This window comes from Bubalus kerabau, chromosome 16, assembly GCF_029407905.1.
Source record: "Bubalus kerabau isolate K-KA32 ecotype Philippines breed swamp buffalo chromosome 16, PCC_UOA_SB_1v2, whole genome shotgun sequence".
Taxonomy (NCBI): domain Eukaryota; kingdom Metazoa; phylum Chordata; class Mammalia; order Artiodactyla; family Bovidae; genus Bubalus; species Bubalus kerabau.
Window position 1 is genome coordinate 26,086,842 of NC_073639.1, and position 72,089 is coordinate 26,158,930.

The window sequence follows — 72,089 nt, forward strand, 5'->3', positions numbered from 1 at the left end:
TGACATCTTACCCACATTTGGCCATATTTAAAGTAAAGGTCATCATATATCTTTGAGATTGTCCTCTATTATTCATTGAGAGTTCCACTGCCTTTTTCCTTGTGTAATGATATCCTCAAATAAGAAGTCTGTGGGATGACGGCAGATGAGATGGTTGGATGGCATCATCGACTCAAAGGACACAAGTTTGAGCAAGCTCCAGAAGTTGGTGATGGAGAGGGAAGCCTGGCACGCTGCAGTCCCTGGGCTCGCAAAGAGTCAGACATGACTGTGCGACTGAACTGAACTGATGTGCCCTACTGTACCCAGTTTTAGACTTTGAATTATTATCAAATGCCATTACAATTAAGTTCAAATTATAGAATAATAACCTTAAAAGAGGGAGTAACTGGCATTTTGTTGCTCTTATAACTATGCTACTGCTAAGTCACTTCAGTCTTGTCCGACTCTGTGCAACCCCATAGACGGCAGCCCACCAGGCTCCCCCTTCCCTGGGATTCTCCGGGCAAGAACACTGGAGTGGGTTGCCATTTCCTTCTCCAATGCATGAAAGTGAAAAGTGAAAGTGAAGTCGCTCAGTCATATCTGACTCTTAGCGACCCCATGGACTGCAGCCCACCAGGCTCCTCCATCCATGGGATTTTCCAGGCAAAAGTACTGGAGTGGGGTGCCATCGCCTTCTCCACATATAACTATATATTTTATAAAACAATAATCTGGTTATCCTAAAAAACATGCTTAAAAATCTAGTACTGATGAAATAGGAAAGCAGTTACAGTGGAAGTAGGAGAGATAAGCCAGAAGGTGAATGGAATAAGAAAATTATTTAAGGAAACTCAAAATAAAAGAAAGATAAATATTCCAATGTGCGGGAACAGCCATATTTTAAAATTAATATAAAGAAAATAAAACCATCCTTTTCCTCTACAATACTAATAACAGGTTCAGAAAAATTCAAAATATTATTTGATAGAATTTGAGCTGAATCAATCAGTTTCAGGGTGGAAAGAGGGCAGGAAGGGTTTACAAACCAAGGATCCGATTCTGCAATATGTGATTCACATGCAAATTCACAAATCTATACATTAATCACATTATTAATCCTTCCTAAAATACTTTAGCTAAAAGTTGAAATGTACTAAATTTATAGTATAAAATTACATCTTCATAATTAGAAAACAATACAGAAATAAATAGCAAAATATGCTCCGCATATCTGTAGCTATTTCTTTGCGAGGTGTTTTTACTGGGCAAAAAAAAAAAAAAAAGAGGCTTGCTCAGAAATTTTGGGTGAGACCACCTGCTCTACTAAAAGGGACATCACCTGAGGCTTAGCCAGGGTGAAAAGATGAAATTTTAAATTTGTTTTATCATTATGGTTATTATTTTAACATTACTTTGCTCACTAAAGATAGATTTTATAATGACACTTTATGATGAGGAAATAATTGGTGCCTTGATTTTGTAACTTGAAAAACATGTTAGACATTTTCCCTTAAAACAGAACTTTCTGAATATTTTCCTTTATTATATGTGAACTGTGTTCTGAGTATTAAAATGGGGTGACTATTATTAAAAGTCTAAGGATACTATATAGTTTTAACAACTAAGAATACAAATTTTAACAATGAATACTCGAGTGAAACCTCATTAACTAGTGAAGTAAATTATCCTGGTGTTTAAAAGCAAGTTCATATAGCAGGTACACAATAGGAATAAGGCTTCTTTATCTTCTTTATCTTCAAATGAATTAAGGCAAAAAGTAAGTAAGTTTCTTCATGCATCTGTCAGCAGACAAAAGTGAGTAATTGAGCCTCTTATTTCATTCAAGTTTTGACAGTAATATGATTTGGCAAGCAGGCAAAGGGTTATTTTTCTTTGTCCAGAGGCTATTGTCTTTAAACAGATGTTATTTCCAAAGGCTTCACATATGTATTTCAATTTAAAATTTTGCTAAGACTTTAATTTAAAAACTAGTGTCAGGTAAACATTGAAATTATCAGTATATGCTTTTTAATTAAGACAATAGCTGAGGTCAAAGAAAGTCACAAAGGATTCATACAGAAGATGAAAGAGAGCAGATTCTTGGTGCAATCAGCATCCAATTTTCAGGTTATGTTTGATCACGATTAGTTTGTTAAGCATGCCTGCTTCCTTTAGGGCCATGGTTACATAGATCATGTATTTAGTGTTAAATATAAAACCATTCGGAGAAGGCAATGGCACCCCACTCCAGTACTCTTGCCTGGAAAATCCCATAGATAGAGGAGCCTGGTAGGCTGCAGTTCATGGGGTCGCTAAGAGTTGGGCACAACAGAGCAACTTCACTTTCACTTTTCACTTTCCACTTTCCCTTTTCATTTTCATGCATTGGAGAAGGAAATGGCAACCCACTCCAGTATTCCTGCCTGGAGAATCCCAGGGACGGGGGAGCCTGGTGGGCTGCCATCTATGGGATCACACAGAGTCAGAAATGACTGAAGTGACTTAGCATAAAACCATTATCCTTCAAGTGATTAAAAATTTACTTCACATTTTCAATTGTATGACAATCAAATGTTAAAAATAAATTCTAGAGTTTGCCTCAAGGATGCCTGCAGTATCGTACACATTTCAAAAAGACTCTTATTTTACTATCTCTAAAATGAGAGTGAATTACGTGAATAGTCTATAATGAACAATTCCTAACAGCAGATTGCTTAGGAACGATGTATATCACACTCCAATAATACACTGGCTCTTTCATCTTTTCGAATGCACTATCTACTGTTGCTCAAGATCTTGATTGAGCTTTTCAAGTTATTTATTTCTCTTTGGTTGCACTGGGTCTTTGTTGCTGCATGTGGCCTTTCTCTAGTTGTGATGCATGGGCTTCTCATTCTGGTGACTTATCTTGCTGCAAAGCACAGACTCGAGGCATGCAGGCTTCAGCAGTGTTCCACTCAGACTCAGGAGTTGTGACTCACGGGCTCTAGAACACAAGGTCAGTATTTGTGGCACACAGGCTTTAGTTGCTCTGCAGCATGTGGAATTTCTGTGAACCAGGGACTGAGCCCATGCATTAGCAGGCAGATTCCCATCCACTGTACCACCAAGGAAGTCTAATCAAGTTTTTTTGAAACACAAATGTCTTAGGAGTCTTAAGATATTAAAAAAAGAGTTTGAGAATAGTCACAATCCTAATGCTGATCTATAAAGTTCAGGTTCCATTACCTCTCTTTGTGTGTCAGTTACTGTCTGAGATTTTACACAGAGGAATATAGGTTTAAGGAGACACTTGCTTATTACGCAGCATCTTGTATCTTCACACGGTATAGAACAAATCATTATTTTAAGTCAGGTTAATGAGTTACCAAGGTCCTTCTTTGTAGAGTTCTTCTAAAGTGCACATTGCAATTTACTAATGATTGTGGAACCTATGTAGCAGAATGATTTTTTAACTAAAGTAAGAATAGACTAAAATGCAAAATGAAGTATTAGACAGCATCAACAAAGTAAGTATGGTTTAGAGAATTCTGGACCATAATATAAATATATTCTTAAAGTGGTCAGAGGAAATAGGTAAAACCATCAACCTAGGACACATGCTGAGGCAATCTTGAATGTGTGCTGAGAACTCACCATAATCAAGGGTGTGCACACACACACACAAACACAAAAAGATACAAAAACGCTTTCAAATTTAAAATGTTTCTCTTAAAAGATAAACATTTAAATGAAGTCAGAAGTCAAACCCCAAAGGTAAGTATCACATTAAACTCAGAATTCCCCCATATCTTATTAATTAGGGGATTGTTCTTTGACTACATTTTTACATTGTCTTTTTATCAACAGGATAATTTATATACACTTTCCAGGAGGAAGTTATTTCCTCAGGCAAATAAACACCTAACTGGATGGAAGAAACATCCCAGTGTGGCCTCAAGCTGCTGGACATGGGATATATACATGCATGCTAAGACATTTCAGTCATGTCTGACTATTTGCTACTCCATGGACTGTAGCCCTCTAGGCTCTTCTGTCTGCGGAATTCTCCAGGCAATAATACTGCAGTATCCCAGACCCAGGGATCAAACCCTTGTCTCTTATGTCTTCTGCATGGGCAGGCAGGTTGTGTGCACCACCTGGAAAACCCAGACATGGTATCTCTTTGCCTAAATGTCCATTCAAATCAGAGTCTCCTTGAGGACATGGACTGTTTCTTATCATCTGTATATACTCAAGGGGCTTCCCAGATGGCGCTAGTGGTAAAGAACTAGCCTGACAATGCATGAGAAGTTAAGAGACACTGGTTTGATCCCTGGGTTGGGAAGATCCCCTGGAGGAGGGCAAGGTGACACACATCAGGATTCTCACCTGGAAAATCCCATGGCAGAGGAACCTGGAGGGCTACAGTCCATGGGGTTGCAAAGAGTCAGACATGACTGGAGCAACTTAGCATGCATGCATGCACATGTATACCCAAGACCTGGATTATACTTTTAAAGAATCTTGAAGTAAACTAGCCTATTATTAACGTCCCTACTATCACAAATGCTTCTTCATTCCTGTCAATTCAAATGTTTTAATATACCCAGACACAGTGAAATAAAGAGTATTTTAGTTGCATCATTTTTGAAAAATCATGTGTCTATATATGTATATGCATATATATATGCAATCTGATTTAATTCTGCCTAGATTCAACTATAATCAAAGTGTAACTTTAGTTAAATTATGAGAATCATTACTATAGATATGGGCACATCAGGGTGATTGCTCTGACTCTGCTATTAAGGGAAACAGCACCTGCTCTAACTAATTCAGAGAAGCATCAGGTAGGAGCAGGAAAAGAATCCACCAGGTGGTGGTAATTAGAACCGAAAGGAAGGTAATCAGATACTCAATGTAGACTATCTTCTAACCACAGAGAGACTGAGTTCAGGACAACACCGCCAAGCTTCTCACTTCTGCATTCAATCCCCCCATTTTCTTGATTTTTTTTTTCATTTGGAAGGTGTTTTTATATTCCCTTTAATCAGGTCTCTCATTTGTAGAAAAACTGCAAGTAAAGAACAACTTGGAGTATGTTTGATACACAAGACAAATCCTTGCCAATTAAACTTTTTAAAATCTGCTCAATTCAGTCACCAGAAATGTGGTTCTCTTATTTATTCTCCATGTCTCCTGTCTCTTAGAGACATAGATATATATTTTGATTATATATATATATATATATATACCTGATCTTCAAAAACTGTAATGAAGATACTAGGGAATATGACCATCTTGGTAGCTGAGTGATTTTTCCAGCTGACTTCTTGCCTATTGCTGATTCAGTACAAGGGTAATTTTAAGTCTCAAATATTCATAGTCTTTTTTCTCCAACTTGTAGATATTTTGGCAATGCAATTGTCACAAAAATGTAGTCAGCTTCTTAGTAAACTTTATTAAAATTATCCCAATATTCTAATTATATGTCACATCTATATATTCTTTATAGACTTAATTCTTGCTTTTGCTTATATATTTTTTAATTGCAACTCGGCACTCTCTCAACTTAAGCATGTAAGATTTCATGGAAGAGCCACATAACTTACCACTTTGCCTAAGTCTATTTTCAATTGAAAAGATTTACTGACTGCCTCAATTTTAATAGGGCATATAATATTTTCATAGATGCCATATATTGTATTCCCTAGTTAACAAACTCCAAGGCTATATTTGCATGTAGGATTTTTGAGGAATACGCTAGGAAACAACACCTCTAAGGGATGTTTAAAATCAGGTTAAGAGTCTCCCAAACGCAGCAGCTGTCACCAGTGCCACTTCTAGTACTTCACCCTCCCATCTTCATGATACTAAGCCTTCTCTTTTATGAGTCATGCCATGTGGATATGTATGTCATCATCTCCTCATCCTAATGCTGTCACCTGTTAACTTCTCTTTATTATCCTGAATGGAAACAAATACTTCGGTAATTGGTCTAATGTCTTCCTGTCCATTTCACAATGTGGCTGCAATGTGTGCGATGCATATATAACGTGGCAAACTATGGCCCCTTTGTTGAATTCCTCTTCTCCATGTCCCCTTATCCATCTGCTCCTGTGGCTAAATTCCTAAAACAACTTCCTATTCTCAGTAAGTTAACTATGTTATTTGTATAAAAGAGAAAACAGAAACCATCGCATAGAATGCTCTCCAAATTTCAAAAACTAAATAATGAGATCTATGCCATATATACCCATCATGTTCTTCTTCCCTTCAGTTAGAAAAAGAGGAATTGCTGCTGTCCTAAGACAAAGACACAATTTGCTTATGCACTATACCTGCTCTACAAAGTCGAACACATACACACATGCACACACACAAATATACTCTTACCTTTTTCTCTCCTTCATTTATAACACACCTAACTCTATCCACATCTACTCTTCTACACAGATCATGCAAACTAAACCATACTTTGGCCAATAGCCTCAACATCACTAAAGCCAAGATATGTTTACCATTCCTATTTTTTTTGTTTGTTTGTTTTAACTCACAAGTGCATTTAGCACTATATATATATATATATATATATATATATATATATATATATTTAAGACCATCTGTTTTTGAATTCTGTGTTAGCATACTCTACTGCTTTACCTCTTACCTTTCCAATTTACTCTGTGTTCTCTCCCTTCCTTCCCTGGCCATTAAATATTGGAGTATTTCCTTGACTGGGTCTAGGTACTTTTCTTTGGGGCTTCCCTGGTGGCTCAGAGGTAAAGAATCTGCCTGCCAATGTAGGAGACACAGATTCAATCCCTGATCTGGGAGATCCCCTGGAGAAGGAAATGGCAATCCACTCTAGTATGCTTGCCTAAAAAAAAAAAAAAAAAAAAAAATTCCATGGACAGAGGAACCTGGAAGGCTACAACCCACAGGGTCACAAAGAGTTGGGCACAACTTAGTGACCTAACAACAAAAATAAAAAACAAACAAACAAATAAAAAAAAAAAAAAAAAAAAAAAAAAAACCTGAAACTTTTCTCTACTTTCCCATATGCTCCCTAAAGAAAATATAAAATATACTAGAACTTCACTACTTACTGATTTCAAATTGCTAATATAATAAAAAATATTTTTTTAATCTCTAGTCTAGACTTAGTGTCTGAGTTTTGTATAAACCTGTCTTCTAGTTACTCTACTAGAGTTTTTCATAGCTCTCTGCTTTATCACGCTATCCCCAGCCAATATCGGCTCTTTTCCCGTTTTCTGTATCACTGGATTACATGCTGTCATGTTTACATACATGTTGTGCATTGAGAATGATCTTTAGACCTATGTGATCTACCACTTTAAAATTTGCATTCTCTTTCCTCTTTCCCTAACCTGCTTCTTAATCTCTCCATTTTCTAAGAATAAATAATCCTGAATAAGACACCATATGTAAGATCTTGCTTGTATTATTTATCTGCATGGAATGCTATGCTGCTAAGTCACTTCAGTCGTGTCCGACTCTGTGTGACCCCAGAGACGGCAGCCCACCGGGCTTCCCCATCCCTGGGATTCTCCGGGCAAGAACACTGGAGTGGGTTGCCATTTCCTTCTCCAATGCATGGGAGTGAAAAGTGAAAGTGAAGTTGCTCAGTCGTGTCCAACTTAGCGACCCATGGACTGAAGCCTACCAGGATCCTCCATCCACGGGGTTTTCCAGGCAAGAGTACTGGAGTGGGGTGCCATTGCCTTCTCCGATAGAATGCTATAACTTCCACTTTTATTTTTCCCAGCACCCACTGCCATTGTAAAAATCTTTACAAATTCAATACCGATACTAGTTCAGAGATGTTTTATCTGACCTCACCCTAAACTTTTCCAATTATACTCTCTTAAAGCTGCATCTATTTTTATGTAAGTATAAAATTGCATATTAATTATTACTTATTTACTTAATAATCACTTTCAAATGGCTCTGGAAGGATTAGGAGTCATTCTCTAAATTTTACCAAAAATTATACATACACACATATATACTTACTTTAATTTTACATACCTGGAACATACTAGATCCTCTAAAATTACTGAAATAAATGAATAAATCCACATTTTGAAGCAAAATAATTCTAAAGTAGTTGGAAAACTGAAAGTATTGAAATAGGACTAGAGTACATATTTTGAGACATTTAGAGATGTCACTGAAGTACTCTAGGCACTAGAAAATAATGATACTTTTAGCCATGTTAGGAAATGTGGACTTCATCCTGATAGCAGTGGAAAATTACAGAGAAAATTTAAATATAGGAACTTTCTAGAAAGAACAGCTTTCTAGAAATCTCAATCTAAATTGTAGGGGAAAAAACAACTTAATAAATGATTATATTAATAATATTTCAGATAATAGATGGTTATGTCCTGATAATGATAGCAGAAATGGGATGGACTAAAGAGGCTAGACTGGAAGAATACTGAGAAAGAAGGATCCAGTATATAGACAGTTGTCAATTCATGTAGAAGTGCAGCATTGTAAAAATGCTTGTGAAAGCTGACACCATGTGTAGCAGTCCAATATTCAATGGGAAAATTTATAGTGGTTCTTGATATATTTGTTAAAATAACATATTTGTTAAAATATTATAAAGTCTCTTCTATTAGTTAAAATTTATAGGAAATGCAAAAATAATAAAACTACTATTTACACTGTTGCTTTTGGTCAGTCACCCAGTCATGTCTGACTCTTTGCAACCCCATGGACTGCAGCACGCCAGGCCTCCCTGTCCCTTACCATTCCCAGAGTTTGCCCAAGTTCATGTTCATTGCATTGGTACTGTTTACATAGTATGTTATAACACAACATTAGAAACATTGAGAGTTGAAGTGCATTATATCTTTTTTCCTCTTTTATTTATTTTTTAGTTGGAGGACAATTACTTCACAATGTTGTGTTAGTTAAGTACATCATATTTTCATAAAAACTTATAAGAGTGGTTTGAGCAGTTCTTGTTTTCTTCTTAATTTATAATTTACATTATCCAAAATCACTGCAGATGGTGACTGCAGCCATGAAATTAAAAGACGCTTACTCCTTGGAAGGAAAGTTATGACCAACCCAGATAGCATATTCAAAAGCAGAGACATTACTTTGCCAACAAAGGTCCGCCTAGTCAAGGCTATGGTTTTTCCTGTGGTCATGTATGGATGTGAGAGTTGGACTGTGAAGAAGGCTGAGTGCCGAAGAATTGATGCTTTTGAAGTGTGGTGTTGGAGAAGACTCTTGAGAGTCCCTTGGACTGCAAGGAGATCCAACCAGTCCGTTCTGAAGGAGATGAGCCCTGGGATTTCTTTGGAAGGAATGATGCTAAAGCTGAAACTCCAGTACTTTGGCCACCTCATGCAAAGAGTTGACTCATTGGAAAAGACTCTGATGCTGGGAGGGATTGGGGGCAGGAGGAGAAGGGGACGACAGAGGATGAGATGGCTGGATGGCATCACTGACTCGATGGACATGAGTCTGAGTGAACTCCAGGAGTCTGTGATGGACGGGGAGGCCTGGCGTGCTGCAATTCATGGGGTCTCAAAGAGTCAGACACGACTGAGCGACTGAACTGAACTGAACTGAACTGAATATGTATTTTGACTGTCTCTTGGAGAATTCTCATCCTCTATTCTAAATTTGAGTCAAAATGTGACAAGAAGTCACCATTTGTCTTTTGTACATTCAACGTCTTGAAATGCCTCTGTTTTATAGGCATTGCTATCTCTGGGATATCTTCATCCTTTCAGTCTAAAGTGGTTTTCTCCTTTATGTGTATTAATAAGATCATTTATGTGTATTTCCTAAGATCTTGTGGCTACATAGATAGAGTCTGACAGGGATAGTGTCAATATTCCCACTGTTAACTATTTCTTCGAATAATTTCATTTGCATTCAAGTTGAATGTCACTTCTGGCATTTAAGAACAGTCCTGTTGAATGTTCATATTTGTTGACCAATTCTCCCTTTTGATTGTCAATTTTTATAAAATAGCATACAGAATTATCATTGGGGAGTCAAAGAAGCAACACCAGTACTGTCCTGTTGTCTGAGTGTGAACAGATAACATATGCAGTGAACGGGCATGAACAAACTTGAAAGAAATGACATGATTGGTCACTAACCATGATATGCTTGTCTATATAGTGATTTATGTAACTTTGATGATTAACATAATGTGGTATTTAGTATTTGAACTGTGTTTTTGGAGAACTGATGTTATTTGATTATACTATGGTAAGTAAAATTCATATGTATTAAAATTGTGCAAAATGGGGACTGTCTCTACCTATTGAGTTATTGAAATTGAGGAGCAGAGGAAAAGGTAGAATATGGAAATATTCTAAATGTATTTGCTTATGGATGGTGTATTTTACTTGCATGGGAAATACAAGAAGACCAGATTTACAAGGAATCTCCCAGGTGGTACAGTCGGTAAAGAATCCACAAGTCAGTGGAGAAGACACAAGAGATGTGGGTTCAATCCCTGGGTTAGGAAGATCCCCCAAAGAGGAAATGGCAACTCACTCAAGTATTCTTTCCTGGAAAATTCCATGGACAGAGGAACCTGGTGGGTTACAGTCCATGGGGTTGCAAAGAGTCCAACACAAACTGAGTGATTGAGCACATGTGCACACACACACCACTTATAAATTCAATTTTTGAAAATGTTAAGCTTATTGTTTCTGTCTGAAACTCAAACAGAAATGTCCAAAGTCTATAGGTCTAGAGCTCAAAAGAACAGTTTCTCTGGAAGCAGTAATGTTTCTGTTATCAACATACAGATGGAACATATTAAGACAAGACTTAGAATAACTTTAAGTGTCCAGAGAATTCAAAGAATCTGTTGAGTTTTTCATGCATTAAAAAATGGAATGTAGTATCACAGGGTTCCAATGAAGACAGATGTGAATTGGAAAATATCTTTCTTGATTTAAAGACAAGAACATCGGTTTAAAAAAAAAAAAACAACTAATGAGCAAACTGTGGTTTGAAGTAGTGAATGCTGCAAAATAAGACTATTTCACAGAACCAATTCCTCAAATGTGTCTTTCCAAGCAGAAGAATAGTTGAAAGTGGCAGGAAGTCTACTTGCAATCGTTGTTGTGTCTGACTCTTTGCAACCCCATGGACTCCAGGAAACCAGGCTTCCCTGTTCTATACTATCTCCTGGAATTTGCTAAAATTCATGTCCATTGAGTCAGTGATACTATCTAACCATCTCATCCTCCCCCACCACCTTCTCCCTTTGTCTTCAGTCTTTCCCAGCATCAAGGTCTTTTCCAATGAGTCCACTCTTCACATCAGGTAGCCAGAAGATTGGAGCTTCAGCTCCAGAATCAGTCCTTCCATGAGTATTCAGGGTTGATTTCCTTTAGGATTGATTTGCTTGATCTCCTTGCTGTCCAAAGGACTCTTAAGAGTCTTCTCAAGCGTTGCAATTTGAAAGCATCAATTCTTCCATGCTCAGCCTTCTTTATGGTCCAACTCACATTGTACATGATTACTGGAAATACCATACCTTTAACTATATGGACCTTTGTTGGCAACGTGATGTCTCTGCTCTTTAATACACTGTCTAGCTTTATCATGGCTTTTCTTCCAAGGAACAAGCATCTTTTAATTTCATGGCTGCACTCACCATCTGCAGTGATTTTGGAGCCCAGAAAATAAACTCTGTCAGTGTTTCCACTTTTCCCCCGTCTATTTGCTATGAAGTGATGGGACCAGATGCCATGATTTTCATTTTCTGAATGTCGAATTTTAAGCCAGCTTTCACTCTCCTCTTTTACCTTCATCAAAAAGCTGTTTACTTCCTCTTCCCTTTCTGCCATTACAGTGGTATTATGTGCATATCTGAGGTTGTTAATATTTTCCCCAGCAATACTGATCCCAGCTTGTGAGTCATCCAACCTGTCATTTCACATAATGTAGTCTGCATATAAGGTAAATAAGCATGGTGACAATATAGTCCTTTCCCAATTTTGAACCAGTTCATTAGTCCATGTCTAGTTCTAACTGTTGCTTCTTGACTTGCATACAGATTTCTCAGGAGGCAGGTAACGTGGTCTGGTATTCACATCTCTTTAAGTATTTTCCACAGTTTTTTGTGATCCACACAGTCAAAGGCTTTAGTGAAGTCAATGAAGGAGATGTAGATGTTGTTTTGGAATTCGCTTGCTTTTTCTATGATCCAGTGTATGTTGGCAATTTGATCTCTGGTTCCCTGCCCAGGAACAGTACCCATTGCTGTTGGTGTTGACTGTACCATTGCTATTGTTAAAGCCACATGGTGTATTTAGTATCCTGTCTTTTATTCAAACTATATAAACAATAAAAAACTGGACCCTAAAATTTTGAGATTGTAGTTCCTCCTAAATTGAGAAAATATTCCTTTATTTTGGGACAAGATTAAGAGTTAGGTCAAAATTAATGCTTCTCTCTTTAGTCACTAAGTCGTGTCTAACTATTGTGACCCCATGTACTATAGCCTGCCAGGCTCCTCTGTCCATGGCATTCTCCAGGCAAGAATACTGGAGTGGCTTGCCATTTCCTTCTCCAGGGGATCTTCCCAAATTAATGCTTACTATACTATAAATAGGATAACAATCATTACTGAATATTACTTTTTATCAAGATTACATGACTATCTTCTAGCAATATACTTGGCAAACAAAAATATTTTAAGAGGTACTCTGACTATAGAAGATTAAACTTAATATATAAAAATTCCCTAGTATACTCCAGGGGTTTTTACATACACTGAAGATTTAATAATGTGAAAGACAGCCATTGCTTCTTTCATATAAAATATTTAAGGAACAACATAATTACTTAATTCATTTTAATAGTAGCATCATGTATTTTTTTATTTTTATGTAAATACCATTATATATTATGTATGTATATGGCTATATCTGTGCTTATTTTGTAGTATATAGTAAATGGTGCATTTTCATCCTTTCAAACTCCATGTATCTCTAATTTCACCTCACTGTATCTATGAAAAAATACAATCAGAATTATAAACAAAGATGTATGTTGGCAAAGCTTGTATGTCAGCACAGCTTTCCTAAAATAGAAGCAATTTTATTGTAGAATAAAAGTGAACTTTTAAAATATGTCATAGTACATTTTTATTAGGAGATAAAAGGCAGTCATTTAAAATAATAACATACAAGATTAGTGACAGAAACTTTCTATAATAAATGATATGGTGGAAGAGCCAACTGAACAATGGCAAATGATTTCACATAATTGAAAATGTGTATGCCATTTATTTTACCTCCTGAATAAGTATATACAGTATTTATAATATTTATATCTTGTGTTGGAAATACATAATTTTAATACTTTATGTATATAGCAACATTTAAAAATATTGTTTATTGTATGTATATATACTCCTGTTACAACTGAAAAATAGTATTTTAAAACATACAATGAAAAAAATTGTTTTTCTTTTAAAGAGAAAAATATGTAGCTTTCAAAATCTATGTATCTATATTGACGTTTAATTAGTAAATTTACATTCAAATATCTTTAAAGATATTTCTTCTATATATTTTTTTAAAGATCTTCAGCACTATTGGAAAGTTTAGTACAGTGAAAGTTATAATAGGTAATTTTGGAATGGAAAGAGGATTGTACTATTGTAAAACAATATTTATAAACCATATTATTATTTATGTAAAATATTGACCAACTTTTTGAAAAAAATTTTTTCAAATATTTTTGAAAGTGTGGAATGAGACATTTTATGACTCCTTACAATTTTCATAAATACAGTGTATATGAAGTGAAGTGAAGTGAAGTGGCTCAGTCATGTCTGACTCTTTGTGACCCCATGGACTGTAGCCTACTGGGCTCCTCCATCCATGGGATTTTCCAGGCAAGAATACTGGAGTGGGTTGCCATTTCCTTCTCCAGGGGAACTTCCCAACCTAGGGATTGAACCTGGGTCTCCCGCATTGTAGGCAGATGCTTTACCGTCTGAGCCATAAGGGAAGCCCTACAGTGTATATACATAGAATATTTAATTGCCCTACAGACTCATGATCCCTTTCTCTGATGTGAGGGCAGCAATTGTGTGGAGATATATTTTTATTAATTAAATTACTAGTCTCTCTAATTCAAAATTATTCAAGAAGTATTTATGAAAAATGAAAGTGTAATATTAGCAGTATATATGCTCTGAACTTGGTTTTTATATAAACACTTGTGTCTGTTGATATTTTTTTCCCACTCTGTGTTCATCTGAAGAGACAGAAAATTACTGCTTCCAAGAAAATTATCCATTTTCATTGGGTCTTCCTTATTTGCCCTGTGTCTGTGAAATATATTCTGAAAAATCTAAAGCAATGCTTTATGCAAAAGTGAAGGATGAATGTTGTTGATTTGACTGCTTAATGTGATGCCTCTACAAAGGACCACTAGACTATCAATAATATTCTACATTATAAGACTTAAGGATAAATTAAAAGTACAAGTTTCTTACTTCTTTTTGAGGCTAAAAAATTGTGTTTAATTGTTGTATAATCCAGTAAAGGTTTGCCTTTGCTAACATTTATGCTGTACAGATACATTTTTAATGTTGTCTTCTTTTAATGGTTCTGCAATTTTTCAGTCTACTTATCATAAGGTATATGCCATAGTTTGTGTGTAATGAGTATGTATAATATTTAATTCAGTATTCTATGAACAAAATATGTTACTTTTCCCAAACCACAATACAATTTTAAAAAACATGATAGGCAGGAATAGAATACAATTAAATAATACCTTTAAGAAACTAGTGGAATTTTAATTACACCATTAAGAATTATTTTTCAGGATGAATTCTAGTTTAATCTGTCAATCTAATTGTTATAAAAAACAGCAAGGACAATAACGAAATTGAGATTTACTTATGTTCAACATGTGGCACAAAATTTTATAAAAGCTTTCCCAACCAGAACTGTATGTTGCTGCTGCTGCTGCTGCTGCTGCTGCTGCTGCTAAGCCGCTTCAGTTGTGTCCGACTCTGTGTGACCCCATAGATGGCAGCCCACCAGGCTCCCCGTCCCTGGGATTCTCCAGGCAAGAACACTGGAGTGGGTTGCCTTTTCTTTCTCCAATGCATGAAAGTAAAAAGTGAAAGTGAAGTTGCTCAGTCGTGTCTGACTCTTCGCGACCCATGGACTGCAGCTTACTGGGCTCCTCTGTCCATGGGATTTTCCAGGCAAGAGTACTGGAGTGGGGTGCCATTGCCTTCTCCCATGTATGTATATTTATGTATATGAGTTAATTATGCAATATAGATTAACTAAATTATATTAACTTGTAGCAAATATCAGCTTTTTGTATTTCATGACATAGGTAAGAGTATTTTATACTTTTAATCAGGTGAATTACAAAAGCATGGTTTAAGGTATTCATAGTCAATTTATATTTTATTTTTAATATAAAAATCTCATCATATCTTGAAAATTTAATTGCCGCTATATATACATACACACAAACACACACACACATAAACAGCATGCTTTTCTGTTAATGTAATGACATAAATATATTTTAAAATATCTTTATAATAAACATAGACTCAAGAAGTACTACAGAACTAAAAGTAAGAAAACTACATACTGTGTACATGAAGCTAATTGTAAAGTTCAGAGCAGCAGTGATTAAAGTATGTTTCCCAGAATATAAAACCTGAGATGTACTTAGAAAAATACAGTTTTAACATCAAATGCCTTGGAGACATGTTGCACAGAATATGTGAATAAGAATGCAGACCATCATACTAACTATGTATCACAGATTTTTAGAAGGTATATTCACAGTAGTTTGGTGTCTGATTGATTGTGTACAGTGGTTCTTAGATGGTTAGCTTGAGCAAAAAATAAACACAAAACGCCTTGACTATGAATGTAGAAGAGTTGAAATAAATGCCTGAGTAGAAGGACGGGGAGGGTTGCAAGGATAGGATAACATACATTCTTCAGAAAACACATATTCTTGACCATTACTTTATATCTAATTCAAGAGTAGGTAACAACATCAAATTTTTTGACATTATTCACATCATTAAATCTCAAACATACATTGAATACTATTAGAAAGTCAAATTATCTCAGCTCCCAATGTAGATTCCATAAAATTTAAAATTATATTACCATATTAAATTTATTTTGGAATTAAATGATTAGCCACAAAAATAATAGAGACAATAGGGACATTTACAATATCTAAACTTCAACCACTTTTCCCTATTTAGACATTCATGGCACCAATAATTGTTTTAACAAGCCTAATTCTATTATAATAAATATAGACCAATATGTTGCAATATTGTACTTCTTACCCCATTTTTCAAAATGATCTTATAAAAGAATTACACCTTGGCAATCACTGTTGACATTATAAAATTATAATAAACATAAAGACATTGACAGATTCAGAACAACAAATGACTTTTATATATTGTTTTTAACCAAAATTAAAAAAACTTATCCATGGACACAATGAAGGAAAAGATGTAAAATTTATAAATAAAAAATTAGGAAACCAGGTAGTCTTAGGAAAACAAGGAAAGAAGTGATCAGCAATCTCTGTTGTTCCCAGTGGCTACCTTGTTTGGGGCCAATCTTCCCAGAAAGTTCTAGTAATAAAAATGCTTCTTGTGAGTTAGCATAGAACTTTCTCTAAGTATAAAATTTTAGTTACATAAATATTTCACCAAAATCAGAACCAGGAACCACAGAATGTAATTATCTCCTGTGGCAGAACTCAGAGAGCTATATAAAGGTTGGGGGAAGTAAATTGAAAACCATCCCTCCTCCAATACTACCTTTTCAATGAGTACTTGCTAACCCTGGGAAAATAGACACAGCAAACACATGTGTTTTAACAATGTATGAAGGTTGTTTGCTTCTGAGTATATCTGCAAACATGGAAATATTATGACATGATGTTTGTTAGTACAATACTTAAAAAATAGAGCAAGGTTTTGTGAAAATAAGTCCTTGAAATACCTAAAGAAGGCAATCAAGGTTTTTCCTGTCTTTACACTCAGCCTCTCAATTCCAGGTTCTGAACCTGTTGTTAAAACATGACTCTTCCTCTCACTTCAAACTCCCTGAAGGAAAGATAACCTTTTCTCATTTCAGTATCTCTATCACCTAAGCAGTATTTCACACATAGGAAAAAAAAATGCATGTTTGTCAAAACAGGCAGAAGTATAATATGTTTAAAGATACTAGGAATGAGTTAGGAACAAATAATAAGATTCAGGATGAGCACAATGTGAACTTAAACCTCTGAGTGTCAATACAGATTTCAAACATCCAAAATCTAAACAGAAAAGCTGCTCACTTGTCATAAATAATGTGCTTTCAACAAAACCATAAATATAGCAAAATTTTTTGCATCTATCTGATCATAGTCCCCTAATTTATAAAAAGTAAATCCTACTGAGTATATATGGGCTTCCCAGGTGGCTCAGTGGTAAAGAATCTGCCTGACAATGCAGGAGACACTGGTTCAATCCCTGGCTTAGGAAGATCCCCTGCAGGATGAAATGGCAATCCACTCGAGTATTCTTTCTTGGAAAATCCCATGGGGAGCAGAGCCTGACAAGCTACAGTCCACAGGGTTGCAAAGATTTGGACTCAACTGAGCCACTGGGCACACACACACACACACACACATATATTGGGTTTACATATGTATAGCAAACCTCTCCTACACTCACAAGGAACTCCTCCTCCATCTACACACAAATCAGGAGAGCCTTTTAACCTTTCGTGATTATCTATTTCTTCATGTCATTATATAGAAAGATATTTGACTATAAAACAATTGAATAGCCTACATTTTTTAAAGTTGTGTTTCCAATATGCAACAAAAAATACTATGCACATTACAAACAAAAATTCTTTATAATGCTACTAACTTTTTAAAAAATTGAAATATAGTTTTCATTTCCCATGTTTTTTCAAAATGCCAGTGTATGAATACCACATTCTATAGAAAACATAAAGTAAATAATATAAATACCGATATAAATACTTTATGCATGTGTTAAATCTAATATCATCACACTAAATGAATGTTAAGGAATTAAATGAAAATAAAGTAAATTAAATATATAAAAATAAAGCTAAAATTAAGTAAAATGAAACTATTTTTTAAAAAAGAAAAATCACTGTTGTATAAGCCTAAGTATTAATTCTTTTTTTTTCAAATTTTTAATATAAAGTATATTTTAAAGCATCTCAGTGTTTAATTTTATCATTGATAGATAATGACAAATAAAGCATGGAGACATCAATGTGTATAAATGTTAAGATACATAAAAATCTCTGTAGGAAACCAGAAGGGAAAGAGACACGAGTACCCCAATGTTCATCGCAGCACTGTTTATAATAGCCAGGACATGGAAGCAACCTAGATGTCCATCAGCAGATGAATGGATAAGAAAGCTGTGGTACATATACACAATGGAGTATTATTCAGCCATTAAAAAGAATACATTTGAATCAGTTCTAATGAGGTGGATGAAACTGGAGCCTATTATACAGAGTGAAGTAAGCCCGAAAGAAAAACTCCAATACAGTATACTAACACATATATATGGAATTTAGAAAGATGGTAACAATAACCCTGTGTACGAGACAGCAAAAGAGACACTGATGTATAGAACAGTCTTCTGGACTCTGTTGGAGAGGGAGAGGGTGGGAAGATTTGGGAGAATAGCATTGAAACATGTAAAATATCATGTATGAAATGAGTTGCCAGTCCAGGTTCGATGCACGATACTGGATGCTTGGGGCTGGTGCACTGGGACGACCCAGAGGGATGGAATGGGGAGGGAGGAGGGAGGAGGGTTCAAGATGGGGAACACATGTATACCTGTGGCGGATTCATTTTGATCTTTGGCAAAACTAATACAATTTTGTAAAGTTTAAAAATAAAATAAAATTAAAAAAAAAAGAATATTAAAAAAAAAAAAATCTCTGTAGCTGGAACCAATAAAAAAGATATAGCTAAGCTTTTATTTTGAGGGCTCCAAAATCACTGCAGATGGTGACTGCAGCCATGGGATGATTTGAGAGAATAGCACTGAAACATGTATATTATCATATGTGAAACAGATCGCCAGTCCAGGTTCGATGCATGAGACAGGGTGCTCAGGGCTGGTGCACTGGGATGACCCTGAGGGATGGGATGGGGAGGGAGGTGAGAGGGGGTTTCAGGATGGGAAACACATGTACACCGAAGGCTGATTCATGCCAATGTATGGCAAAAACCACTACAATACTGTAAAGTAATTAGCCTCCAATTAAAATAAATAAATTAAAATTAAAAAAGATGCTTGCTCCTTGGAAGAAAAGCTATGACAAACCTAGACAGCTTATTAAAAAGCAGTGATATTACTTTTCCAACAAACATCTGTCTAGTCAAAGCTATGGTTTTTCCAGTAGTCATGTATGGATGTGAGAGATGGACAATAAAGAAACCTGAGCATCAAAGAATTGATGCTTTTGAACTGTGGTGTTGGGGAAGACTCTTACGAGTTCCTTGGACTGCAAGGAAATCAAACCAATCAGTCCTAAAGGAAATCAATCCTGAATATTCATTGGAAGGACCAATGCTAAAGCTGAAACTCCAATATTTGACCACCTGGTGCAAAGTACTGACTCACTGGAAAAGACCCTGATGCTGGGAAAGATTGAAGGCAGGAGGAGAAGGGGATGACAGAGGCTGGGATGGTTGGATGGCATTACCGGCTAGATGGGACATGAGTTTGAGCAAGCTCTGGGAGTTGGTGCTGGACAGGGAAACCTAGTGTGCTGGGGTCTATGGGGTCACAAACAGTAGGACACGACTGAGCGACTGAACTGAACTGCAGCTTTCATTTTGGTAATTAGAATCTAATAATCATTTTTACTATGAACAGAGACATTGTTACTATGAACAGGGACTTCACACTGTAGTTTAAGAAAATTATAATCTTAATGTGTACCCATTAGCATAACCCTGCTAAAGAAGATAGTTAAGTCTTGGATAAATTGTATTTTAGGAATTCAATTTTAATTTGTTTCATTCAGGAAATTTATAATTCATGGAACATGACTTGGAGCTTCTGTGGTTTTTATAAAGCAGCTGTCATATATTTGAAGTAAGTTGCCAAGCTTTTAGTCTAATTCTAAGGCTTGTAGAAATTAAGACCCATATATATATTTTTCCTCACATGAGTTTGCTAATTGAAGATTAATTTATGCTAAGAAAGACATTTTAAAACAACTGAATGAAATTGGAAGGGATACTGTCTATCAATTATTCAAATGGTAATGTGAATGCATTTAATTAAAAATTTTAAAATGCTTATCTGCTAGCAGCAAAAGTTCTACCCAGTGAGGTCTGTTAATCATTAAGAGGTAGAGTAAATAATCCCCAGAAAGATTCCCTTTACCATTTTTATTAAACAATTTCCAATCAACAGAGACTTTCTCCTAGTTTGCTTCCACACTCAGATTATTAAGGACACTATAAATTGGACTAAGCATCCATTTCAAATTTGGGATACTGGGCATTTCTTTATTGTAGACACTGGGGATTTGCAGGTTCTGGATACACATTAGGTTTTGCCAATTAGATGCATTTGCTAAAGATTTGGAAAGTGGAAGTGAGGCAGAGGTATTCTCCTTTGATTTTGCTTGTTTCCTACTGGCAAGGAAGGTTCTGGAGTCATTGGGGTTTTCTGCAGCAGTTTTTGGTGTCCAGTTATTATGAGTTTTATGACCACTGAGAGGAGTTGGGGAGACAGCAGCCTCCAGATCTTTGGATCACATCTACTGGACCGCGCTCCTTAAGTCTGCAGTGCCAGAGGTCACTCTGGACTCCCACCTTCGATATCAGGCCATCTCCTACCAAAGGCCAGATTTGCAGTGCTGTCATGTGAGCAATTGTTGAGACCTGCCAAGAACCATTCCCCATCCCTTCCAATGATTCTGTAAAGGCCTAAATTCATTTGTGTTTCAAATAGCTGGAGTAGTTTTCAGTTTCCTGAAAATAAATCCTGACGGTTCTAACACAGGTTTTAAGTAATAAAAGCTAGATGATAAGTAGATATGACAAACAACAAGTGCAGTGAATGCCTCTCCCAGACTTTCATCAAAGATCTTTTTGTGCCTCCTATATTCCATCTACTTCTATCCAATCCTGCCTTGCATTGTCTTGGCTTCAACATTATCCTATTCTGTGTTTAAAAGGTCTCAGATGTGTGTTATAATTTTCTCTGTAAAATTTATTTTTCACAATTCTGGAGGCTGAAAGTTTGAAATGCGGTTGTCAGCACCATCAAGTTCTGGTGCCAAGCCTCTTCCATGTTACAGATGGCTTACTACTCCTTGTATCCTCAAATGGTAGACAGTGAGATAGGAAGCAGTTCTATCTTAGTTCTTATAAGGATACTAACACTGTATATATGATGACTTCAATCTCATGACCTCTGCTGCTGCTACTGCTAAGTCGCTTCAGTCGTATCCAACTCTGTAAGACCCCATAGACGGCAGCCCACCAGGCTCCCCCATCCCTGGGGCTCACCAGGCAAGAATACTGGAGTGGGTATCTAACCTTAATTACCCACCAAACACTTCATCTCCTAATATCATCATACTGAGTAGAGTTTAAACATGGGAATTTAGGAGGGGACACAAAAATTCAGTCCATAACAAAATGTGAACTACCTCAGGGAAATTTATTTTCCTCCTCTTGTTCACTTTTTTATACTTAAACCACAGACGAGAATGCAGTGGAAAATAGTACTCAAATCTTAGCTGAGTGAAAAATGCCAATTTGATGACATTTTCTTACGGCATTGTTATTCTCTTAAACAATCTCTAAGGATATTGCCAGTCTAGGATAAATAAAGCAGTCATTGCTAAACAAACATAAAATATTCTCAGCAGTGCTTGAGACCTGATGAAATCAGAATATTTAGACTTGGGTCTTAGAAAATTATATTTATTAAAAATGATAGAGTCTGAATATTTATCACTGGAGTGAAACTTACACATACTGGGTCTTTCATCATCACCGTCATCTTCATTTCTAAATAGAATTTCCCAAATCCATTTTCTAGTCCTCCCAGTGATTTTGCAAAAAACCTGACTTCATTAGTGCTTCCGATAGCTAGAGGGAGGGAGGTGACATTCCTAATCTCTCCATTCAAGTCTCCTTCAGGCTTGTCTTTAGTTCTTTCCTTCCATGAAACTTGACTTTCAAGCCATTAATGGACACATTTCTCACCTTACCAGGCTTATGCCAGCACATTCTTGTTATTTTTTACCTGTGGCTTCTGCCTCTGTGTTTTAAAATGACATGTTCCACCTAGTCTTGGATTATAATCTTCATAAAAGAAGGGGACAACAGATGATGAGATGGTTGGATGGCATCACCAACTCAATGGACATGAGTTTGAGTAAACTCCAGGACTTGGCGATGGACAGGGAGGCCTGGCGTGCTGCAGTCCATGGGGTTGCAAAGAGTTGGACACAACTGAGTGAACTGAACTGAATAGAATTGAAAAGTATTTTTACTACCAACAAGTTAAGTACAGACTTCAAATCCACAGTATTTTAAGTTTCATATATCTGCTAAAAGACTGGCTCTTAAAATTTAGGAATAATGGCATAAAGGTAAAACCCTATTTAGTACAGATGTCTATTTCCAGAAAGATCCAGTTACCCTGTTTATGGTACCTAGTCAGGTCCTATTCTTGATAGGAATGTTCTTGATATTCAGGTTTTCTCCTTTAGGTAAGGATGCAAATTAAACATTATAAATAAAAAGTGGCACAAAAGATAAACCCTCTTGTTCTGTTTTCTAGAAAAGACAATTAATTCACCAGAAAGGCAATAATTATTCTTTCTATAGTTTTTCATTTTGTTTTACAGTTTCCTGTTTCTCTTGGAGATTGTGTTTATTATGCTCAACTTATTTCCTTTATTATTTCTTTTAATGAATATCTACTTGCCACGAGTCTTCTATTTTGGTTATCCAAATTTCTTTATTTTGCTTTCACTTTTTAGATACATTTTTCTTGAGTATAAACTTCTTTTAAAACTTTAAAAACATCAGCCCATTGACATCTGGCTTTTATGTTTTTATGAAAACCAGCTGTTAAATCTTATTGTTGTTGCTGTTTTTTAAAGGCAATGTGCAATTTTTTCCCCTTTGGATATTTTTTAACATTCTCTCTTATCCTTGGTTTTGATCATTTTCACTATAATATGACTAGGTTTGGTTTTATAGAGTTTGCTTAGCATTCTGAATATGTGATGTGACATTCATCAGGTTTAGAAAATTCTTGATCACTATTTTGTTGAATATTGCTTCTTTCCTATTATCTTTTCTTCTATAATGCCACTAATATGAGAACAAGTGAGCATGAGCATGCCCCACACCTCTCTCTCTTTTTCCTCATTTATTTCTCTCTGTACTTTTGTTTGTCTATTTTCTGATTTTTTACATTCATGTTTCTTGATTTGATGTTCTATTTCCAACATTTTATTAAACTTATCCATTTAGTTCTAAAAAATCAATATATTTTAAATGCCTTTTAACATATCCAGATTCTTTTGTGAAACTCCAAATAGCATCACCTAATAATAAGAGTTATACAAATTCTGTGTCCATTACTTGGTTCTCATAGCCTTCTGGATCATTCCTAATACTTTTTATGTTTTTGTTTTTTTTTGTTTTTTTTTTCTGCTAGCTATAAGACATATTTTTTGCTTATTTGAATGTCTCAGTGTGCTAGTCACTAAGTTGTGTCTAACTCTTTGTGACCCCATGGACTATGTAGCCCACCAGGCTCCTCTGCCCATAGGATTTCCAAGGCAAGAATATTGGATTGGGTTGCTGTTCACTTTTGCAGGGGTCTTCCAAACCCAGGGATCAAACTGGGGTCTCCTGCAATAAAGGCAGATTCCTTACCATCTGAGCTACCAGTGAAACCTATATTTGAATGTCTGGTATTTTTAAAATTTCTTTAATTGAAAACTGTGTATATAACAATAATAGAAGCTACAGACTATTGTCTCTTTTCCCATAAAGGGCTATTTACTTTAATTCTATCAAGAATTGAGCTAGACTAGGTTACGGTTTGCCTGACATTTTAGTAGACTCAGGTTATCTCTGCTGTGTTTCTTATTCTCAAGGAAGATTCTGAAACAATGGGTAACATCCAGTTTTACTCTAAAAATATTCTGCCCAATTCTGTCACCTTCTACAAAATTCAAGTTAAAAATCTTGCAAGTATCTTAAAAGGATGCCCAGCAGTTTGCTGAAAGCAGATTCACACCCTAACAGTTCCTGTTTCTTAAAAACATTAGGAGTCAGAGATTTTTCCCTTTAGAAGATTCTGACCTAGCTCTCTATCATCCTCAGAAAGAATAGACTTTAGAACCCTGAGTTCTGAAGCCTACCTTGATATTTAAATAAAGTCTGGCAAACATTGCCAAGCTTACTTTCAATAAATATGACACATTTTCATATTATTCAGGATATACACAGAATACTTATATTCATGACTGTGAAATGTGAAATACATTGTCAATTTTGGTTTGTTTGTTTATGTACATCAATATATATTTGGAAGGCCAGTTTAAATTTGCATATTCTATATAATTTTCCTAATTTTCCCTGCTACTTAGGAAATGAGAAAATGGCATTTTTTTGTTGTCTTTTTTAGATGCTGTTAGATATAAAACATATTTGTCATGTAGAAAATAAGAATCTTTACTTCTGTGTGTGCATCATTAGCCATGCTTTGTCCTCTGCCTCTACTTTACTTTTTCTATACATTTTCCGCAGTATATTGGAGAAGGCAATGGCACCCCACTCCAGTACTCTTGCCTGGAAAATCCCGTGGACGGAGGAGCCTGGTAGGCTGCAGTCCATGGGGTCGCGAAGAGTCGGACACGACTGAGCAACTTCACTTTCACTTTTTACTTTCATGCATTGGAGAAAGAAAAGGCAACCCACTCCAGTGTTCTTGCCTGGAGAATCCCAGGGATGGCGGAGCATGGTGGGCTGCCATCTATGGGGTCACACAGAGTTGGATACAACTGAAGCAACTTAGCAGCAGCAGCAGTCAGCAGTATATGGCTCAGGAAACAGAATAGTTCTTGAAGAAGAAGCATTCTATGAAAACTGGTATTCTAGAAAAAATAATTGAGAATAAATGTTTATGAACTTCACCAACATTCTTCCTGGAAATATAAAATTAAATAAAAATATCTTTATGCGAAAATACTTTATGTTGAAAAGCTGCATGTTTCTCCCTTGGCCCAAAGTCAAATATTCTTGCCTAAAGTGAACATATTCTACATATTGTATTGCAAATTTGTGCTTATATATAAGGCTATACATACCTTCAAATTTTATAGCTATTTTGATAACATTTATTTCAACATATTTTAAAAAATAATTTTTATTTTTAAAAGTTGACATTATTAATTGTCTCTTTGAGCTAGCTCAAATTTAATGATTTGATTTTACAGTGTAATTCATAATCACAAAACTACACATAACAGAGATAGTTTAGATAGCAAACTCAATGGTGAAAGGCTAGTTTGTGTAATAAACTCAGTGGATTCGCTATTTGAATTTTGTATTTGGAATCACTGTGATAGGCTATTTTTGTTTAAAAGTCTACTGTCTTTTCACTTTTTCTTTATTTACTCTCTCCACAGAACACAATAGTATGTCACTCTGTCATAGTATTTCTTTAGTCATAGTAAAAGAACTGTGAAGATGTGAAAAATCTGACTTTGACTTATCATTCATTCATTAATTCCACCTTATTCTATGTATCTTGAAAGTAAATAAATAATTACTTATTAAAAAGAAGTAGATAAGCTTTAAACTTTTATCTCCATAGTTATCGGTAAAAAATTCATATATATATATATATATATATATCTATTACAAGTATTATTTTTAATGCAAATTTTCTAATACTTAAGTACTCTTAGTAGATTTCTGGCTATTGAGTAAATAAAATTAACTTTTTCTAGACTGTAAAAGAAAGACAATAACTGAGTTTAATAGATTAACCAAACTATTATATATATAATTATATTTACAGTAAACAATCAATAGAATCTTTCATAATGGTAAGGAAGTGAGATCTGATTAAGTGATCAGCTGGTAGAGAAATAATAAACTCCTCTATGTAACATGTTCATAAAGACCAAATCGTAAGTTAATTGTTCAATTTTAGAGCTAAACCTATCAATATATTTATATAGGAAATTATACTGTTTTGTTCATTCCTTAATATACAAAATACGATAGTGCACATTATTATTTTAAATGTTTGACCATACTAGCAACTCATGAACATATATTCAGTCAAAATCATTCAAAATCTCACTCAAAATGGACTACTAACATCCCAGTCTTCTTTTCAAAGGTCAATGAATTTATCAATAATCTGCCTATCTTTATAAAAATGCACAGAGTTATATGAATCTGAAGGAAAAATATTTAACATAAATTGTAACATAGTGTACTGATAATTTTATAAGACATTTTCTCCACTAAATTGGTATCTTAGTGATCTACTAATTTATCTACCTAGCTTATTCTTTTATTATTCACTACTCTATAGTGTGTTAGTCAGTCATGCCCAACTCTTTGTGACCCCATGTTATGGGTATGGGCTTCCCTGGTGGCTCAGATACTAAAGAATCTGCCCACAGTGTAGGAGACCTGGGTTTGATTTCTGGATTAAGAAGATCCCCTGGAGAAGGGAATGGCTACCCACTCCAGTATTCTTGCCTGGAGAACTCCAGGGACAGAGGACCTAGTGGGCTACAGTTCATGGAATTGCAAAGAGTCAGAGATGATTGAGTGACTAACACTTTCATTTTCAACCACAATTTTCATTGTTCATTTTCAGTCTTTAGACATTTATGGTGGTTCCACCTTTTTGATAGTGTGAATGGAATTAAGTGAATGTCAGTGTACACACTTCTATGTTTACATAAGTGTACCTATCCAGAGTACATTCCAAATGATAGAATTTGTATATTTACTTTAATTTGTATTAACAGGTTGCCCTCTAAAGTAGATATTTTAATATGAAACATTTACTCAGAGGCAAAACCATATGTTAAGGGTATTTTATTAAATTAATATACTAATGTTTATATAAGCTAATGAATCAAAGTGGGTAAGAAATAAGTAGTAATAATAGTAATAGCCTAAGAAAGTGAAAGTCACTCAGTCGTATCCAACTCTTTGTGACCCCATGGACTATACAGTCCATGGAATTCTCCAGGCCTGAGAGGTTATTTTTAAAAATTTGTTCTTAAAACAGTAATTTTGGTAGACAATTAACTTTAGTTTAAAAAAGCACAATATTTGTATTGTCCTTGTTTTTTTTAGTTTTAATATTGTATTTTGTGTTTTAATATTGTATTTTGTGTTTAATATTGTATTTTGTGTTTTGTCCTGTGTATTTTTCAAAATTTCAATGACTTTCTTATAACTATCCATATGGACAGTTAATTTTGTTTTAAAATGTCCATGGACTTATAATGAGATATTAAACCAGGAAACAGCATTTCCATGTCTTAAAATTATTATAAAGGCATTATTATAAATAAATAAAGCTCTTCTCCTTTATTATTTATGTCGTGAAGAATAACATAGTAGCTTCGGGAACCTAAAAAATTCTTGAAACTTCTACTGCTTTAAAACAAGGCCCTGAACAGAATTCATCAACTTTTCTTAGGTGGTGTGATTTGTTGCTTTCTAAAGCAACAAACGGAGAAGGCAATGGCACCCCACTCCAGTACTCTTGTCTGGAAAATCCCATGGATGGAGGAGCCTGGAAGGCTGCAGTCCATGGGGTCGCTAAGAGTCGGACACGACTGAGCGACTTAACTTTCACTTTTCACTTTCATGCACTGGAGAAGAAAATGGCACCCCACTCCAGTGTTCTTGCCTGGAGAATCCCAGGGACGGGGGAGCCAGGCGGCTGCCATCTATGGGGTCTCACAGAGTCGGACACAAGTGAAGTGACAGCAGCAGCAGCAGCAAAGCAACAAAGAATGTTGTTCACTACTTGTTCAGAAAACTGTCACCACTTAGCTTTCAGTTACCACTTTCTCTTGGCTATCACTGGCCACTCTGTATATCTTATGGATTGGTGCTTCTTCATTCCCCTAGTTTCCTAGTTTTGCCAGTTCCTAAGAGTTCAGTCTATGGAATTCTTCTTTTCTTTTTATTCACTCTTGGTAGGTGATCAAATTGAAATCTATGGCTTCAAATATCAACTGTCTGTTGACCACTCCAAAATATTTATCTCCGCTAAGCTTTCCCATGAAATACACCTGTGCATATGTTATATCCACTAAATATTTAACAGGCATCTCACACTTAGTATGTGCCAAACTGGACTCCTTGTGCCCCCTAACTCACATCTTCTTCTGGACCCTTCACCATTTCAGCTGATACAATCCTGTAAATCAGCTGAAAAAAACATGGAGCTGTTCTTGACTTTCTTTTTTTTTTTTGGTATATAGCCAGACCCTATCCATGTTCTTGTCACATTACAATCACTACTATACCTGATTTCAACTGGCAAACATTCTTGACAAGTTTGTTGAATATCTCTTTACTTAGTCATCCTGCCTCAAATTTTGAACCTGTATCATCTACTATCCGGAGAAGGCAATGGCAAGCCACTCCAGTAATCTTGCCTAGAAAATCCCATGGATGGAGGAGCCTGGTAGGCTGCATCCCATGGGGTTGCTACAAGTCGGTCGCGACTGAGCGACTTCACTTTCAATTTTCACTTTCACGCAATGGAGAAGGAAATGGCAACCCACTCCAGTGTTCTTGCCTGGAGGATCCCAGGGACATCAGAGCCTGGTGGGCTGCTGTCTATGGGGTCGCACAGAGTCAGACATGACTGAAGCGACTTAGCAGCAGCAGCAGCAGCGTCTACTATCATATTAGTAACTAATTTTGTTAAAATACAAATAGTATCATGTCATGTCTACATTCAATATTATTCATTAATTTATATCTAAGTTAGAGTAAAATCCAAGCCCTTAAAGGATTAATGGATTGCTATTTGTTATCCCTTTCATTTCGTCTACTACTTTTATCACTCTTCACTCTGCCAAATCACACTGGTCTCTTTTAGTTTCCTAGAACATACACGGCAGCACCTTCCTACCCTCAGAACCATTGTTGTGGCTGTTTCTCTTTCTGGCAGGTCACCTCCTTCAGACAGCCATAGAGCTCACACTCCCTTCTTCTTTGAATGCATTTTTTTCCCCCAAAGCACCATTAGTTACCTAAGCATCATATAACTTTGCATTTCCCTTGTCATTCCTTACCTCTATTCATTACACACTATTCACTTACTTATGTTGTAAACTTATTACCAATCTCCTCCAAGTGGTATGAAATGATAGTAGCACATGAACTTTTGTCTGTTTTGCTTTCTGTTAGATACCCTGGCCTAGTATGTACTATCTGATAAAAGAATAGATGATCATTTAGTCAAAATGTTTCTCTTATGTTTGCTAATGAACTGATGTATGATTTACTAAGAATAAAGGTACTCAATTCTTTTAGTCTTAGGATAACTTTGAACTCTTAAAACATATATACCAATAAACTATTTATTATGTATGACCTATGTTTCAATGTTCAGCAGCATGTAATACCAATGACACTACTTGAAAATATGAAAGTGAAAGACTTAGTCACTCAGTCATGTCCAACTCTTTGCGACCCCATGGCTCCTCTGTCCATGGGATTCTTCAGGCAAGAATACCAGAATGGGTTGCCATTTACTTCAACAGGGGATGGATATTCCTGACCCAGAGATTGAACCCAGGTCTCTCGAATTACAGGCAGATTCTTTACCTTCTGAGCTACCAGGGAAGTCCATTAGTTCATAACTTATTTTTAAAATGTACAAAGTAAACATTTAAACAACTGCTATAGAATTCTATAAAACATACTATGATGCTTTCCAATGGTTAAATTTCACTTGCTGATTGGCTTTATATAAATGTGTGGCTCTGATTTTCAAGAAAAGTAAAGTGAATGCAGGAGTCCAGCTCAATGGGAAATTTAAGTATGTTTCTCTTTTAAATGTAAGCTTGTCACATTTTTAAAAGACTGTGAAATATGTATAATTCTAGTCTTTAATTTCTAAAATATCAATAAAATTCACTTCAAAAATTCAATAGAAAACTGAAATACTGTGCTTTTTTTTTTCTGAGTATGTGAGTTGATGGAATAGGTAAAAATATAAAGTCAGTCCTCAAACAGATTTGAACAAAAGTTATAGAAACATATAATACAAAGATTTGCCATCTGAAACATTTCAAATTTAACCTTTAAAAACAAATGCTTGACTATCCTAAGGAATGAAATTAAAATCATCTCAGATAACATCAGACCTTTAATCTGGTTCTAAGCCAAAACAAATTGTGACCTGAGTGGCAGAGAAAAAAAGCACTTGTCATGGCAACTACAGCTGCCAAATTCCTCTAGTTTAACAAGTTTTCCACTCCTCCTTTTCCTTACATCTCTTATTATTGTATCATTATGGGTTTTAGCAATGTGGTGGATTATTTGTCTTCAACTGATGATGCTGCATGACTAATAGCATGAATGTACCTTTACTTGAAAAGATAAGATGACTATATCTGTAATTTTTTGTGTAACAGCTTATATAAGTTATTAGGTTAAAATAATCAAGAAAATATGTCAATTTTTGCAAAGACGGAAAATAACCCATATAATTATATTCAAAATGATGACACATTCACAGAGACTGAATGAAATATGATCAGAGTGCAAGGGAATGTAATGTACTTACTTAATGCCACGTGCATATTCTTAACATTTTCAAGTTATTTTAAGTTAGTTCTCATAGTTCTACATTTTATACTCTTAAATACTAAAATTATGTTAATTATTTTCCTTTACTTTCTAAAGTGACAGTTCACAGGTGGTTTCTCTTATATTTTGGCTTTCCGAGTTGGAAATACTCTGAAGAAAGCAGAATGACTTGATGTAAAGTAATGGAAGCTAGCAATAAGTAATCACCAGAGAACCTACTACCTGAAGCCAGAGACATTGCAATAATCTGGCATTGCTTTAGTTATGGGCAATAAAGTTTACTCTAGAGCCAAATGAAAATATTTGTACTGCTTTCTTTGGAATGTATGGCAGGGTTCTTTCGATGAATTTTTCTTTAAAGTTTTGAGAACAGCTGGCCCCAGCAGTGCAATCCTGACTAGAGCAGCATGAATCCTGGCAGCATTTACCCAGGCATATATGAATTCATGTCAGTGGTCATTATATCCAAATCTAATTCAATATAACAAGAAACCTGATAGAGTCAAATTTTTATTATTCAAATGAAAATATATCCAATTAAACTCAAACATGTATTGTGCCTTTTATTTTTTTATTTTTTTTTTTTTTATATTTTTTTTTTTTTTTAAATTTTATTTTATTTTTAAACTTTACATAACTGTATTAGATTTGCCAAATATCAAAATGAATCCGCCACAGGTTTACATGTGTTCCCCATCCTGAACCCTCCTCCCTCCTCCCTCCCCATTCCATCCCTCTGGGTCGTCCCAGTGCACCAGCCCCAAGCATCCAGTATCGTGCCTTTTAAATGTTGTTTAAAAATACTACAGCATATACTTTAAAGTTTAGAGATTTGCCTATAATTACTATCAAAATAATTTATGTTTACCAAGTCACACACTTTGTAATAAACTAACACCATTTGAGAATAATAATAAAAAATTAAAAACTGTATTAAAGGACTAAGTTAATTATCCCTGATGCTGGGAAAGATTGAAGGCAGGAGGAGAAGGGGACGACAGAGGATGAGATGGTTGGATGGCATCACTGGCTCAATGGACTGAGTCTGAGTAAACTCCAGGAGTTGGTGATGGACAGAGAGGCCTGGCGTACTGCAGTCCATGGGGTCACAGAGTCAGATATGACTGAGTGACTGAACTGAACTGAACTGAATTATCCTCTCAGATATTTTTCTGAGAGTTGGTCAATTGTGTCCAACTCTTTATGACCTCATGGACTATACAGTCCATGGAATTCTCCAGGCCAGAATACTGAAGTGGGTAGCCCTTCCCTTCTCTAGGGTATCTTCTGAACCCAGGGATCAAACCCAGGTCTCCCACATTGCAGGCAGATTCTTTACCAGCTGAACCATCAGGGAAGCCCACTCTCAGATACTAGATACTGTTTTTAAAAAAGCAAATCAATGCCTTCAGTAGGTTAAACATGTGTTTACTTACATAATTGACATAGTTACTAACATTGCTACTTGTTATGTTTTATTTAACGTGGAAATAAGATTTTATATGTATTTGGAAACTCATTTTAACATTTATGCACATGGAAAAACTCCAAATTCTCCTTTTTCCTTAGAATGCTTGCTAAAGAAGAAAGATGATGGGAATAATAGAAAGGCAAATTAATTTATGGAAGAAAAAAGTGATATGAATGAGTTATTTCCATTGTTGATTTTTTAAGTTTTGGGTAAAATGCACAATTAAAAAATAAAAATATGAGGGGAAAATCCCCAAACCTTCGTATCTTATACCATAAGTTATCACACAAAAAAATCTGATTGATGTTCAAGTCTTACTATAATTGATATAAAGCTTTATGGATAAAATTATACATGTAAGTGATCTATCATACACCACTGAAATTTTAAAGTTAAAAATAGTGTGCCTCCTAAATGAGGTTAACTTATAACTGGCAACTGACTGTTCACATCCTGATTTCAAATATATGCATGCTCAACTTACAACAATTTCTGTCAATATTTAAAATTAGAAGTAGTAAATAACACATCATGAATTTATAAAAGGGTAGCATGGTTGGAAGGCTCAACTGTTACCATTAAAAAAGATGGAAAATGGCTTATATTTATTGCAAACACGTTCACATTTTTTAATTGGGAAAGATGTCACTTTTAAGTTAATGCTGTAAAGGACTCTATGTCAAAGACACTTTGATTCTGCACATTTATAGAAATGACAAAATGCATTGATTGCTTCTCTATTTCTCTCCCTTCCTCTTTCCATCCCTCTCTTTCTATTTCTCTACCTCTTTTTTTTTTCTTGATCTCTATTTTAGAAACTATACAAGATAAATAGAATATAAAATTAAAAGGTTATCTTTGATTTTTTTTTTAAATAGGTAATTTTCTTAGAAAAGTTCTAACTGAACTGAACTAAGTACCACCACATAGTCATTGGAGATGGAAATTACTCAGTTTGATCTTCAAATAATAGAAAACTCTTGAAAAACATTTCAGAAAATAACCATTCCTCCTGTCAATGCACAAGTTGTACCAGAAATATTAAAGTGGTAAGGAAGATTTTATTCAAAATAGAGGAAGGCCAGAACTCAGGATCAACCCTGCTGAAACAACAGCTGGTAAGAATTGTTGTATCATCTGGTACCTCTAATTTAAAAATTTTGAGGATCATTCTATAGTGAGGCTGGAGTGAGAGGAAAAATCATAGGCTATCGATATTTGCTAATTGGCTTTACACAATAGAAAACAACGTTCTCTATCTTCGTGATGGGCAGTATTTTTATGACTTGAAGTAAGGTACGTTGCTAATGTTAGGTCTCTAGCCTTCTACAGAAAGTAGAAATTTGGGGCAGTTTACAATTTGTGTTAATTGTCTAAGAAAAGGGCTGTCAGAGACTTAGAGTAAGGAAGAAGCTTACTTAAAGTGTAGTCAAACTCAGAGTACAATTAAGTTCTTCTTGGTCATATCAAACTCTTTTAAACAAAGTTTTTCAACAAACATCTTTTCATTCAATTACAATTAGCTAAGTATATTTTTCATAAAGTTATTAAATTTTTTATATACACATATATATGTGTATATATATACATGTATTTTGCACTGTGAAAAATAATGTGAGCATTTCAGCATCTAGTTTACAATCTATAGATGTAAACTTTCATGTGTAACTTTTAGTGAGAATGCTATAAGCCCTGAACCAATTAAAAGGCACTTGAAGTGAAAGTGAAGTCGCTCAGTCATGTCTGACTCTTTGGGACATGTGGGCTGCAGACTGCCAGGCTCCTCCATCCATGGGATTTTCCAGGCAAGAATACTGGAGCAGTTTGCATTTCCTTCTCCAGGGGATATTCCCAACCCAGGAATTGAACTCGGATCTCCCACACTGCAGGCAGACTCTGTACCATCTGAGCCACCAGGGAAGCTGGTGAGAATCCTATAAGCCCTGAACCAATTAAAGGGCACTTAGTCTAACTTACTATTCCACCAAATAAATAAATAAATAAAACAAAATAAATAAGTTTAAAGACTTTTCAAATCCTAATTCTCTTATGTATTATTGACTTTTTTTTTAATGCCATGTTCCAGCCACACTGATTTTCAGTTCAGTTCAGTCGCTCAGTTGTGTCTGGCTCTTTGCTGACCACATGGACTGCAGCACACCAGGCCTCACTGTCCATCACCAACTCCCGGAGTTTACTCAAATTCATGTCCATTGAGTTGGTGATGCCATCCAACCGTCTCATCTTCTGTCTGTCCTCGCCTCTTCTCCTGCCTTCAATCTTTCCCAGGATCAGGGTCTTTTCCAATGACTCAGTTCTTAGCATCAGGTGGCCAAAGTATTGGAGTTTCAGCTTCAACATCAGTCCTTCCAATGAATATTTGAGACTAATTTCTTTTAGGATGGGCTGCTTGGATCTCCTTGCTGTCCAAGGGACTCTCAAGAGTCTTCTCCAGCACCACAGTTCAAAAGGATCAATTCTTCACCACTCAGCTTTCTTTACAGTCCAACTTTCCCATCTATGCATGACTACTGGAAAAGCCATAACTTTGACTAGACAGATCTTTGTTAGAATGGCAATGTCTCTGCTTTTCAACAAGCTGTCTAGGTTTGTCATAGCTTTTCTTCCAAGGAGCAAAAGTCTTTTAATTTCATGGCAGCAGTTACCATCTGCAGTGACTTTGGAGCTCAAAAAGATAAAGTCTTTCACTGTTTCCACTGTTTCTCCATCTATTTGCCATGAAGTGATGGGACCAGATGCCATGATTTTAGTTTACTGAATGTTGAGTTTTAAGCCAACTTTTTCACTCTCCTCTTTCACTTTCATCAAGAGGTTCTTTAGTTCTTCTTCACTTTCTGCCATAAGGGTGGTGTCATCTGCATATCTGAGGTTATTGATATTTCTCCCAGCAATCTTGATTCCAGCTTGTGCATCATCCAGTCCAGCATTTCCCATGATGTACTCTGCATATAAGTTAAATAAGCAGGATGACAATATACCTTGATGTACTCCTTTCCTGATTTGGAACCAGTCTGTTGTTCCATGTCCAGTTCTAACTGTTGCTTCTTGACCTGCATACAGATTTCGCAGGAGGCAGGTCAGGTGGTCTGGTAATCCCATCTCTTTCAGAATTTTCTAAGTTTGTTGTGATCCACACAGTCAAAGACTTTGGGGGAGTCAATAAAGCAAAAGTAGATTTTTTTCTGTAACTCTCTTGCTTTTTTGATGATCCAGCAGATGTTGGCAATTTGATCCCTGGTTCCTCTGCCTTTTCAAAATCCAGCTTGAATATCTGGAAGTTCATGGTTCATGTACTGTTGAAGCCTGGCTTGGAGAATTTTGAGCATTACTTTGCTAGCATTTTAAAGGAGTGTAATTGTGTGGTAGTTTGAACTTCTTTGGCATTTCCTTTCTTTGGGATTGCAATGAAAATTGGCCTTTTCCAGTCCTGTGGCCACTGCTGAGTTTCCCATATTTTCAGGCATATTGAGAGCTGCACTTTCACAGCATCATCTTTTATGATTTGAAATAGCTCAACTGGAATTCCATCACCTCCTCTAGCTTTGTTTATAGTGATGCTTCCTGGGGCCCACTTGACTTCACATACCAGGCTGTCTGCCTCTAGGTGAGTGATCACACCATCGTGATTATCTGGGTCGTGAAGATCTTTTCTGTATAGCTCTTCTGTATATTTTTCCCACCTCTTCTGAATATCTTCTTCTTCTATTAGGTCCATGCCATGTCTGTCCTTTATTGTGCCCATCTTTGCATAAATGTTCCCTTGGTATCTCTAATGTTCTTGAAATCTCTAGTTTTTCCCATTCTACTGTTTTCCTGTATTTCTTTGCATTGATCAATAAGAAAGGCTTCCTTATCTCTCCTTGCCATTCTTTGGAACTCTGCATTCAAATGGGTATATCTTTTGTTTTCTCCCTTTGCCTTTTGCTTCTCTTTTTTTTTCATAGCTTTTTGTAAGGCCTCCTCAACCATCTTGCCTTTTTGCAAGTTCCTCCAATACATTAAACTACCTTCTGTCTCCAGACCAACACACAGGTCTATCCTTAGAATTTGCTCAGACCAATAAAATATTTTTTATTGGACCCTTTGCGAGAGTCAATTCCTAGCCATGTTGATAAGAAGTCTGGGGTCCCCATGGAGAAGAAATGGGTCTGGGGCCCTCAAGGAGGAGGCAGGGGTCTGGAATTCTCAAGGAGGAGGAAAGGACAAATGCCTCCCCCCAGCCCCACATTCCTTAGTCTTGGCCACATGTTTTTTTTTTTTTCTTTAAATTGGGAACAATGATTATACAACAAACAACTCAGATTAAACTCTGTATTAGGGATTCTATAACAACAATGTATCCTGCTTGAGGATAGTTTCTCCTTCCTGAAAACCTTCTGACTAGTCTTGATATTTTAGTATGTATATTATGGGAATGGGTCTGGTAAGATCTTTCTATTGTTAAATTCTAATCCTGTTATCTTAAAATGTAAATTATGGGAGTGGGTCTGGTAAAAACTTTACAACCTTGAGACACTCTTTTTTGATTTATTGTAATAACTAATTTAAAAAGTATATAATTCCCTTGCTTAGATTAGCGTGGGGGCACTCTCTCTCCCCCTTCTGATATCTGTGTCAGAAGCTTTCTCTGTCCCTTTTTAAACTTTAATAAAACTCTGCTACACAAAAGCTCTTGAGTGATCAAGTCTGGTCCCTGGTCCTGAAGGTAAATCTTCTTCTTCAGAGATCATGAATCTGACACCATTCACCATAAGTTATCACCTTTCCTATATAAGGACTTCTCTGTTGGCTCAGATGGTTAAAAAAAAAAAAAAAAAAAAAAAAAAATCTGTCTGAAATGCAGGAGAGTAAAGTGAAAGCATTAGCTGCTCAGTGGTGCCTGACTCTTTGTGACCCTATAGACTGTAGTCCACCAGGCTCCTCTGTTCATCAAATTCTCCAGATACAACTGAGCAACTAACACTTTCACTTTAATTTTCACTTCATGAATGAATAGTCTTAAGTTTTATCCATTTCTATGTTGAAAAATTCTACATGCTTCTCTTATGAGTCTCTGTCCTATCTATATTATTTCATGTTGGATTGATCTTAATATGTAGAATTTGTTTATTCATTTAGACCAGACTGACTTCAAACTTCTAGCTATTTACTAATCCTTACACAATTTTTTACTTTCTAAAGCAATATGTAAGGGAAAATAATGTATAATTATTGCTATCACAGCCATTGCCACTAATAATAGTATAAAACTTATTCACTGTATTACACATTTTACTTGTATTATTTCTCATATTTACAGCAATTTGGGTAAATAGAATAATTGTCATTGAAGCTGAGGATACTGAAGGTAACAAATTATGCTACTACTTGCCAAAGGTAACATACTTTGTAAGTACAGAGCCAGGTTTCTACCACAAGCTGTTTACTACAGAGCTTGCATATTTATACTATCTTAGTTCATCAGAGATTTTTTTTTTTCCTTTTGAGATCTTAAAATGCAATGGAAGCTCTAAGAAATTTTCAGAGGTTACTTTATTCAATACACATTTGTTTGATGCATATGGAGTAGCAGGCTCAATACAACAACAAACAAAACCATGTACTCAGTAGTTAGGAAATTCATTCTAGCAGGAAAGATAACACAGAAATATATCATTATGAAACGCTATAAAACAAAGAGGGAAATATCACAGAATGGTTTCAAAGTGTAAACTGAAGCTATCTAATCTAATCAGAATGGAAGGTTACACATAAGCTCTGTTTGGAAAGATGAGCAAGATTTAGGCTTGTGAAGGAATGGGCAAAGAATATGCCAAGTAAAATACACAAAGGCAAGATAAAAATGCCTATAAAGTAAAAAAGAAATCAAAATATTGATATACAAATATGACTAGTTTTCATTTTTCTTATTCTAGGAAAAAATTACCATCATGTCATGAAAGATAAAATTAATAAATGAGATGGATGTAATTGAATTTGAAGGTTTAAGATAAATTTACTTAGGTTGAGGAGCATTACAGAGAGGTGAGTATGTATAAAGCATGTACACAATAGTATTGACTAGTTAGGAACATGGATTTATTTAATTGACAGAATGATTTAAAGAAAGAGATGCTTTAGAAATATTATTTATATATATATATATAGTACTAAAAGTTTGGGTTAAGGAAATTGATTAATATTACCACAAAATTACTTATTGGTCCTGAAAACTGATGTAAAGTTGGAACAAGCAAATGGAATTAAGCAAAGATTTATTAATCCACATATTAATAGATACTGAAAATTACAACATGTGGACTTAGAAATTTAAAGAGAGTGTGTGCATACTAAGTCGCTTCAGTCTGGTCTGACTCTTTGTGACCTTATGGACTATAGCCTGGCAGGCTCCACTGTCCATGGGATTCTCCAGGAAAGAATACTGAAGTGGGCTGCCACTGTCGTACCCTCCTTCAGGGAATCTTCTGAACCCAGGGATTGAACCCCAGTCTCTTATGTCTTCTGCATTGGCAGGCAGGTTCTTTACCACTACCTGGGAAGTGAACTGAAATCCTAAGGTAATCAATATATAATAGAAATATGGAAATAAACTTATTTAAAATAAATTAAGGTTATAATGTCTTTTCATAGAATTGTTGACAATTCATAAAGAAACAAATTATACAATGATTATATTGCAGGAAAGAAGTTTTTTGAATCTTGCATAAAGACAAAGTTAAACTGGCATACAAATGTATATGTTACTGTAAAACAGGCTAATGAAAGAAAATGTTTTGGTATTCTGTAGAAATTAACTACCAAAGGACTTTTTCCTTAGTTAGCTACTTTGGAACCAAAGTAGAAGTAGTATAGAGCTTGCATAAACTAGGTTATTAAAATTTAAGGAAAAGGAAACATGGAAGAACGAAGAATTTTCTATACAAAACAGAAGGAAGTTGCACTACAGTCAAGATTAAATTGAGCATTTGCAAGGACTGAATTGTGGAGAATTCATAATGAACCATCTATACTCAAGAGAAATAATAGATACATCTTTTGACAATACTGGTATATTTTTATCAGGAAGTATAAATATTTATTATTCAACATATTTTTTGAAAATATATGATGCAGTCTGCACATCAAAAAGAAAATGTTGTAGGCAGACCAGAAAGAAGTCACTTGCAATAATCCAGGCCTGAGAAGTATTATAGTTTTCCAATATGAAAACATTACCAGTTGCCTAATGGCTCAGGGGAAATGAGAGATGGGTGGGAGGGAAGTCTGGAGATCACAATACTTAAAGTTCTTAAACTTAAGTTCTAAACCCACATATTTATATTGTGTAGTTTGCATTTATTTTCCCCATTAATCATCTAAGACAGAGCTTACAGCATAAATTCATTCATATAGTCAACACTGTTTTTGTAAAGTAGCAATTGCTGTATAACAAATGTTAAACATAAATGACAGAATGACTCATGAAATGTAGGTGAAAGTGAAAGTTGCTCTTTGTGACCCCATGGATTATAAAGTCCATGGAATGCTCCAGGCCAGAATACTGGAGTGGGTAACCTTTCATTTCTCCAGGGAATCTTCCCAGCCCAGGGATTGAACCCAGGTCTTCTGCATTGCAGGTGAATTCTTTATCAGCTGAGCCACATAGGAAGCCCATGAAATGTAGATAGGGAACAGGAAAAAAAAAAAAAAAAAAGAATATACTCCCAGGAATATTATAAAAAGGAAACTCAATTTTGCAGAGTACTCACTGGACAACTCATGGGCAAGCTATTACTTTTACTGGTTTCAAGTTTTTAATAAAGGAAAACATACAGGTATATTTTGAAATGGGAGGAAATTGCCATTTGTCATATTTCTGTTGGTCTCATCCAAATTCACAATATAATGTTAAATATTATATTGAATAATAAATAGGAAAATCAGTAAATGCTTCCTTTTCATAAAACTTTACTGTACTAGTTTATGGAAATTATACTTTTAAAACTGTATTGAATTCAGCATTCTTTTTTCTGCTCCTCTTCCAATATATAGTGCTAATAACTTTTCCCAAGTCTTTCAAATTATTTCTTAGTTTGAAATCATTTTAATTTCTATTTGCCACTCTGAAATTGTAATGAATGATCTATGAACTGTCATTTATTCTGAGAAGCAAATAGTTCATTTGGTTCACAGTTTTAATGCTTAGCTGGATTCAGTCTCATATTGGAATATATTTCAGTGTAACTATTAAAAATGACAATACATCTCCTCTATAAATCTCATTATTTCAATAGATATCACATTAAATTGAAGCTCAGTGAAATCTAAAAGACTAAAACTGAGACAAATTTAAAAAGAAACTAAAAACTTTGAAGATTTGCAAACTTTTGCTCATTTACCTTCCAATCATGAATTAAAATTCTTCTGCCCTAATTTTCTACCTACTACTTAATTTTGGCATTTCATTATTAGTAGCATTAAATTGCTATCTAGCAGCATCAATATACTATTACAATTGCCTTAATGAGTGCAAATGAAAAAAGGCTATTTACTATATTTGCTTTTATATTGAAATTATAAATCCTAATTTATTGGTACAAAAGATATTGACAGTAGGGACATGTAATAAAGAAATAATTGACAGTAGGGACATGTAATAAAGAAAAAATAAAGAAAAAATTCCTATCTTAAGGAATGAATTTTCCTTCTAAACAAAATTACTTTCATATTTTTGGAGATAAACTATGTTTTTATTTTAAAAAGTTATCATTTAAAGTAATTAATAGTTTCATTCTACCAATAGACTACTTTCTGTGGGTAGCCATTAATATTCATTATATTAGTTGCTCAAGCATGAACAACTTCTATTAAAAAACTCTTATAGGTATTATATAATACATGAATTGCTTACTAGAAACTATATATATATATATATATATATATATATATATATATATATTTTTTTTTTTTTTTAATAATCTAAAGCTGAGTGCCAAAGAATTGATGCTTTTGAACTGTGGTGTTGGAGAAGACTCTTGAAAGTCCCTTGGACTGCAAGGAGATCCAACCAGTCCATCCTAAAGGAGATCAGTCCTGGGTGTTCATTGGAAGGACTGATGCTGAGGCTGAAACTCCAATACTTTGGCCACCTCATGAGAAGAGTTGACACATTGGAAAAGACCCTGATGCTGGGAGGGATTGGGGGCAGGAGGAGAAGGGGACGCCAGAGGATGAGATGGCTGGGTGGCATCACCAACTCGATGCACATGAGTTTGGGTGAAGTCCGTGAGTTGGTGATGGATAGGGACGCCTGGCATGCTGCAATTCATGGGGTCACAAAGAGTTGGACATGACTGAGTGACTGAACTGAAATTAACTGAAGAAACAAAGGACCATTTAATACACATACCAAACCGCAGTAACTCAGGGTATTATAATTTAAATTAAAAAAATTAAGCCCTAACTTCTTCAGGGTCACATGACTTAGGATAAGACAATGTTTGCACATGCTGTGGTTTTTATTATGGATCTAGTACCCACGGCTAGCAGTTTTTGAGCAAATAGCAAACATCCTGCAAATAAGACAACCCAGCCCAATTCCTTTTCTCCATTCCTGCCTCCAGGAAGAAAAACACTGCAGGGAAGATCTACTGTGGTTGCCTTCACCTACCTTGCTGCCTATGTACCTACAGAAATTGTTCAGTAGAAGGAGATGTTATGTCATGTAATCTGCCACACTCAAAATTATGTATACGGATGCTTAAGCCCATGGCAGACTGCCTCATTCAATATGGTTAATATAGTTCTATCTGTAAATTTAGTATTTGCCTGGCTTATAGATGTTTTTGAGGTGCATCCTTCAAAGAGGTTTTGAGTTTGCTTCAAATACAAAAAGGATTTGCTTCAAAGGAACTTTGTATTTTAATTTGCTGAGTAAAACAGAATATCAGCTTCAAGCTTGTCAGACAACCTTAATTTTGTGATTTGGGCATGTTTGTAATCCCAAAATTTCAGCAAAGTACTCTACTCATTACTAAGTTTAAGATCATTTTTCTTGCCCTCCATTTCAAGCATCAGGCAGTTATGTTTTATCATACATTGACAGAAAGGTTTTTTAGGATCACAGATTTGCCAGTGGTAGTAATATTATTAGACTTATTATCTAGGCTCAGAGTTGTATCTCTTTATGTCCTGTGAGACTTCACCACCAAATTTCAATTTCATTTATTTTTCAAATGCCCTGAGAACAAAGTCAGCTGCTTATCGTCTTAGTTCTTGACTTCACTGTTTTGCCTATTTTATTTTTTCCTATTTTTATTCACTGTTTTACTTTTTTTTTCTGAAAATTACTTAATATTTTGCCATGCTATCATTTAAAATACATTTCATTTAAAACGTCTAGTTGTCAACAGGAAAGTTATTTCAAATCTCCCGACTCTCATAATATTGGAAATGGAAGGCTCTCCTTTTCTTATTTTAATAAGATAAAAAGGCTCTCCTTTTCTTATTTTTAGAAAACCTGAGGAGTTTCTCATGACACAATGTGAGATTTAAGACCACAGATTTCATGGGTTGTTCACTTTCCTTGTTATAACTTATATAAGTGATCCCGTGAGAATGGAACAATATTAACTTTATTTTGTCCTGCTCTGTTACAGAGAGTTCAGCAGGCCATATATTAATAGATTTAGGAAGCACTGTAACATGAAATGTGGCCAAAAGTTTTCCTAAATTTCTATCACAAGATTGTCCAAAGTTCCTTGGCATAATCGCTCATGAACTGTCTGATCATTTTTGTCTTAAGTACAGTCTGTGCCCAAGTACCTTCAGGAAAACAAGACACTGTGATTATGAAGAAATCAAACCATTTATTTTAATATTGTAATAAATTCAGCAAAGTTTTCATACAAGTCTTTTATCTACTAAAGTTATTTCAAGGGTAAAAGAGTGAGAGAGAGAGAGAGAGAAAGAGACTAAAAAAATTTGTCTTCAGCCTTTTTGGTATTGAACACATGGATTCAATTCAGTCACTCAGTCATGTCCAACTCTTTACGTCCCAAAGGACTGTGTCATGCCAGGCTTATCTGTCCATCACCAATGCCCAGAACTTACTCAAACTCATGTCCATTGACTCAGTGATGCCATCCAACCACTTCAACCTTTGTCATCCCCTTCTCCTCCCTCCTTAAATCTCTCTCAGCATCAGGGTTTTTTTTTTTTTTTTTTTTTTTTTTTTCCCCAATGAGTCAGTTCTGCATCAGGTGGCCAATGTATTGGAGTTTCAGCTTCAGCATGAGTCCTTCCAATGAATATTCAGAACTGATTTCCTTTAGGATGGACTGTTTGGATTTCCTTGAAGTCAGAGGGACTCTCAAGAGTCTTCTCCAAAACCACAGTTCAAAAGCATCAATTCTTCGATGCTCAGCTTTCTTTATGGTCCAATTCTCACATCCATACATGATGACTGGAAAAACCATACCTTTGAGTAGATGGATCCTTGCTGGTAAAGTAATGTCTCTGGTTTTTAATATGCTGTCTAGGTTGGTCTTAGTTTTTCTTCCAAGGAGCAAGAGTCTTTTAATTTCATGGCTGCAGTCATCATCTGCAAATTTTGGAGCCCAAGAAAATAAAGTCTGTCCCTTTTCCATTGTTTCCCCAACTATTTGCCATGAGGTGATAGGACCAGATGTCATGATCTTAGTTTTCTGAATATTGAGTTTTAAGCCAACATTTTCACTCACCTCTTTCACTTTCATCAAAAGGTTCTTTAGTTCTTCTTGACTTTCTGCCATAAGGGTGGTGTTGTCTGCGTATCTGAGGTAATTGATATTTTTCCTGGCAATCTTGATTCCAGCTTGTGCTTCATCCAGCCTGGCATTTCACAGGATGCACTCTGTATATAAGTTAAATAAGCAGGGTGACAATATAAAGCCTTGACGTACTCCTTTACCAATTTGGAATGAGTCTGTTGTTCCATGTCCAGTTCTAACTGTTGCTTCTTGATCTGTATATAGATTTCTCAGGAGGCAGGTGAGGTGCTCTGATATTCCCATTTCTTGAAGAATTTTCCACTGTTTGCTGTGATCTACACCACCAAAGGCTTTGGCATAGTCAATAAAGCAGAAGTAGATGTTTCTCTGGAACTCTTTTGCTTTTTTCATGATCCAACAGATGTTGGCAATTTGATCTCTGGTTCCTTTGCCTTTTCTAAATCCAGCTTGAACATCTGAAACTTCACGGTTCACATTCTGTTGAAGCCTGGCCTGGAGAATTTTGAGCATTATTCTGCTAGCATTTTAAATAAGTGCAATTGTGCAGTAGTATGAGCATTCTTTGGCATTGCATATCTTTGGGACTGAAATGAAAACTGACCGTTTCCAGCCCTGTGGCCACTGCTGAGTTTTCCAAGCCTGCTGGCATATTGAGTGCAACACTTTCACAGTAGTTCAATCTTTTAGGATTTGAAATAGCTCAACAGAAATTCCATATCCCCCACTAGGTTTGTCTGCAGTGATGCTTCCTAAAGCCCACTTGACTTCGTATACCAGGATGTCTGGCTCTAGGTGAGTGATCACACCATCGTGATTATCTGGGTCATGAAGATCTTTTCTGTGTGGTCTTCTGTGTATTCTTGCCACCTTTTCTGATTATCTTCTGCTTCTGTTAGTCCATACCATTTCTGTCCTTTATTGTGCCCATCTTTGCATGAAATGTTCCTTTGGTATTTCTAATGTTCTTGAAGAGATCTCTAGTCTTTCCCATTCCTGTATTCCTTTGCATTGATCACTGAGGGAGGCTTTCTTATCTCTCCTTGCTATTCTTTGGAACTCTGCATTCAAACGTGTATATCTTTCCTTTTCTCCTTTGCTTCTAGGTTCTCTTCTTTTCCCAGCTATTTGTAAGGCCTCCTCAGACACCTATTTTGCTTTTTTTTTTTCTTTTGCATTTCCTTTTCTTGGGAATGGTCCTGATCACTTCCTCCTGTACAATGTCACAAAACTCCATTCATAGTTCTTCAGGCACTCTATCAGATGTAATCCCTTAAATCTCTCTGTCACTTCCACTGTATAATCATAAAGAATTTTATTTAGGCCATACTTGAATGGTTTAGTGGTTTTCCCTATGCACCTTATAGGTGGCTCAGAGGTTAAAGCGTCTGCCTGCCATGCAGGAGACCAGGGTTCGATCCCTGGGTTGGGAAGATTCCCCTGGAGAAGGAAATGGCAACCCACTCCAATATTCTTGCCTGGAGAATCCCATGGATGGAGGATCCTGGTGGACTACAGTCCACTGGGTCGCAAAGAGCTGGACACGACTGAGCGACTTCATTTTCACTAGTGGATTTCCCTACTTTCTTCAATTTCAGTCTGAATATGGCAATAAGGAGTTCGTGATCTGAGCCACAGTCAGCTCCCAGTCTTGTTTTTGCTGACTATATACAGCTTCTCCATATTTGGCTGCAAAGAATATAATCAATCTGATTTCAGTATTGACCATGTGGTAATGTCCATGTGTAGAGTCTTCTCTTGTGTTGGTGGAACAGGGTGTTTGCTATGACCACTGAGTTCTCTTTGCAAAGCTCTGTTATCCTTTGCCCTGCTTCATTTTGTATTCCTAAGCCAAATTTGCCTGTAACTCTAGGTATCTCTTGACTTCCTACTTTTGCATTCCAGTCCCCTATAATGAAAAAGATATCTTTTTTGGGTGTTAGTTCTAGAAGGTCTTGTAGGTCCTCATGGAACTGTTCAACTTAAGCTTTTTCAGTATTACTGGTCAGGGCATAGACTTAGATTACTGTGATATTGAATGCTTTGCCTTGGAAACGAACAGAGATCACTATCTGATTTTTGAGATCGCATCCAAGTACTGCTTTTCAGACTCTTTTGTTGATTATGAAGTTCACCCCATCTCTTCTAAGGAATTTTTGCCCACAGTAGTAGATATAATGGTCATCTGAGTTAAATTCACCCATTCTGGTCCATTTTAGTTCACTGATTCCTAAAATGTCGATGTTCACTCTTGCCATCTCTTGTTTGACTACTTCTAATTTACCTTGATTCATGGACCTAACACTCCAGGTTCCTATGCAACATTGTTTTTTACAGCATCGGACTTTATGTCCATCACCAGTCACATTCACAACTGGGTGTTGTTTTTGCTTTGACTCCGTCTCTTCATTCTCTCTGGAGTTATTTCTCCACTGTTTTCCAGTAGCATCTTCAGCGCCTACCGACCTGGGGAGTTCACCTTTCAGTGTCCTATCTTTTTGCCTTTTCATACTGTTCATGGGTTTCTCAAGGCAAGAATACTGAAATGGTGTGTCATTCCATTCTCCAGTGGATCACATTTTGTCAGAATATATGGATTATGTGGAGATTATTATGGAGATGGAGTAAGTGGAGCCTGAGAACTCAGGGTTGATGACTGACCTAAGTTGTGCTGTTAGAATACTGAATGATTTACTACCTCTTCCTTTTGGCCATCTCACAACACATCCAACACTGAGTACTCAAAGTTAAGAACACTTGACAATGAGTTGAAAAATATCTCAAAAGGCCTTTCAGTCTACCCTTCTCAACACATTACTTTCCCTACTACACATCAGAAGATAAGAGCACTAGCTTACCCTCTATTTAAGCACAGGGATTTAGCAAAAGATTGGACTTCACTGCCAACTGCATTATCATGGTGGAAAGTAACTTCTTTTGCAACCACAGTCAACTATGGAAAAGGGGAGGTGGATATCTACTAATTATGAAAATCAAGGAAGTACCATCAGTCCACCTATAAGCTCAGAGAAACACGTGTAAGGGAAGAGACTTCCTGTCCTAAATCCTCTGGAGAAACACATGTAAAAAATACACTATTTGTCTTAAATTCAGAGATGATTGATGATATTATCCAAAACAGAAGAGCTGAAACAAAAATTATTTTCTTACATTTAAACAGTATTTACATGTTTCCTTTCAGTATTTTATTACCTAGTTTTGGTTTGTATACAAGAATTGGTTGTTTTCCTTTTCCTATGAAATTTTACTTAATCACCATATGTATAAGCCAAGAATATTAGCTCTAACTCTGTAACTGTCAAGCTGTTCATTTTTGAACAAGACAATTAACCCAATTTTCTTCAAAAGCACATAGTTTTTAGAGTGGAGTGTTTTGGATCCAAAAAGAAAGGTCTTGAAATCGTATGAGCTGAATTAGTTTCAACAAACAAAACAAACCTTCTGTTATATAGTTTTTATCCTTAAAATGTGAATAATAATACCTACCCAAGAGTTGTGTTGTAAGGACTTCTTATACTAACACATACATACTTGGTAAAGTTAAATACAGTAAGAGTTCAGTAAATAGTAACAGATATATCATTTTAATATTTCAATTATTATTAACACCTATCAAGAATACCTTATGTTTTCGTAAAAAAGATTAGTTTTCTTTTATTGTTTCCAATCTGTCAACATTTATCACTAAGAACATATTATACTTTATAATTTGCAAAAAAATCTCCTATAGAATAAATTACGAAAACATTATTTAAATGAAATGTATTTGATCTGTTTTTATCTTAAATTATTGAATGCATTAGGACCAATTTTATTGATCCATTTTATTGAGGCACAGAAAACTTAGGTAACTTGTACATATGTGCACATTTAATACGTGACAGATGTGGGATACAAACCTGGGAAGACTGCTTACAGAGCTTGCACTATTAAACCAAAGTGTTATAGCTCTCTTGGCTTGCAAGCACTCAAATTGAGGATGTAAATTATAATGAAATCTCTAGTAGTCAGAACAGAGTCAGTAGCATGTTCATGTCAATCTGGCTTAAGAAAAGCTCTTGCTAATTCATCTGCAGATTCTTACTTCCTCCAGAATTTTGTTAGTTCTTCTTCTTATTCTTTAACAAATTCTTGATGAGGAAAAGCAAATTTTAATTGTTTTAATATCGTACATATATATATATATATATATATACATATTTCACAATTCCACAAGATAAAATGTATAGCTACTATTGCAAGCTCTCTCCAGATGAGATATTTAGTCATATCATTAATAGTTCTCTAGATTAGTAATCTGAGAAGGCAATGGCACGCCACTCCAGTACTCTTGCCTGGAAAATCCCATGGACTGAGGAGCCTGGTAGGCTGCAGTCCATGGGTTCGCTAAGAGTTGAGCACGACTGAGCAACTTCACTTTCCCTTTTCACTTTCAAGCATTGGAGAAGGAAATGGCAACCCACTCCAGTGTTCTTGCCTGGAGAATCCCAGGGACAGGGGAGCCTGGTGGGCTGCCATCTATGGGGTCCAACAGAATCTGACACAACTGAAGTGACTTAGCAGCAGCAGCAGCAGATCAGTAATGGAAAATAATTACAATATTCAATAATTAAGTTGCCTTTGGTGTAAAAGTCACCAAGTAAGATGTACTTCTTGCAAAGAATATTTTTGAGAGTTAGAATTTAAAAAAATTAGTGAGCACTGAATAAATTATATATGTATATTACCTGCCTCCTGAGAAATCTGTATGCAGATCAAGAAGCAACAGTTAGAACTGGACATGGAACAGACTGGTTCCAAATAGGAAAAGGAGTACGTCAAGGCTGTATATTGTCACCCTGCTTATTTAACTTATATGCAGAGTACATCATGAGAAATGCCTAGCTGGATGAAGCACAAGCTGGAAACAAGATTGCCGGGGAAAATATCAAGAACCTCAGATACGCAGATGACACCACCCTTATGACAGAAAGTAAAGAAGAACTAAAGAGGCTCTTGATGAAAGTGAAAGAGGAGAGTGAAAAGTTGGCTTAAAACTCAACATTCAGAAAACTATGATCATGGCATCGGGTCCCATCACTTCATGGCAAATATATGGGGAAACAATGGAAACAGTGAGAGTTTATTTTCTGGGGCTCCAGGATCACTGCAGATGGTGTCTGCAGCCATGAAATTAAAAGACTCTTGCTCCTTAGAAGAAAAACTATGACCAAACTAGAGAGCATATTAAAAAGCAGAGATATTACTTTGCCAGCAAAGGTCCATCTAGTCGAAGCTATATTTTTTCCAGTAGTGATGTATGGATGTGAGATTTGGATTATAAAGAAAACTGAGTGCTGAAGAATTGATCATTTTGAACTGTGGTGTTGGAGAAGACTCTTGAGAGTCGCTTGGACTACAAGGATATCAAACCAGTCCATGCTAAAGGAAATCAGTCCTGAATATTCATTAGAAGACTGATGCTAAAGCTGAAGCTCCAATACTTTGGCCACTGATGCAAAGAACTGACTCACTGGAAGAGACCCTGATGTTGGGAAAGACTGAAGGAGGGAGGAGAAGGGAATGACAAAGATTGAGATGGTTAGATGGCATCACCCACTCTATGGACATGAATTTAAGCAAGCTCCAGGAGTTCGTGCTGCACAGGGAAGCTTGGCTTGCTGCAGTCCATGGGGTTACAAAGAGTCAGACATGATTGAGCGACTGAACTGAACTGAACTGATATTCAGTGTATGTTTCATTTACTAGGTAATAGAGAGAAGGCAATGGCAACCCACTTCAGTACTCTTGCCTGAAGAATCCCATGGATGGAGGAGCATGGTAGGCTGCAGTCCATGGGGTCGCTAAGAGTCGGACATGACTGAGCAACTTCACTGTCATGCATTGGAGAAGGAAATGGCAACCCACTTTAGTATTCTTGCCCAGAGAATCCCAGGGACAGAGGAGCCTGTTGGGTACCGTTTATGGGGTCACACAGAGTCGGACATGACTGACGTGACTTAGCAGCAGTGATATAATAAGTTTTAGTCATAATCTGTAAGCAAACATTTTGGAAAATTTATTGATAAGGTATTTGATTATTAACTTTTTTGGTACTGTTTATAATTATAATTTTACAGTTTGATAGTTATTCTCAAATTCTTCAAGCCTCATTCAAATTTTTTTTTAAATCATTAAGATAATAAATTTTCTAGTCTTTTAACGGAGAAGGCAATGGCAACCCACTCCAGTACTCTTACCTGGAAAATCCCATGGACAGAGGAGCCTGGTAGGCTGCAGTCCATGGAGTTGTGAACAGTCGGACACGACTGAACGACTTCACTGTCCCTTTTCACTTCCATGCACTGGAGAAGGAAATGGCAATCCACTCCAGTGTTCTTGCCTGGAGAATCCCAGGGACAGCGGAGCCTGGTGGGCTGCCGTCTATGGGGTCGCACAGAGTCGGACACGACTGAAGTGACTTAGCAGCAGCAGTCTTTTAACAGTAATACTAGTTGCCAAAACACATGAAAGTGTATCAAAGTTTTGAATAACTATAAATGAGAAATCTAGCATTCTATTCATAGTAAGTCCTAGTGTTTATATACTAAATCCGAGTTTACAGTCTATGGGAACTTAAATAGAATTTGTATTATACTGTTATGTGAAAATAGTATAAATTCTAATTATGCTGAATTGGTTCACAGTACTTTTCTGGTCTACTATATCTTTCTACTTCTCTGTATATTCATTCTATTAATTTTTGAGAGTTTGATATTGAAACTCCAACTTAAAGTCTTAATTTATCTACTTAAAAAGTAATTGCAATACACAGTGAAACTATATGTAACCACATTCTGTATTTTCCAAGTCTCCTGTAAATGCATTATCATACTTTCACAGTTAAAAAATAGAAATTAATAAATAAATTTTAAAAAAGATTAAAAGTTTTTAAAAGCATATTAATCCTTTTATGAAAATGAAATTACAGAAATACTTCATTCACTTAAACACTTTACTGACAAAATCAAAATATCTTTGTAAGATTTTAAATCCTTTTGTTTCTTTTTCTAATGTAATTTTCAAATGTATTTCCATACACTGACCATAGCCAATGTGACTTATTCAGTTCAGTTCAGTCGCTCAGTCGTGTCCGACTCTTTGAGACCCCATGAATCACAGCACGCCAGGCCTCCCTGTCCATCACCAACTCCCAGAGTTCACTCAGACTCACATCCATCGAGTCAGTGATGCCATCCAGCCATCTCATCCTCTGTCATCCCCTTCTCCTTCTGCCCCCAACCCCTCCCAGCATCAGAGTCTTTTCCAATGAATCACTCTTCGCATGAGGTGGCCAAAGTATTGGAGTTTCAGCTTTAGCATCATTCCTTCCAAAGAAATCCCAGGGCTCATCTCCTTCAGAATGGACTGGTTGGATCTCCTTGCAGTCCAAGGGACTCTCAAGAGTCTTCTCCAACACCACAGTTCAAAAGCATCAAGTTTTCGGTGCTCAGCTTTCTTCACAGTCCAACTCTCACATCCATACATGACGACTGGAAAAACCATAGCCTTGACTAGACGGACCTTTGTTGGCAAAGTAATGTCTCTGCTTTTGAATATGCTATCTAGGTTGGTCATAACCCTCCTTCCAAGGAGGAAGCGTCTTTTAATTTCATGGCTGCAGTCACCATCTGCAGCGATTTTGGAGCCAGAAAAATCAAGTCTGACACTGTTTCCACTGTTTCCCCATCGATTTCCCATGAAGTGATGGACCAGATGCCATGATCTTCATTTTCTGAACATTGAGTTTTAAGACAACTTTTTCACTCTCCTCTTTCACCTTCATCAAGAGGCTTTTTAGTTCCTCTTCACTTTCTGCCATAAGGATGGTGTCATCTGCATATCTGAGGTTATTGATATTTCTCCCGGCAATCTTGATTCCAGCTTGTGCTTCTTCCAGCCCAGCCTTTCTCATGATGTAGTCTGCATATAAGTTAAATAAGCAGGGTGACAATATACAGCCTTGATGTACTCCTTTTCCTATTAGGAACCAGTCTGTTGTTCCATGTCCAGTTCTAACTGTTGCTTCCTGACCTGCATACAGATTTCTCAAGAGGCAGGTCAGGTGGTCTGGTATTCCCATCTCTTTCAGAATTTTCCACAGTTTATTGTGATCCACACAGTCAAAGGCTTTGGCATAGTCAATAAAGCACAAATAGATGTTTTTCTGGAACTCTCTTGCTTTTTTGATGATACAGTGGATGTTGGCAATTTGGTCCCTGGTTCCTCTGCCTTTTCTAAAACCAGCTTGAACATCTGGAAGTTCACGGTTCACATATTGCTGAAGCCTGGCTTGGAGAATTTTGAGCATTACTTTACTAGTGTGTGAGATGAGTGCAATTGTGTGGTAGTTTGAGCATTATTTGGCATTGCTTTTCTTTGGGATTGGAATGAAAACTGACCCCGTGGGGCCACCTGACTTATTAGAGGCTTATAAATTGAAATTATAGTACATCTTTTTTGAACAAATAAAAGCAACCAGGACAAATTCTTTTTTCCAACCAAATGAGAATTTCAGAGAACTCCCATAGAACAAAAGAAATACTTTTCTTGAAGGAAGCTTCATTTAACATTGCTTTTTAAACACAAAAGGGACACACATTCCAATAATAGAGGTAGATAATAAAATACAAATAGAAAAATAACTTCAGGCTATAGCAAAACACCAGCCTGGAGTTATGCTGCTTTTCATAGACTTTATAAAAAGTCAAAGTCCCACTTGTTGCAGTTTTTTCAAAGACTTAGTAAAAATCAACAAAATCTGTTCAAGTTTATCTTCTCTGCATTACCTCCCACAATTGTCCCAAACTAAAGCTTTCTAGACTCTAGATTTGAAGAACATAACTTTGCAACATTTACTTACACATTTAGAAATAAAATAAATTGACAATTCATATTGTATCAAAAGTGTCTTATTTTAATGTGTTGGTTTTTCTATATTTATATAAAGCTATAAATTCTGTGCAAATATAAAGGAATATATATAATAAGTAATACATATATATTATGTAAGTTTATGTATTATGAAAACACATGTGTGTGTGTGTGTGTGTGTATATATATATATATATTAAACATTATCATATATATCTATTTAGAAACAGAAAACTCACCTACTCATATTGGGACAAGAAGATACTATGGTAAAATACAAAGTTGCCAAAGTCCAAACTAGAGATCAATGCAAATATATCAATGAAGCAGAAGTTTGATCATTGAAAATAGATACAGAAGGGTATCAATAATACAAAAAATCCAGTTTAAGATTTAGAGGTCAGATTTCAGAATTTCAGGCAGAATTTATGAGAAATTATGAACAAATGGAAGCTGAGGGAAGACAGAAATCAAGAGGGGCAATAATGTTTCCACCTGCAAATAATTTACACCGTGTACTAGAAAATAGAATAAATGGAACAGAGAATATAAACAAACAAAAGCACAGTAATTACAACAGAAAATCTATGATTTAATTAAAAATATACTATGTTTTTAAGAAATACCTAGGGTTGGAGTGAGGAGAGAGTAGATGTGCATTTCACAGCAATAGATCAAGGCAAGGCTTATTGACCTCTGCAGTGGATGAGGCAACACAGCACCCCAAAACCTAGCATGAAAAACTCATGACCCAAGCAGAGGCTAGGGAGGTAGCTTCCACTACTGCTTCCACTGATGCTGTCAGTATGTTTAACCTCCTTAGACCTGAGATGATGCTGCAGGAAGCAGGAAGAGGAATCATAACAATCTAACTTCAGAAACTACTGGTGATGTTCCACCATTGGAGGGAGAATATTGCAAACAATGGTGAGAACTTTTGAAGAATATGAGTCAGAGACAGATAACAAACACATGAATTTCAGAAGAGGGATTCCTCCACTGAGAGAAATAAAACTGTTCCCGCATATTTCTCTTGTACCTCTCCATTCTATTTTTCTTCTATGTTGGTCTCTTAAAACTAAACTTTTCCATTAAAAATAGCTTTTACAGCTATCAATATAACCACTCAAGTACATTACATTTATGGTTTACAATTATGTCTGTACTTAAAGAAAATCAGCATATTTATGAAGTATTTTTAAATTTAGAAATATATATGGTGTATATGTGCAGACATATGTATTTAAACACATATATTTGTAGATACATATTCATAAAAATATGTATTATACATGTGTGCTTAGTCACTCAGTCATGTCTGACTCTGCCACCCCATGGACTGTAGCCCACCAGGCTTCTCTGTCCATGGGATTTCCCAGGCAAGAATACTGGAGTAGGTTGCCGTTTCCACTTCCAGAGGATCTTCCCTACCCAGGGATCAACCTCCTGTCTCCTGCATTGGCAGGCGGGTTCTTTACTATTCAACCACCTTGGAAGACCATTTATACATACAAGAAATTAGCGGGAGAAGAATATATATCCTTGGCATTTTGAATTATGATGTTTCAAGTGAAGGAAGCCTGAGTGCTGTTTTCTTTTTTTCCAATGAGTCATTTCTCTTGGAAGCTCACTCTTAAAAGTTCTGTGTATTGATAATCTCTTTCACTTCTGTATAGTAATTCTTTTCAAACAAAACACCTTCCAATTTAGTTTTTTTGACATGTTTTTCTTATTTTTAATATACATTTATAGCAGTGTCCTGGATAATCCAAATCAGCACACCCTAAACCTGGAGGGATTGTCTTATTTTCGTACTAGATTTGCTTAATCCATCATTGATAAATTTATATAAAAGCTCACCCACATGCCTTGCAATTTTTATAGCAATTCATCTTACATTTATAGAATATCAAATATGGAAATTAATTGAGAATATCCTGCAGGGATCATTTTTGCTAGTGAGACGGAGAGAATAATTTATATTCATGTATTATTTTGTAATATCTTTCTGAGTGTCTTGGTTAATGAAATATAATTTATCTTTGAAAATTCTTATATTTTCATTTCTGTGACCTAAATGACTTTTGTTCTCTGTAGCAAATATTTATTTTAGAAGATGAAGAAACATGTGTCTCATTTTGATTTTATGCTTCCTTTTATAAAAAGGGAGGTTTCAAGTCCATTAAATAGATTTGAATAACTGGTGACATTCTCATAATAAGAGGACTTGCTGTAGCTCAGCTTAAATCTTGTGCTGTTACTATGAAATTCAAAAACAAAAGTAGAGGAATGGACATGTTTAGTGAACAGCAGCCTGTGACTTTCTGAACAAATGGTTTAGAGGGAGCATTAAGCTAATAGGTAGACTTAGACTTTTTTCCTTTCCTTTTTCTTCTTCCTTTTTTTTTTTTTTTTTTTTTTGAAGATAAGACTGCATTTAATAAGAAATGCCTAAGAGCCAAAAAAATCTGTGTGTGGTGTGAAACGTGTCCTGCTACAGAACATCTATGATTCTTAGAAACTGAAACATATATGATATTAAATATATGTTAAAGCTAAAAGAAAAATGTTGAGGAAAACCACATGAGCAAGTTATAAAGAGTAAATAAGAGTCAGAGTGCTGTGTAGGATTTAATTTGGGACTTACATAGCCAGAGGGAAAACAACAGACAAGACCTTGACCTATTAAAGATGGACAACTAGATATGAGAACCCTAAATAAAACCAGGACTCCCAAAATGATATGTCTTAAGAGGAAGCCTGAGTTACGGTAAAAAACAAACAAAAAACTTAACTTACCAGCAAGGGAGACAAGGAGACCACTTCTCTGCTTCAACTCAACATCAGATGGGGAAAACTTCTCTGAAAACGTATAACCATTGTCATATACTCACATTCTGAACAGAAATTTCATGCTCTTGGCCATCTAGGAATTCACAAGTTAAAATATGAGAGGCTCTGAGATGGTGGTCTTCTATGGCAAAATGAAAAGCACAGGTGCTCTCAAAGGAAAAATTCCTCAGTTAAGTTTCTTCAGGATTCCCGCAGCTTTATTCTTTAATGAAACAAAGAAGAGGTGTAAACTCATTTTCTACCACACAGGCTCTTCCCCCTGGGACTGGTACCACAGGAATTTCGTCAGCGGAGGGGAAGGGGCGGAGTTCCTGTGAGACCGCAGCTGAGCTGCTTACGCAACTCTGCACGTGACCCGCCCACTGAACTGAGGTGTCAGTGTGGCCATCTTGCACTCAGAGCTCTTCTCTGAAGTGCTGGCATGAGAGGCCCCTGCACGCAGCACCCTGTTAGCAAGTGAAACTAGGCTAGCACAAAGGAAAAGAAAGGTTAGATTTTATTTTATTACCTAGGTTCTATTTTTATTTCCCAAGAATTGTTAATGGGCTTTGCTGCTGACAGTTGTTGGGGCACAACCTCAGGAGCTTCCCAGGTATAAGCTGAAGCCCTCTCAGGGTACACAGAGGGTGTGTGTGCATGCATGTGTGTGCTCAGTCGTATCCGACCATTTGGCAACATCATGGACTGTATAACCCACCAGGCTCCTCTATCCATGGAGTTTTCCAGGCAAGAATACTGAAGTAGGTTACCATTTCCTTCTCCAGGGAATCTTCCAGACCCATGGATCTAACCTGAGTTTCTTGTGTCTCCTGAATTGGCAGGCGGATTCTTCACCAGCTGAGCAGAGGGCAGAGAGAGGCTAAAGAGACAAACACTCCAGGTTGGTAGGTGGCAGGTTTCATAAACAAGGGAATTTACAAAGTTTGTCTTGAGTGGCTCCTAGACAAGCTAGAGCTTTACATTCACCCTTAAGAATCTGAAATGTTTATACAGAGGCCACTGGCACGCACCATCCAGATGAGCTCAATGTCTTTAGCCTTTATCTTAAGGCTGTGTCCTCGAGCATCTTCTAGGGAAGGGAAGGTAAAGTGGAGTGCACAATTCCAAGGATGGGAGAGAGTGAGAGATGCCTCCAGTTTCCCTGATTTAACTCGAGGGTCTACCTGCGTCGTCTCTCAGTGATTTCTCCCAACGTTAATGCACTTTTCTACACCTATTATACATTTATGAGAGCAACAATGTATTTTTCAATGTTATATATATTTTTTGTTACTAAAGGAAAATAGATTTAAAACTAGGCACCATTTTTGTCCCGATTGTTTAATTATTTCAGTGCTTTAATATTATTTTGGCTCTTACAGTTCTCGTTACTGACTTGCTTACCATGTGTAATAAAATAGTTGTTAGCTTCCTTGAGGGCTATCTGGAGACCTTGTTGTGCTGTTTAGGCATTTTAAAGTAGTATCAACTAATTAATTGCACCTCAGCATCTGATATGACTTTTTTGGCCTTGGCAGTTAGATTTACTTGGTAGATACAAGATGAAAACATAGGGTAGAATATATATAAATCAACTGGTATTGCCTATATTGATTTAATTAACTTTTCCAGCTAGGAGAGAACACCTCTTATTCCTCAGTAGTTTATTAACATAATCTTAAAGCTGGCAACCTATGCGAAATGGAGATTTTTCTTGGGAAATGTGGGATCTATGTCCAGCTATCTCATGTCCAACATACATACGTGTGTGTGTGTGTGTGTGTGTGTGTGTGTGTGTATGGAGAAGGCAATGGCACCCCACTCCAGTACTCTTGCCTGGAAAATCCCATGGACGGAGGAGCCTGGTAGGCTGCAGTCCATGGGGTCCTTAAGAGTCGGACACGACTGAGCGATTTCACTTTCACTTTTCTCTTTTCATGCACTGGAGAAGGAAATGGCAACCCACTCCAGTATTCTTGCCTGGAGAATCCCAGGGAAGACGGAGCCTGGTGGGCTGCCGTCTATGGGGTCGCACAGAGTCGGACACGACTGAAGCGACTTAGCATAGTATATATATATATATATATAATTGGGATCTCTGAATTGAAACCCCTTGCAGCTGACTAATGCTTAATCAATGACCAACTAGAAAAGTTGGGTAAAAATACAGGAATGACATGCTTATTTTGAAGCAGTTCAGCCAGATGTATACATATAATTTGTATTCATTTCTACATTATACCTGTAGATGCAGCTGCCAGTCAAGAAAAGAACTGCTGCTCAGCTTTGGGATAGTGTTGAGTCCTAATAAATAATTTGTACCCCAAACACTAGCCTTTTATTTGCTTCTGCAGAACCCAACATGGTGCGATTTCTACATATACTTTGAACTTCCTTAATGTAACATTCAGTAAGCATATCCATTATACAAATGCATATGATGCATTATGCAGAATGAAAGTATAGCACTAAGTCAAAATATTGCTGGTGGATTACCCATGTTATGAATATTGGCAAACAGGTAATGAGAATTAAGGTTTCATGGAGTTTGTGAGGATTAAGTTGAAGTTTAGGCAGAGCACATTGCATATCAAAAGATAAGAAAATATGGAGAAGTGGAACAACCAAAAATATTGTCACATAAATGAAAAATGTTATGAAGTGTGAGTACAGAATAGTCTGGACACAATCTTAGGAGTCATCTTAATACTTTTAATATCTCATCCTGTGGTATCTATATATTTTCAAATGTTTGATATGCAGATACATGCTAATAGGTCTCTTATCACTGACGTTAACAGTCTAAAAAACTTTTGATTTTTCTTTGCATCATTATTTTTGTAATGGTCATTTCACACTTTAAACTGGCAGTTATTTTGGTCACCTAAACAGTTTTAACATCTAAGCCTTTTTTGTTTGAGAGTATTGACAAGAATCATGTAAATTTTTTAAAACCTTAGTGATTTTATCTTTAAAATATCCTTTCCACGTTATAAAACAAAACATTTTCTGTGAATAAGTTGATTTTGTATGCATTTTCATTCATTGTGACAAGGATATAAAATAGTGAGAATGGACCTTTTCAATATGTTAAGACTATTAAAGCTTTGTAATACATATATTTTAAATAAAGTGTGTGTGTGTGTGTGTTAGTCACTCAGTTGAGTCCAACTCTTTGCAATTCCATGGACCATAACCCTTCAGGCTCCTCTGTCCATGGGATATTCCAGGCAAGAATATTGAAGTGAATTGCCATGCCCTTCAGGGGAATTTTCCTGACCCAGGGATCAAAACCGGTTCTCCTGCATTAGCAGGCAGATTCTTTACTATCTGAGCCACCAATGAAGCCCTTTCAATGAAGTAGAGCATGCCAATTGTGAAAGCAATGCGTGTCCTATATTTTCTGAATATTTGTTAATAAGCTCAACTTTCCTATTTACTTTAAACTAGTTTGGGTTCATGAACAGTCAAAGCACTTAAGGATGTGTGGTCTAATTGACTTGTGCAGATTGATTTGTCTATTAGTCCCTCGTAAAGGAGTGTATAAAATGCACTTCTATTTAGTTTATGTATGAAACGCATGTGTTTTGTATTGCTTGGTAAAGTACATTTGTTATTTTTAAAGAGTTTCATTTTATTTTTGTTTTATTTGTTGTTTTCTTGGTAACTAATCTTCAAAACAACTAACCGATACCTACTAATCTGAATAACTTATCTGATAAAACTTATTTGTATTATTTTATTTTTCATTTGCAAAAAGTGTAAAATAATATTTTGAGGTAATTACAATATTCATGTATGTGCAAATGAATAATTACACATGTCAGAAAGATGGGGAAAAAGTAGAGTCTAGATAATTATTATAATATCTTTTGAAGATCTCCCTACAAAATTATTTCCATCTCCTTTGAAATAAGGATTTTAAAATTTCTTGGAAGTTCACCTGATGCCTTCCTGAAAATAAGGTTCTGTCAATATGACAGATAGTTATCATTTTGGTAAATCATTTCTCCCTTCTAGCATGTGTAGATGTTTTCAGTGAATGCACCTGTCTTATAAGTGTCTTCTAAAGAAAATGAAAATGACATGACTTCAGGGGTCTGTTGGTTGAAATATTTTCTCCAATTATCTGTGTCAGCACAGAGAGAAATAATGTTAATTCTGACCTAAAGATATGGTTCAAGAATCTTCTTCACACACTCTCACTTATGATTCTCATTGATCTTTTTTAAGTGAAGGCCATTTAGCAAAGATTTCCTCCAGTAAGTTCATATCTCTGTTTTTTTTTTTTTTCAAGTTTTCAAATTCTTGCTACATTTTCCCTGTTAGTGATATTGCAAACAGCAATTAATTGGCATTGTTGCTCTTGTCCTCATTATCACTGTAGATTTTGAAAAACAATCTAATAGAAGTACCAGATTCCGAGCTAACTGTCAATTATGTTCTTACTGAACAGAAAGAGCATCTGGCTTTCTAAACTCCTGATTACATTCTTAAACCTGAAATGAATGTTTTCAGGTTTGAATGAAAATACATTGCAATTTCATAATCTTGAATAAAATACTAGATGTAGATAACAATACCGATTTATAATTTTTTATACAAAAAGCTTTTTGTGGGGAAAAGAAAATGTTTATTTATAGGGAATCACTGTTATATGAAAAATGAATAGAAATACTAACTTTGGAATGACAACTTTCATATACTTTAAGACTTCTTAGATATAATAGAACTTACAAATGCCATTTATTGTACATCTGTGAACACAAAGCCATATGTTGAACCTGATTATTCTAGTAAATTAAAACATTACAAACCCCAGAGGGCAATTACAAAACCTTTGTCAAAAGTCATGGAAACTAGCATAGTCTAATCCCAAAGTAAATAAGAATATGCATAAAAAGTACAGGTCTAAGATACTTCATAGTATCATTAACGGAAGTAATATTTGGAAACAGATACAACATCCAGTAGGAAATGATCATATATTAATTTTAGCACACCTACATGATGCAATGTAGACTTTGGTTAACATTACCTTAATTCATTTTGTATAAGAATATTTATTAGCATAAAATACCAACATTATACATAATGAATAAACTATTACAAAATAACATGAAAATAAAAATGTTTCCCCAAAATTATTTATTCAAAATCTGGAAGATTATATGCAAAATGTATTTTCAGAAGTACCATTGTTATTGATTTTAATTTCCCTTTTGATTATGTGTGTTTATGAACTTACAGTGGTTAAAATAAGATACAATAATCATGATGATGATAGTAATAATTGCCAACCCAATATGTTTACAGTGGTCACACCTAGCTGTTGACTACGGTTTTTAAAAGAGTACTCACGTTCTGAAAGTCTAAATTGATAAGACACTCTCTGTAGAGATAGCCAGTAGCAAGTGGCAGACGAGTATTTCTCAGGTATTCTCTAACTGATAAAAACTTTTTTATCTGTATTAACTAGGATTTTGCCATCTCAGCTTTTTAAAATTGTACTTTAAGTGTGAAATTTTTCCATAGAGTATTAGCCTTTTATTTTCTTTAGCTGAGCAATATAATGATGAAGTTAACTATGCAAATTAAAATATGAATACAAGTAATTTCCACCAAATTGGGATAATTATAATGAAGCTTTTTCTTAAGTCAGACATAACTGAACAACTGAGTGTGCTCGTGCACACACACACACACACACACACAAAGATACTGTTCTACTAGTTCTAATAACTCACCTTTAGAAATATAACATCATGCACACAGTAACTCTGGAGCATTATTACACACTCTCAAAGTTGATTGTTGTTCTAAATTCATAAAATATATCAGATCATGTTTCTATATTTTAATACTGTGGTTGTAATTATCAATTACATTTATTCTGGTATTCATAAGTTTCAGTTAATTCATTTTTGGAGGTAAAAATACTCTTCAAAAATCCACAGATTAGTCACTCTTACAATATTTTGAAGTATTTTGATTATAAATTCTAGATAAAGCTCTTCCTCTGGATAGCACATTCATAGACATTGTGAAGTTCTGTGTAAAATTGGGATTTTATATGGATAGCAGACTTTTTTCAGGAGTATGTTTATGTCAACTTCAAAATTAAAAGAATACAAAACTAAGTAAAAAGGTAAAGCTGTTTCTTCTGACCACTCTTTTCAACAAAGTAGTAGAAGACCTGGGCTTCCCTGGTGGCTCAGTGGTAAAGAAACTACCTGCAGTGCAGGAGATGTGGGTTCAATCCTTGGGTATGGAAGATCCCCTGGAGAAGGAAATGACAACCCAGTACAGTATTCTTGCCTGGAAAAATAGACGGGAGCCTCATGGGCTATAGTCAATGGGGTAACAAAAGAGTCAGACATGACTTAGCAGCTAAACAACAACAACAACAAAGTAGAAGACCTAGCAAATAAGAAAAGAAAGAAGAAAGTACACAGACATGGAAAAAAGAAATAAAACTGTCTTTGTTCACAGATAATATAATCATCTATATGGAAAATCAGAAACTTTCTGGAACTGAAAAGTGATTAAGATTTCATGATAAAAGATTATAAAAAGGTTACGAGTGTTAATTGCTTTTCTATATACAGCAGTGAACAAGTGAAATTTGAAATTAATAGCATATTATGACTTATATTAGCATAAAAAATTGAATGTAAATATAACAGTATATGTACAAGTTGTATATTAGGAAAATTACAAAACTCTGATTAAATGGCTCAAAGAACTAAATAAAAGAGATATTCCCTGTTCAAGGATCAGAAGACTCAATATGTCAAAGTATCAGTTCTTTCTGACTTGATCTATCTATTCAATGCAATCTTAATCAAAATCCCACAAATTTATTTAATTGATAGTAACAAACTAATTCTAAATTTTATGCAGAGTACCAAAAGACCCAAGATAACCAATGTGATTTTGAAAGAGAAAAGTAAATTAGGATGACCAAAATTAACTGATTTCAAGACTTAATATGAGCCACAGCAATCAAAACACCTCTATCCCAGTGGCTCAGATGGTAAATGATCTGCCTGCAATGCAGGAGACCCAAATTCAGTCCCTAGCTTGGGAATATCTCCTAGAGAAGAATCGTCAGGCTGTATATTGGCACCCTGCTTATTTAACTTATATGCAGAGTACATAATAAGAAACGATGGGCTGGAAAAGCACAAGCTGGAACCAAGATTGCCGGGAGAAATATCAATAACCTCAGATATGCAGATGACCCCACCCTTATGGCAGAAAGTGAAGAGGAACTCAAAAGCCTCTTGATGAAAGTGAAAGTGGAGAGTGAAAAAGTTGGCTTAAACTCAACATTCAGAAAACGAAGATCATGACATCTGGTCCCATCACTTCATGGGAAATAGATGAGGAAACAGTGGAAACAGTGTCAGACTTTATTTTGGGGGGCTCTAAAATCACTGCAGATGGTGACTGAAGCCATGAAATTAAAAGACGCTTACTCCTTGGAAGGAGGGTTATGACCAACCTAGATAGCATATTGAAAAGCAGAGACATTACTTTGCCAACAAAGGTCCGTCTAGTCAAGGCTATGGTTTTTCCAGTGGTCATGTATGGATGTGAGAGTTGGACTGTGAAGAAAGCTGAGCACCGAAGAATAGATGCTTTTGAACCGTGGTGTTGGAGAAGACTCTTGAGAGTCCCTTGGACTGCAAGGAGATCCAACCAGTCCATTGTGAAGGAGATCAGCCTTGGGATTTCTTTGGAAGGAATGATGCTAAAGATGAAACTCCAGTCCTTTGGCCACCTCATGTGAAGAGTTAACTCATTGGAAAAGACTCTGATGCTGGGAGGGATTGGGGGCAGGAGGAGAAGGGGATGATAGAGGATGAGATGGCTGGATGGCATCACTGACTCGATGGACGTGAGTATGAGTGAACTCTGGGACTTGGTGATGGACGGGCAGACCTGGCGTGCTGCGATTCATGGGATCTCAAAGAGTGGGACACGACTGAGCAACTGAACTGAACTGAATCAAAACACTATGGTATTGACAAATAATGAATGTGTGTGTGTGTGCACTCAATCATGTTCAACTTTTGTAACCCTATAGACTATAGCCTCCCAGGCTCCCCTGTCTATGGAGTTTTCCTGGCAAAAATATTGGAGTGGGTTGCCATTCCCTGCTGCTGTTGCTGCTGCTGCTAAGTTGTGTCAGTCGTGTCCGACGCTGTGCGACCCCATAGACAGCAGCCCACCAGGCTCCCCCGTCCCTGGGATTCTCCAGGCAAGAACACTGGAGTGGGTTGCCATTTCCTTCTCCAATGCATGAAAGTGAAAAGTGAAAGTGAAGTCACTCAGTTGTGTCCAACTCCTAGCGACCCCATGAACTGCAGCCTACCAGGCTCCTCTGTCCATGGGATTTTCCAGGCAAGAGTACTGGAGTGGGGTGCCATTGCCTTCTCCTGCCATTCCCTACTCCAGGGCAAAGAATGGATAGATATTAAAGAGAATAGAGAGACCAAAATAGACCCTCATAACTACAATGAATTGATCTTTGACAAAAGAGAAAAGGCAATACAATGGAGCCAAGATCACCTCTTCAGCAAAAAGTGCTGGAACAATTGCATGACCACACTAATAAAAGAAACTTTAAAACCTTCACAAAAAATTAGCCTAAGGTAGATAATACATCTAAATGTAAAACACAAAACTGTATAGCTCTTAGAAAATAACATAAGGGAAAACTTAGACAACTTTTGGTATGGTAATATCTTTTCTTGATACAATACCAAAGGCACAATTCATGAAATAAATAATTGATAAGCATGACTTCATTAAAGTTATAAATGTCTGTTCTGTGTAGATGCTATCAGCAAAATGAGAAAGAAACTGGAGTGTGTTGCCATTTCCTCCTCCATGGGATCTTCCTGACCCAGGGATGGAACCCATGTCTCCTTGATCTCCTGCATTGGCAGGCAGATTCTTTACCACTGAGCCACATGGGAAGCGCTACATCAATGCAAACTGTTGACTTCATTGATAACGGTGTGTTAATGTAGCCATGAAATTAAAAGACGCTTACTCCTTGGAAGGAGGGTTATGACCAACCTAGATAGCATATTGAAAAGCAGAGACATTACTTTGCCAACAAAGGTCCGTCTAGTCAAGGCTATGGTTTTTCCAGTGGTCATCTATGGATGTGAGAGTTGGACTGTGAAGAAAGCTGAGCGCCGAAGAATTGATGCTTTTGAAGTGTGGTGTTGGAGAAGACTCTTGAGAGTCCCTTGGACTGCAAGGAGATCCAAGCAGTCCATTCTGAAGGAGATGAGCCCTGGGATTTCTTTGGAAGGAATGATGCTAAAGATGAAACTCCAGTGCTTTGGCCACCTCATGCGAAGATTTGACTCATTTGAAAAGACTCTGATGCTGGGAGGGATTGGGGGCAAGAGGAGAAGGGGATGATAGAGGATGAGATGGCTGGATGGCATCACTGACTCCATGGATGTGAGTCTCAGTGAACTCCGGGAGTTGGTGATGTACAGGGAGGCCTGGCATGCTGTGATTTATGGGGTTGCAAAGAGTCAGACATGACTGAGGGACTGATCTGATCAGATCTGAATAGGTGCCCAGCACATTAAAAAATTATGGCATTAAACTGACAGATATGCCAGTATTGTCATAAAATATGCTCTTATTCAGCACACATCACTAGAACATTAATAGTTATTAGCATCGTTCTCTGCTTGAGCTACAGTCTGGAGTGAGCTTAGCATCAGTTACTGCTGTTGCTCTCCCAGTGGTCTCCTCTAGTACTAGAAGACAAAATCTTCACAGGCTTTTTTTTTAAAATGTGTCCTAAAAACCCAGTGAATATATTTAAATATTGAAAAATGTAAACATCATTAACATGTGGATTTTTAAATTCCAATTAAAAAAATCTCTTGGAATTTTATATCTATACATAAAAATAATTAATCTAACTTTAATATTCCACATCTGACAATCATAGACTCTTAAAGCAGTATGGATTTTAGGATAATTATTGCTAATTGCCTCATTTGTATAGATACAAAGCCAATAAGATTATGTGAATTCCTCTAGGTCACATAACTCATTAGAAGGTAATCTTTGACCCACATCTCTTGGCTCTTTGATGAATAATCTTTTAACATTAAATCTTTTTTGTAGCTCCAAGTAATGCATTGTTCTGATTGCATTTTCTATAATTGAATTGCACCCAAATATTTCTGACTTCTCATAAATAAACTTAATTTGTGCAACAAATTATGTTGCACTGTATAAAAATTACAGTAGGGTCGATACTGAAAGTGAAAGTCACTCAGTTGGGTCCAACTCTTTGCGACCTATGGACTGTACAGCCTGTGGAATTCTCCAGGCCAGAATACTGGAGTGGGTAGCCTTTCCTTTCTCCAGGGGATCTTCCCAACCCAGGATCAAACCCAGGTTTCCCACGTTGCAGGTGGATTCTTTACCAGCTGAGCTATCAGCGAAGCCGATACTGGGTGTCCATTAAATACAGTGTGATTGCATGCACTTTAGTTGTGTTATATTTGTTCCTATGTCATTCTATCACTTTTTTTTACCAAGAGATAGAATGTTCAAAGTTCAGTATAATTTAGCAAGGAACTGAGTATTTTTTATTACATAAACCATTGTACTGTATCTGCTTTTCCCATGTTGAACCTAAGTAAGGCTATTATTTTTCCCAGTGTAATCCAATATTATAGCCTAGAGCTTCAACTAACTAACCAACTAGCTAAAAGTGAAAGTTGCTCATTCGTGTCTGACCCTTTACAACCCCATGAACCGTAGCCTGCTAGGCTCCTCTGTCCATGGAATATCCAGGCCAGAATACTAGAGTGGGTAGCTTATTCCCTTCTCCAGGGAATTTTCCCAACCCAGGAATTGAACCCACATTGCACAGGTCTTCCACATTGCAGGTGGATTCTTTACAATATGAGCCACCAAGGAAGCCCAAGAATACTGGAGTGGAGTATTCATTCTCCAGCGTATCTTCCCAACCCAGGAATTGAACTAGAGGCTCCTACACTGCAGGCAGATTCTTTACTAGGTGAGCTACCAGGGAAGCTGAAACTAACTAAATAACTAAATATCAGTATGTCAAATGTGATGAGTAAGTTTACCTTAAACTGATTCATTGTAGGAAAACTTCTTTTGAGGTCTGAGAATAAATAAAAATGGAAAAATAAAAATAAATTGCAATCACAGGTATATTAGCTTGACAGTGCTGCCGTAACAAAATACCACAGTCTGAATGGCTTAAAAAATAGACATTTATTTTCTCACAGTTCTGGCTTCTAAAAAGTTGATATCAAGGTGTCAGCACTGTGATTTTCCCTGAGACTCCCTCTCCTTGGCTTGTAGATGACATTCCTCTTGCTGTGTCCTCATGTGGCCTTATTCCCTGGTATGAATTTCTGTGTGTCTATAGGAACTGAAATCATTGAATAAGACCCACCTTAACTTTGGCCACCTCATGCAAAGAGTTGACTCATTGGAAAAGACTCTGATGCTGGGAGGGATTGGGGGCAGGAGGAGATGGGGACGACAGAGGATGAGATGGCTGGATGGCATCACTGACTCGATGGACGTGAGTCTGAGTGAACTCCGGGAGTTGGTGATGGACAGGGAGGCCTGGCGTGCTGCAATTCATGGGGTCGCAAAGAGTCGGACACGACTGAGTGAGTGAACTGAACTGAAGGGTCTCATTTTAACTTAATTACTTTTTTAAAAGTCCTGTCTTCATATACAGCCACATTCTAAGTTACTGGAGCTTAGGGTTTCAACACATTTGAATTTTGGAAACACAATTCAGTTCATAGCAAACTGTAAGACTGTCTTTATATGTATGAGAAAATATATATCTTGGATAGTAAAACTAAAAGGTACAATGTTATCTAATTTAGCCAGGGCATTTTAAATATGTTTTATTTTTTAAAGTTATTTTTTAAAAACCATCAGGTATGTATAGAAACAAGAAAGACAATCCAGATATAAAAAGCTTGTAACATTGACCCATTTTCTCAAACTTTTAACTTGAAAATACTGGTGTATCATTAATTATATTCAGCTCAGTGGCAGAAATGGAAAGGCTGTAGAAAATGATAAGGGCTTTGGAATTTCCACCACTACTTGTGATATAAATTAAACTGTTAAGCCAGAAAGCATTTCAACATTGTATTTTTTCAAACAAACAAAGAAAGGAACTGATGAATATTTTTCTTACCCCTGATATTGTCAGAGAACAAATAAATGACCCAGAAACTGGAAAAAAGAAGTCACTGAATAACTTTTATCATATTTCTTTTCACACATTTTTCATATGGCATTGCTGTGATACATTTGTTGCCTGTTACATTGCTTGACCTAACCCGGATCATAATGCATAAGGATGTTAGTATTTCAAAAGCACTTTGTCATTTCAGATAATATATTAGAAAAAAAGGATCATTTTTAAAGGAAGGTCGGCTTTTGATATGTTTCAGCGGTAATCCTGTATTTCTTTAATCAATGGCCTGAACATTATTAAAATGAGTTCATACTTGAATGCTTCATGTTTCTCCCAGTGTTGTGGTTATTAATGAACATAAAATATAGAAACATTTTTTGAATTTTAGTTGAAAAATAGTTGCTCATTTTCTGATAAATACAAAAATGTGATGTTACCATTTAATATTTTAAAATCAGTATAATTTTATTAAATAGAAAAATGTATAATTCCAGATTATATTATATATTTATTAGCCTATAACTTAAATTTCAGTAAAATCACTTCTCCATATCTTTCTAAATGTTTATTAGGTTATCATTTTTAAATGCTGCATTAATCATTAGATTCTGTAGGAAAGTCATAGTAAGATTATCTTTATAAAAACCTATCCCCTAAACATTTTAATAGAGCTTATATGACTTCACCAATTCTCATAAAAGTGAAGTGAAAAATTACTATTTTCCCATATTAATAAAACATATTTTGATGAAACTATGTACTCAATTATAAATAATCCACAAGAATAAGAATTCTTTTGGGGAAAACAACTGTAGTCTCCACTGTCTTAGTTGATTGTTCTAATATGTTGTAAGAAAAATTTCCAGTATTTTAGAGGAATTTAGGTTTGTCATTTTGGAAGTGCAACTATTCATACAGCTTTGCATTTTTAAAAAATGCTGGATATTAAAGTTTTCACACTATATTTTATCCTGTCATAATTTGGAAGGTTTCTTTTTTGTCAAATTATTCATTTGTTTATATACTTTACTTTAAAGTAACAAGGTGATCTTGTTGAATAAACAGAAAAAGCTGATCTCATAATGTTAAGACCATATTCCCCACACAAAAAGTACATTGTTTACAGGCTGGTCACTATTGGGACTTTACACTGCTACTATCTGAATCTTAAATCTAATACCGATTTGTGATTCATAATAAACATTTTGTTATCCTCCTCATCAATAACTCATTATATAGCAAAAGAATAGTAACAATCATATACACAAATAGCTAAACTATTTTTGTTACCAATATTATTTTAGAAGAAAAGTTCTTATCACATACAAATAAAGGCAACTATCTGTATATAAGTGAAATCTCACTTTTTTTCCTCCCCTCTGTCTTGTGCTCATTACCTTTTGTATCCTTACTTTTTCAGATTTTATTTTTAGTTATTTCCCCAATTTCAATTTGTTTTTCCTCACAGACTCTGTTTTCCTCAGAGAAAATATGTTATCTTGGCATATTTCCCCTGTGTGTCTCTGGCAGGTTTTCTTGCTGTCTCATTTAGGGAAGCTAGTTTTTCCTCTGGGCTCCTACTTCCTCATTACACTTTGCCAAGATGTTCTTTACTCTTTCTTTCTTTCTCTCTCAGGAGAGATTGCTTTTTAACCTATTTTCCTTTGTTTAACTCTTAACAACTGTGAACCAAATTTTTTAGCCAATTTAAATACACAAATAAGAATATCACCTTTGGGATCATAGAGAGTTGAGTTGCAGTAGTCCCCTCCAACATGTGACACAGTGCTTCTTGTCACCTTGGAGAATTTTCTATCAGTTTGAGATGAGGTATGCTCCCTTGTCCTTCCCAACACATTCTAATCTCTACTTGAGAGAACCCACAACCATAATCTTGCATTTGTTTTTGTGCATATGCGTGTCTGTGAGTCTATATAAAATGTACACATTTCTTGAGGATAGAAATTAAATCCCAGAGGCAATACCATCCAACACACAAATGAGAAGGTTTTCACATCATTAAGCAAAGGTGTTATAATTTGATTCTATCACTTGAGAATGCTAACAAGGTTCATAAGGGAGCAAAGAAACAGTTTCTGTTAGAATGGTCTCTAAATGCGGTTCTTTTAATTGCAAGCAACATTTCAAACCTCAGTCATTTACAGCAAAATCATATAGTGAGTTCACATCTATGGAAACATGAAGCCCAACTTGAAAGTTTGTTAGAAACCAAACAGCTTCACAGAACTAGAAAGCAAGAGTATAAGAACCTGACTCATAAAGCATAATTTGGTCCAATATTGAAACTCTCATTCTCCAAAATCTATCTGACGTCTGCACAGGTCATGGACAGGAGTTAAATGAACTTATGAAAAGATTCACTTCCTCTCCATCTTGATTGTGACACAATCTTTGTAATCCCTACAGTAGCACAGTGTATTACGTTTTGTCAGGGGAGTGTGTAACTTCCCCAATTCTGTCTCACCACAGCAAAAATTTGAAGTGACAGATAGACAGGTGTTACAGCTTTGTGTTACAACTCACTTTTATTTGGCAAGCAAAGGAAAATACATCCTCAAGGTGTGAAGGCCGGCCAACCCAAAAGAAGAGAAGAGAAGAGAAGCCCGCACCACCTCTCAATTTGGCTCCTCTTTTTATATGTTTTTTCTCCTCCCCCTGAGCCTGCCCTATGTAAGTTGGGCCAGCCAGGAGAGCTGTTTGTTTGAGGTTCTCACTCTGGTCCTTGGACCTTCCTTTGTTCTATTTTTCCAGGCTTTTCCCTTTTTTGTCCTTTAGACACTGCCATTCTGGACTCCTTTTTCCTATTCTAACTACCTAACACTTTGATTGCCTGTTTTAATGAACAGAGGCAGGTATGATAGTTTCTAACTGGTCTTACTGCAAATCATTTCCACTCAGTGGATTAGGGAACTCTGTCAGTTTCTAGGTATATTTATTTTAACCATGCCTTATAAAACTGAGAAATAACCACAGGTTGCATTCAGGGGCTCAAGTAAGCTAGACCCAAATCAAACTTTTTGACCGCCTGACTGCTATAAGTCTCTACTCTAACTGGTAGACTACAGTGGCATTTGGGCTCTCAGTTTAGAACCAGCATCAGGTATCCACAAATATTCTGATTATTTTCCCTTTCCCAGCACACAACTCCCCTGGAAAATTATGTCAGATCTCTCAGGGAAAGGTTGAGAAAGGATTTATAAATTTTTGTCAGTTAGCAGGGTACTTCCTCAAGAGGACTAGGCTTCCTCTTCATTCAAGAATCTCTGTGCTGAGAATTGCCTTAAATCTGGGACTATTTTGAGAGACTGTGAATTGTGTTGCATTGATTTAGTTATACTTCTGTTCAACAGATCTAGAGCTTTTCCACTTATATAAATCAAGAAAAGCTCAGTAAGATGCCCATCTGTTTCAATTCTAGGGACATCATGATCTGTTGGCTAATACCCACTTCTGTAGGTCAAATTATTTATGGCTACTGCTTGCACATACTTACCATTAAAGAAATCACAATGACTTAATCTTAAACAATTAAGTACTGCTTCCTGGCCCTTGCTATCCTGGTGCTGATCTTGAATTAAATTCAAGAAGTAAGATAATTCAATGACAGAGTTTTTCACTATGATTTCTGGCCAACAGGCAAGAACTGATACAGAGTTTTAAGAATGTAGGGACTCACCTGACAAATATATTTACCCAAGTATTGATGAAGCAGTAGAGTCTGGATTTTTCCAAGACATAGTTTGGAGGTGTTATATGATAAATCTAACATTCAAAGTCTCTACTCCTCTGGATATTGTATACCAAGGAATTTCCAACACTTTAATTTCATTTAATACAGGTTTCCTTTGAGTCTAGGTTTCACTCAAAATTCCAGAGTCTTTAA